Source organism: Pteronotus mesoamericanus, unplaced genomic scaffold, assembly GCF_021234165.1.
Source record: "Pteronotus mesoamericanus isolate MK-2021 breed Mesoamerican mustached bat unplaced genomic scaffold, CSHL_Meso_final scaffold_128, whole genome shotgun sequence".
NCBI lineage: Eukaryota > Metazoa > Chordata > Mammalia > Chiroptera > Mormoopidae > Pteronotus > Pteronotus mesoamericanus.
The window spans coordinates 1,577,849-1,629,117 of NW_026555305.1; the positions used below are offsets into that span (position 1 = coordinate 1,577,849).

A 51,269-nucleotide genomic window follows, 5' to 3' on the forward strand; every position below is an offset into this window, starting at 1 on the left:
CTGGGAGTCTGGAATGACTGGCAACTTTTTGTGCATTTAGCTATTTACAAAACATTCATGCATTTTAAAAGATTCCTTTGTTACTTCATCCTAATCTTGTCAATACTTTTGTTCTTCTGGTTCTGCTTATTGAAGTGACATTTCCAGGCTACCTATATTTTTGTTCAAGGAAGGAAATATTCCGATTAAAAAAAAAAAAAGTCATTTCAACTGATAAGCTTACATAATTGATTGATCTTATGGATCCCAAGAATACCTTATATCTGTTTTATGTGTTTTCAAAACAATGTGTTCTTTCTAAATTATTTTGATTTTTCAACATTAATATTCATTTTGCCACTTAATGTCTCTTCCACTTACTAAGGCACATTCTCTCTTTGATCACCTTTAAAATTATTCGGAATTTGATCTGTCTCTTATTTCTCCTGAAAATGCTACATTTTAAGACATCAATGATAATACTGAAAACTCACGAATATTGGGTAAAAAGACATCCTCAGTGGTGCCAGTCCCAATTTTTAAGTTACAGTATTCTTTGGGAACCATTTTCATAATGTTTAATGGAAAGAACAGCCCATAGATGACCACCTATTGTCTTTATGAGGAGCGTTCCAGAACATTCCTTGAGTTCCAAGCTCCCTGGATACAAGGAGCACGAACAGTTTATGTGAAGGCCACATCTGGTGTGGTTGGTGGGAATTTTTCACGCTGTGATCTTGAAATCTTGAATCCCTCAATTCATTATATGGCTCCAGTGTCAACCTCCAGACCAACTTCCTATAAAGGCCAGTCCTTCTGGGTAAATTGCCAGAAACATTTCTCAGTTGTCACAACTTCTTTTAGTAGCCGTGGAGCCTCTTTCACTTTTTATAAGGACACCAGTCCTGTCAGGTTAGGGACCCACCCTTATCACTTCATTGAACTTTAATACCCTCCTTTAAGTCTCTATTTCCAAATATGTCGCTTTGGGGTTTAAGGCTTCAACATATGGGTTTTTGGGGCCAGGATATAGATCAGTCCATAGCAATCCCTCTGCAACTAAATATGGAATTTAAACAACATCCCACTTTAGCAACCCATGAAAGGAGTCTCTGATTTTGGTTTTGAGCAATTTTGTTAGAGAGAGAGGAAGGAATGCAGGGAGAGAGAGAAACATAGATTTGTTCCACTTATTTATGCATTCATTGGCTGTTTCTGGTATGTGCCTTGACCAGGGATCAAACCCACAACCTTGGCATATTGGGGCAATGCTCCAACCAACTCAGCTACCCAGCCAGGGCTGGAACAATCTTAGCACAATGACTTCAAACGTTGTAAGACATCTTTCAACAATATCATACAAAAACCTTAGTTGAAATTTTTTGCCTTGATATAAAAAGTGGATAAACTGAGTTTTAAATTACCCAAAGCAGTTGTATACCAGCATCAAATAAAGTCTTTGGACTAGCATTCCTCTTCCTCTTAAAACAGTCATTATTAGGACCCTCATCTCTGTTCTGTCAGGGGGTCACAACTAATAATAATTCACTGGGTACTTGCCCAGTGCCCACACCATGAGCTGTTACTTTCCTAGGCTAGAAAAGAAACAGGAATCCTACTTGCCCCATCTCACCCCAAACTAATCCTTAACACCTCAAATTTTCTAAAGATTCTATTGCTTATTACTCGATCTCCACACCAAATTCTTTATCAGTTGTTTGTCTGATGGCAGGAAAATGAACAATTGGAACGTCAATGATAGTTTGAGAGATTACAGCCTTAGAAAGCACAATACCCAGGGCGGCTCCAAAGACCACCACTATTAGGGTGTTGCCACTGGACAACACAGATTGAACTGCATTCAAACTCCAGAGTATTTGATCAGCCACGTTCGTCAGAACCATATGGCAGGGTGGCCACTTAATCAAAGGATAAGAGATGCTGTAGTCAAAAGGAGGCAAGGAAAACCAGGCAGAGAAAAACAGAAAAGTACATAATTTAGGTTTTATTTTTGATATCACAATGAGTTTAAACTAGAATACACGTCTGAAAAAATTTTCTCATTTCGGATAGCATGGTTATCTTTCTATGCCTATATACATGTTTATATTTCTTTTTTAAACTGTATAATTATTGAATAAATACACAATAATTACCCATTACCTAATAGTTTACCACTTCAAAAAATTTTTTGGCCATTATATATTTACCTACCTTTGTACACTTTGGTTTCAGAGGAATGTTGATTCGAACAATATATACATATGGCATATACATATAGATGGCACATTATATACATACCATATACATGTGGCAACTTATTTAACTGACAATGGCATTGTCTTTTCACACATTCGCCAAAACTGGGTATTATCACTCTTCTGTGATTTAAAATCAATCTATTGGGAAAAAGTAGATATATCATCACTTTTATTTTGCATTTTTATTAGTAGTGATATTGGCTGTTTTCATTAGCTGTTTTTATTTCACCTTGTTTGAACTGGCTGTCAGCTTTGTCCACTTATATACTGAATTGCAGATGTTACTATTACTGATTTGCAATAGTGCTTTTTTAAAGGATAGTTTATTTATTTTTAGAGAGGGAAAGGGGGAAAGAGAAGGAGAGAAACGTAAGTGTGTGGTTGCCTCTCAAGCACCCCCTACTGGGGAACATGGCCTGCACTTCAGGCATGTGCCCTGACTGGGAATGGAACTGGCGACTCTTTGGTTCGCAGGCTGGCACCCAATCCACTGAGCCAGGGCTGCAATGGTGCTTTGAATAATAGGATTATCCCTTATTTGTTGCAAGCAATTTCTTTCAGCCTCTCCTTTGTCTATTAACTTTGACTGATGTTTTCCAAATAAAAACCAGCTCCTGGGTTACATGCAGAGCTTAAGAAGGCCTGTTTCAAGCCAAGTTTATAAAAATATTCTAGGTTTGTCTTGTACCTTAATAGTTTATATTTCCATCTTTAATCTTCCAGAGCTTCATCAGTGTGCCAGGGATAGATCTGTCTCTCCAGAGAGCTAAGTGTTCCACCGCCATCTGATTACTACCCCCCCCCCGCGCCCCCCCCCCTTGCAACAAAGAATCCTTTTTATCATATAAAAGGAGAGTCTAAAACCTCCACACACTCAGGATGAGCCTGCCCATCTCCTGGCTTCTGGGCCCTGCCAAAAGACAGAGGGAGCCCCAGAGCTGCACTCTTTAAAATCCATGTCCTGTGGATAGGAGCTCCCTTCACATGGCCCTCTGTGCTGCCATCAGCAGCAGTGACGATGGAACCCAAGAGCTCTGGTGCTCCAGGTGAGAGGAATCCAGGCGTGGGGGGAACTACTGAAGGACATGAGATTTCTCTTGGGGTGAGGAAAATATTTGAAAATTAACTGTGGTGATGGTTACACAATTCTGAACATAAGTCATTGAATTGTGCACTTCATATAGCTGAACTGCATGGCATGTGAATTACATCTCAGTGAGGCTGTAATTAAAACAAAAAACCCTCCACCAGCCACTAAATCACTATTGCTAAAGAGTGAATAGAACTCTCATGACTCTTGTTAAACCATCAAATCCCTCTTCCTGCACCACTCAAAGTGTCCTATCTGCCTTGGGACTATTGTAACTATTCTCATTATGCCCTTTGTGTCCAATAATCACCTCTCATTCTTCCCCCTCCCCTGCCTATAATGCTCACATGTTCTGGGGGGTGGTAAGGCATTCCTTCCAAAACTTCCCAGCTCCTTCTTTAGATCATTTCTCATGATGGTACAAATCACATACTTATCACGTTGTGCATATTTTCAATTTTTTCTGTCTTCTCCCACTTGATTCTCCGTACATTTTCCACCCAGCTGTGGAAAGCTGCCCATCAGGATATCCTTAGCACCTAAAACAGTGCCTGACACATTACTAGGTGCTCAACTAACATTAATTGAATGAGTAATACATTACAATACATTAACAACATATTACTACATTCCTTGCTATATCACAATTCTACAGAAAGTCAGATTTGGCTTGTCAGCTTAAAAATATATCAGGATTTTTACTGGAACACTAATGAATTTACATATTTAATGCAGGGAGAAATATTTTGCCAGACTGAGTCTTTCTATAGAGAGACATGTCTAGCTTTAAAATAAGTTTAACTATGTTTTAATATATATATTTATACATATAACATATACATTGTATGTATAATATATACATATAATTGCAGTATATGTTTTTGTTTTGGTGTCAGTCTTTAGTTTCATACAATAAGATGGGAAGCTTTATATTTATTTTATGCTCTAGAGCAATGTAAATATCCCAGAAATTGTCTGTGGTACATTTCTACAGGTCAAAGTTTTGAACTACCTTTTCCAGTTTATTTCATGGCTACATATCTACTTATTTTCTAGCTTATTTGAGTTTGTTTTTAATATTGTTCCCTGGCTGGCTGTACATTCTACAAAACACTTTTGTCCTAATTGGCCTAGTTTCACTTAAGTGCCAGGTGAAGAGAGTTCCGTATCAACAATGCTACATGTCCTCATATTTATTCATACAGAGGGAGCAGTAAGCAACCATGGTACCTGGTGTATCATAGAATCTTTCAATTTGGAATGTGTTCATCTTTCATACCTGCAGCAGAGTAAAGAGTCCTCTGTCTGCTCTAAAATATGCAGGTTTCTTAATCCTGACCTTCTGGTTTCATTTTACTTGCAGCTGAACATGACTTGTCAGGCAACCAACCTTTACCTTAATGGCAATAATTATATGCTAAGGAGTAAATGGGTTATTTAACATATTCTTCAAAATGTGTTTTGAATGGAAGAGTAACATGAATACAGGTTTTGATTTTAAGAGGTTAAGCTGGCTACACTGTTAAAATTATGCACTTGAGAGGAGCAAGAAGGAAAATGGCAATAACGCTATTGCAAAAGTCTTGGACTATGATGATGGGGCCCAGATTGGGGAAAAGTGGATGGATTCTAGAGGACTTGGTGGTATGGGGGTGAGGAGGAGGGAAGAACTGAGGATGAGGATGGCTCCCCAGTGTGAACTCGCTGATGATGAGCTAGATGTACACTCTGCCTGAAGGCTTTTCCACATGCTTTACATTCATAGGGCCTTTCCCCAGTATGGATTCTTCGGTGCAGCGTAAGATGGGCAATCTGGCTGAAGGCTTTGCTGCATTCCTGACACTCATAAGGTTTCTCTCCTGTATGAATTCTTTGATGCAGAGTAAGGGATTTACGATGGCTAAAGGCTTTCCCACATACGTTACATTCATAAGGCTTCTCTCCTGTATGACATCTTTGGTGACAAATCAGGGACGCCCTCTGTCTGAACGCCTTCCCACATTCAAGGCATTCATATGGTCTTTTTCCAGTGTGGAGTCTCTGATGTTGAACAAGATAGGAGCCGTCACCAAAGGCCTTCCCACACTCAACGCACTCATAAGGCTTCTCACCAGTATGAACCCGCTGGTGTTGAACAAGGTGCGCGATTTGACTGAAGGCCTTACCGCACTCCTTACATTTGTAAGGTTTCTCTCCAGTGTGTATTTTCTGATGCTGTGCGAGGTGTGCATTCTGGCTGAAGGTTTTGCTGCACTCCTTACATTCATAAGGTTTCTCCCCAGTGTGAACTCTCTGATGATGAGCGAGGTGTGTGCTCTGCCGAAAGGCTTTCCCGCAGTCCTTGCACTCATAGGGTTTCTCTCCCGTGTGAACTCTTTGATGTAGAGTAAGAGAGCCACGGTGGCTGAAGGCTTTCTCACAGAGCACACATTCATAAGGCTTCTCTCCTGTGTGAATTCTCTGATGCACAGTTAGGGATGAGCCGTGGCTAAAAGCCTTCCCACACACGTGGCATTTATAAGGTCTCTCTCCAGTGTGGATCCTCTTATGCTGAATAAGTCCTATGTGATCTGTGAAGGCCTTCCCACAATCAATACAGTCGAAGGGTTTCTCCCCAGTGTGATAGTACCTCCGATGACGTATGAGAGAAGCATTCTGCCGGAATGCTTTCCCACAGTCCACACACTCATAAGGTCTTTTTCCAGTGTGAATTCTTCGATGGTGAGCCAAGGATGAACAATCACTAAAGGCCTTCCCACATTCAACACATTCATAGGGTTTCTCTCCAGTGTGGACCCTCTGATGTTGAGCGAGGTGTGCAAGCTGGCTGAAGGCTTTAGTGCACCGACGACATTGGTATGGCTTCTCTCCTGTGTGAACTCTCTGATGTTGGATGAGATGAGCATTCTGGCTGAAGGCCTTCCCACATTCAGTACATTCGAAGGGTTTTTCTCCCGTGTGTATTCTCTGATGCTGAGCAAGGTGGGCGCTCTGGCTAAAGGCTTTTCCACACTCAATACATTCATAGGGTTTCTCTCCGGTATGAACTCTTTGATGAAGAGTAAGGGTTGAGATTTTGCTGAAAGTTTTCTCACAGTCTTTACATTTCAGAAGTTTCTTTTCTCCATAGACTTGCTTATGTTTTTTGACAAATGAATGTGTTTTTAAGCTTTCCTTATCAGTGTCAAAATTATATATTCTCTCTTCAATGGGGAATATGTGTTTTATATAAGATAAAGTCTTCAGATGAAAAATTTTCCCAGATTTGTTAGAGTGGTCTTTTTTCTTGATAAGTGCACCTATATGACTAACTGTCTCTTGCCTGAAATGTGGCTGCTGACTTACCAGCTCCCTCTCAGACAGGTCTTCACCCTGCCTGTTTTCCCCTAATGTGGAACATTCAGGGTTATCATAGCTTGTAACTCTTTCCATAACCATTACCTGGGATAATTTTTCTTCATAAATATCCTGGTTTTGAGATAATTCTTTGGTCATCCACATATACTCCAAGTCTGAAAGATATTAAAAAAGCAAATGCCTTCTTTATTTAATGCTAGAATAATGGAAACTTCCCAAAGGAAAACAGTTACTGAGCCCACAGAAGTTAATGTTCTGGACAGCTCTTAGATGAAGTTAGGCAACGCGATCTAATTTACATTTCTGGAATAAAGCCTCACTATCTACAGTATATTATTTCAACATGAATTTTAATTTAAGATTTTATACTAGTATTTGTAATTGAGATTTTTCTGTAATTTTATTTTTGGGTGCTATTTTGGTATCAAAAATTATGCTGTCTTTATAAATCCATTTTTTTCAAAGCTCTTTTTATTCTCTGTTATAAAACATTTTAACCAACATTGATGACATTTTTCCTTAAACGTTTTAGAGTATTTATTTGTATAACTATTTGGAGTAGTTGTTTTTCTTGGGGAGGCAGTTCTTAGATAACTTTCTACATTTCTTCAGTTGTAATAGGTCTGTTGAAATTCTCTCTCTTATCTGGTATCAGTTGTGGTCATTTATAATCTCCTAAAATATTATCCACTTAATCCAAGTTTTGTTTTTGTTTTTCAATCTTCACCCAAGGTTTAAGATTTTACTGATTTTAGAGAGAGAGGAGGGGAGAGAGTGGGAGAGAAAGAGAGACAAAGAAACTTCCATGTGAGAGAGAAACATCGACTGGTTGCCTCCTATATGCTCCCCAACTGGGGATTGAACCCAAAACCTAGGTATGTGCCCTTCCTGGGGATCAAACACACAACTTTTTGATGTTCGGGATAATGCTCCAACCAACTGTGCCACCCAGCCAGGGTGGAAAAGTTTTAAACAAGTTCAAAAAACTAAACACAAATTTGTCTAAGGAATTAAGAAATGTTGAGAGTTAGAATGATTGTAACAATATGGTTCTTGAGCAAAACTAGGTCAACATAAGTGGAACAGAATTCAGAAACAAGACTGTAGAATTTGTAGGAACTCAGGAAAGATACAGTTGGTACAACATACCAGTTGAAGAATAGAAAAACCACTTTTTAAAATGGAGTTAGAACAAGATGTTTCAATTTGGGAAGGATTCTGAGAGGTCTTTTCCAAAAGTGGAAACAATTTTAAATTTATTATTATTTTTAAAGATTTTATTTATTTATTTTTAGAGAGAGGGGAAGGGAGGGAGGAAGAGAGGTAGAGAAACATGGATGTGTGAGAGATACATCGATTGGTTCCCTCTCACACGCCCCCAACTGAGGACCTGGCCTGCAACCCAGGCCTGTGCCAAGACTGGGAGTCAAACAAGTGACCTTTTGGTTCGCAGGCGGGCAGTCAATCCACTGAGCCACACCAGCCAAAGCTAAATTTATTATTATTATTTTTTACTTACTGATTTGAGAAACACATGGACAGACAGATAGACATTGTCATTCATTTGTTGTTCCACGTATTGATGTGTTTATTGGTTGCTTCTTGTATGTGCCCTGACCAAGGATCAAACTTGCAACCTTGGCATAACAGGACGACCCTCCAACCAACTGAGCTACCCATCCAAGGCTTGGGAACAACATTTTCAGACTAGTTTCCCAGCTCTAGTAATCCTGTACTTACCCAGGCACGGGTCTCCTGTCATTTCTCCATTCTTCACCCAGGGCTCTTTACCTTGTTCCAATAAGAAGATCATATATGGTTTAGACAGGCAAAGACCTGCATATAAGATAAGAAAATTGGCTATGCTGTGGTGATTCCAGAACTATAACTCAGTCCAAATGGGACTGCGAGAGGAGGGACGTTGTAGGAAAATGCTGATAAAGGCATGTGAGATGCCTGAAGTAGAAACACTGCTACGGGGAGGTGAAGGAGGCAGATATTCTTACCCACTGAAACCAGGTTCTTGTAGTTCTCCAACATCACCTTCTTGTACAACATCCTTTGTGCAAGATTCAGCCATTCCCACTCATCTTGGGAGAAGACTATGGCCACATCTGTGAAAGTCACTAAATCCTGAAATGACAGAAATATAATATTGCTCAGTCAGTGTTTATGTCCCCACTCAGCTGGCTCTGGGGTAAAGGGTTATGCTGTTCATACTTGTGGTGAAAAAAAGATGTGTGTCAGTACTTGCATTGGGGGGGGGGTGGTGTTTAACTGATCCAGGTGTGGTAGTTAGTTACTAGACAGCTTTTCTGCCTAAGGAAAAATAAAAAATATGAGAGGCATTTACAATCCTATGAAATTTGTAAGCATTTATTTTTTTTAAAGTTTACTACATTCAAAACAATATCCTCAAGTATTAAATTATTTTATCTATGTTAGGAACTCCATCACCCTTCTACGTGGAAAAATCAAAGGGCTCTGGAAACACCTGAAGGAAGGATGCTGACGTGATGAACCTGATTTCAATCTACACAACATATTATAAGAAATCTTAGTATTCTTCAGGTGCTAAAAGGTGTGCTTAAAAAATATGAAAGGAAAATGCCTAACAACATTCTTTTATTTTGAAATGCCAATATATTTGAGTTACAGGAGAAGAGCACATTTGGAAAGTTGTTTTTTAATGATCTGCCAAGAAGTATCAGGAGATCATATGAGGTAGGCACCCCAAGCAATGTGTGTTTTCTTACATGGGCTGAATTTTTGAGCCAGCTAGCAAGTGACGCCAGTCATCCATCTACTTACTCCATGTTTGCTGGAAAATATCCCATTCCTTATTTTGTTATTTCACTTATATTAACATCTAAGAATAAAAGGTCAGATTATTCTACTCTGAATTCAGACTCTGGTACTGACTAGTAATCTGCTAGGTAATCTGCTAAGTTAGCTACGTCCCCCATGCCTTGCCTTGGTTTATCCACCTGGAAAATGGAAATAATTTGAGTACCTACTTCATAGCAGCATTGTGAGAATTAAATAAAGTAACAGGCTCTGGATGGAGGAGGGATGGGAGAGAAGGTAAGGAAGGAGAAGGAGGCCAAAAACAGGTGAAACATTTGGTTTAATACTTTAACGAAAGTTTTACTTCTTTTTTACCTAATTTCAGAATACTACAGCAGTTAAAAACATGGTCTCTAAAGCCAGACCACCTATGTTCCAAATTTTCTTCTGTTCAGTAAACTTAAGCTATTTGTTTGTTTTAAGATTTTGTTTATTTTTACAGAGAGTGGAAGGGAGGTAGAAAGAGAGGGAGAGAAACAACAATGTGTGAGAAATACATCAATCAGTTGCCTCTCACAAGCCCCCAATTGGGGACCTGGCCTGCAACCCAGGCATGTACCCTGATCAGGAATCGAACCAGCCACCTTTCAGCTTGCAGCCCAGCACTCACTCCAGTGAGAAACACCAGCCATGGTAGAGAAATTTTTTTTTAAAAGGAGGATTTCTGCCCCCACTCTCTGAGAATTAGAACACTTTTCCAGTACCTGAGCCTGAACCTAAAGGTTTCTCCTGTAGTTCTTTCTGTCCATGCCAATATGCACTTCTGGCTTTTATGCTAGGAGATACGTGGAGGGGATAAAAAAGGTGAACATACCACATGTTTGGTGGTACCCCGTATTTTGTGCTTTTCTTCTAATTTGTTGCTACTGTTTACTTTTTAGAGATCCTAAAACTGCTGTTCCAGACATGTTCTTCTGGTTCTACAGCAGCATTCAGTGGGAAAGACGGGGTGGACTGTGCTCGGTCCATCTCACCAGGAACCAGGCCTCACCCAAATTCAGTGTAAATGATTATTTTTAAAGTTAATATCTCATTGGAAATAAAAATCCTCATGTTCAGTGCTTCTTCTGCATCAAACATCATATTGTAGTTCTTCAGCCTATATGTGTGTATATGTATAGGTATATATGTATATACATATGTGTATGAAAAACCACACCATGGGCATGGAAGCAAATAGCAGCATATACAGCTAATGCTTATATAGTGCATATTAGGTGCCAGACACTTCTTTACAAACTTATGACATATTAACACATTAATCTTCATAACAGTCCTATAAAGTACTACTATTATTGTTATTCCCATTTATCGATTGAGGAAACTGAAACTAAGGTGATATATGTAATATATAGTGGATCTAGAGTTCGAACCCATGTAGTGTGGTTCCAGAGTCCACGTTACTAACTTTTAGGCCATACTTTGCCACTCTTAAAATGTTTTCCTCTGACAACAATAATGCTTTTGTTTAAAATGTTCAAATGTTCTAAGAAGTAAGTTCCTTTCGTAGTACATGTTTTTGGCATTATATCTGGTAAGAAAAGGTGTTTGGCTTTGATGTAAGTTGCTTCTTGTGTCTTTGATATAAAATAAAAGCAATTTTTACTGTTCTAAGTTTTTTTATCTCATGCGAGGACATTTTTTTTCTTCTTTTAGGAAGAGATTTTATTTATTTTTAGAGAGGGAAATGGAGGGAAAAAGAGAGGGAGAGAAACATCAAAGTGTGGTTGCCTCTCAAGTGCCTCCTACTGGGGACCTGGCCCTCAACCTAGGTATGTGCCCTGGGTGGGAATTGAACCAGTGACCCTTTGGTTTGCAGACCTACACTCAATCCACTGAGCCACACCAGCCAGAGTGAGGACTTTTTTTTTCTTTCTTCATTGCTTTTAGAGAGAGAGGAAGGGAAAGAGAGAAACATGGATGCCAGAGAGAAGCACTGATGGGTGTCTTCCTGTAAGCGCCCAGACTGGGGACCACACCCACAACCTTTTGGTTACGGAACAAAGTTCCAACCAGCTGAACCACACTGGCCAGGGCCTAGGTTATCTTTGATCTCCACTTCCTCCGTGATTCAAGTCTTCCCAACCCCTTCCCAAGGAGGCAAAGTGGAGCTAAAATAAAGTAGATATCCTCTTGCCGGATTGTGGCTTGTCACAGCGTTTCACCAGTCCAGAGGAAGGGGCACTTTTCTCTAAAGCAATCAAAGGTGCTTATATTGGCTATTAATGACCCTTCTCCACTGCTCCACAAGAAGTCTGCTGTCCAGTGCAGCACTAGTTACGTTGTATAAGTAAAAGGTTGCTACCTTTTCGTTTCTTCAATAGATGGCAAACTGTCTGAGGGCCAGGAACTAAGCAGATCCTAGTTCCTTCTCAAATTTCCTCAAAGGATTGTACTTGTACATAGTCATCTTCTTACAAAAAGACTGAGCACAAGAGAAGGGCTCAGGTGGGTCATTGTTTGAATGAAGAATAAACACCAAATCGGAAGAGGAAGCTCTGAGACAGCACTGGGCTGCATGAGTCTGTCCCTGCGACCACACCACTCATGGGGAAGGGAGAAAATAAAAACCAGGCCCCAGGGTGGGACTATTAGGGAGACAATTTTCAGAATGAAACATTACCAAATCCTGAAAAGCAAAACTGTATTGTAAGGAGGAAAGAGGTATACTAACTCACCAGGGCCATGGCTTTAAGAAGTTCAATTCCCATCACCCCCTCCTCTTCCTGGCTCCTCATTTGAAGGGCTTTGCCTGCAAGGGCAGAGCTGGGGAAGGAGAAAAAGAGTAGTGAGAGAAGGAGCAGCTCTGAGAGTCAGAGCCTAGAAACGCTTCCCTTCAGCTCCGTTTTCACTCAATCCCACCCAATCACCCCCCAGACCAGACACTTGCTGGGAGTCCTGTAATTTACAGCTGGGGTCCTCTGCTGTGCTCTGGGTTTTCAGGCTGAGCAGGCCTTCTCCCTCTCCCAAAGCCACCCACTGGTTAACAAGAGATGTATCAGGTGGGCTGCATCTATTAATACTCTGATTTAACCTTCATAATCTTCAATGAAAATAGGAAATACTATCATTTCACACATGAAAGCTCTGGGAAGCGAAGTCTTCTGCACAACTTTCATGGCTTATAAATAATGGAGCCCAGTCACCAACCTAGGTTTACCTGACTCCATCATCCAAGCTATTTGCTCAAGCAGACACCAAAATACAAGAGGAAATATGCTCCCTGTGCAACTACCTAGCTAGGATTCCCATAGATTCTATGAGATTTAGAAAAACAATCCATCTTCCCCAGAATCTATGTGGCTTGCAGATCATTGGACCAAAAAATGTAAGCAGACCCAGGTTCTCATTTTGCATTGCAACAAACAGAAGTTTTTAAAAAGAACTGCATTGGTCGGGTGGTCCAGTTGGTTGGAGCTTCGTTCATTACACCAAAAGACTGCGGATTCGATTCTTGGTTAGGGGACATCTTAGGTTGTGGGTTCGATCCCCAAATCAGGGCGTGTACCAGAGACAACCAATTGATTTTTTGCTCTCACACTGATGTTTCTCTCTGTCTCCTTTCCCCTCTCTCTAAAATCAATAAACATATCCTCAGGAAAGGATTAAAAAGAATAAACATAAAAAAGTCCCTTGTGCTCTCTAAGCCAAGTTTCCTCTATCAGGAAATGTTCTGACTCAGTTGTAGTTTCTTTTCTCTAAACTCCACAGCTTTCTGAAAGTATGATTATAATGATAATATTGGGTTTGCCAAAAAGTCCATTGTTTTTTTCTGTAAAATAAAAGACACATTTTTCATTTTCGCCAATAACTATTGATTTGGATATTTTGAGTATGTTATCTATCTACTATTGACTTCTACTAGGTAGAGGCTAAGGGTGCTCTAAACATCTTCCAATGCATACAACAGCCCCACAAAAAAAATTATTTGGCCAAAGTGTCAATAGTACCAAGACACTTCGCAAACCACTTTTGACATGTTTAGTCACAGAATCTTTTCCATATAATGCACAATTTTTTGGTGTGTTTTAGTTGCATTTTTACCTTCTTAAGAAAGATGTTATTTATTTCGTTTTAGAGTGAGGGGAAAGGAGGGAGAAAGAGAGGAAGAGAAACAAAGATGTGTGAGAGAAATATAGATTGGTTGCCTTTTTCATGTCCCCAACCAGGGACCTGGCCCACAACCCAGGCATGTGCCCTGTCTGGGAATTAAACAGGCAATCTTGTGGTTCACAGGCCAGTGCTCAGTCCACTGAACCACACCAGCCAGGGCTTACCATTTTTGAAATAAGAAAGCATAACATGCCGAAAATGTTGCATGTCTTCTTCCATCTTCAATATTAAAATGGCTGCACAAAAATTCACCAATTTTGGTAAGTGTTTTAAAAAATGCATGCTACTATGACAGCTGTCACAACACAATCTAACAAAACTATTTCGAATGAAATTAAAGACACCTAAGCACTAATAGAGCCATCGTAGGGAAAAAAATGTAACAGACCTCTTGGCCAACCCAGTAAGAGTGGACATCTATTGAGCAGTTACTATGTGGCAGGGACTACACCACCTGTTTACAGGCATGGGCTTACTTAATCCTTCTAACAGTCCTATGACATATATAACAGTATCATCTCCATTTTACATAAGAGAAAGTGGTTCAGAAAATTTAAGGGAAAAAAAAAAAAGTAGCCCAACCTGGTAGCTCAGTTGGTTGGAATGATGTCCCAATATGCCAAGGTTGTGGGTTCAATTCCTAGTTAGGGTACATGTAAGAATCAATCAATGAATGTATAAATAAGTGGAAAGCCCTGGCTGAGTGGTTCAGTTGGTTGGAGCATCATCCCATACATCAAAAGTCTGCAGGCTGGATTCCCAGTCAGGGCACATGCCCAGGTTTCAGATGCAACCCCCAGTCAGGGCATGTATGGGAGGCAATTGATTGATGTTTCTTTCTCACATTCATGTTTCCCTCTCTCTCCAAAAAATTAATAAACATATCCTCGAGTAAGGGTTAAAATATAAATAAAGTGTAAGAACAAGTCTGTTTCTCTCAAAAAAAAAAAAAAAGAGAAAGAAAAAAATGTGGAGGTTTTTGGGATCGGAACATTTGAAGTTATTTAAGCCTCTCAGAGTAGGCTTTCAATGGTCACAAGCGGTTAAAGTAACCTACCGTGAGCCCCTGTGGAGGAGATTACGTGAGAGCCAGTATAGAGTGGGGTGTATGCAGTCAGTGTGTCCTGGGTGTGAATTCTGACTCCTCTTTCTAGTGATTATTTGTCCTCTCTGTGCTTCAGCTTCCTCATCTGTGAGGAGGAGACAAGGTAGTTCCCACATCCCAGTGTTCTGAGGTTTGGTGTTCACGCTCCCAAAAGTCTCAGAACTGTGTCTGGCCCACAGTAAGCGGGTCGTAACCATTAGCAACTGTGACTGCATGCTGTGAAAGAAACAGAGAACAGGACTATGGGCAGCACTTTTTTTTTTTAATTAAAAAAAATATGTTTATTGATTTGAGAGAGAAAGGAAGGAGGAGGCAGGGGTTGGGGAGAGAGTGAAAAGCATCGACTGGCTGCCTCACATACGTGCCCTGACCAGGGTTGGAACCCGCAACATTCTGTTGTACAGGACCGGAGTCTGACCAACTGGGCCACCCGCAGGGAGAGCAGAACTTCTTCTCCTTTCTGTGTACTCACTGCGGGGGGGGGCGGGGGGGGCACAGACAGATGAGTGGGAGGAACTGAAATATTTTTGTTCATGTCCTGGAAGGTGACTGAGCCAAACCTCGCCTCATCCCGAGTCCCACCCAACAGTGACACATGGCACAAGAGGACTGACACATGAATACTGAAGTACTCCCTGAAGAGGGGACGCTCTCCACCCAGGTCCTTGGCGAGGCCCACAAACCGGGGAGGGGTGTGTCCGGTTAGGTGACACTGGGCAAGTCAACATCCCTCCCTCAATTCAGCCACTCCGACACCCAGCACGAATACTTGGGCCCCCAGGCACAGCGCATCCCGAAGCCACCTGTCACTCTTACCTCAGCACTCAGTCAGGACGTCGCCAAGGGGACGCTGCTAGGTGTCTGCTCGCCCGGTCTGGACCCTGCCCCGCACCCCGAGGTTTGGCCCACGCCGGCTCCCGGGCGGCTGGGTCTGAGGAGGGTGGTCTCCTCCGCAGGGCTCCAGCTCACAGCCTCCTCAAACCCTCACGCCAACGCCCACCATCCCTCACGAGCTACTGTGACGGCGGCCACCGACGCAGAAACGTACACCCCCACCCTCCCCACCTGTCGCATCCTCCTACGGTTGAACACACGCCCCTTCGCACCCCCACGCACACGGCACACGCCACGCACTGCCGTCTATCACGCCCGCCACCCCTCCCGCTCTCTCCTTGGAACCCCACGGATTCGCTCTAACACGTCAACCTCTCACCGGAAGTGGGCGTGCCCTCACGCAATAACGCCCCCTTGAAAGCCGTAGGGACGTTCTGCAGGCCAGCGAGGAAGCTGCAGAGCACAGTTTCCCTCCCAGTCGGGTGATCACTGCCGTCAGTCCATTACAAGTGACTCCTCGTGGGTAACAGAGCCGCCCTGAGGCCCCTCGGTCCCGACCCTGGGTCCCAGAAGTACAGGCCCCCTCCGCAATGCCAGCAGAGCGCGGGGGCTTCTGGGAGCCCGGTCAGGCTCCCAGTTCAAAGGTGCCTTGGACCGGGAAAGCCAGGGACAGAGGCAGACTCGGGAGGGGCGGTCAAGGGCTGGAGCCTCCAGGATAGGAAGAGTGATTTGGACTTTGCCTGCTGTTTTGTGCACTTGTGATGTGTGACTTCCGGAGTGCGTGTGGGTTACCTGTCAATCAATTCTCCCTTGCTAGTAAGTACTCCTGGTGCCCACTTTGTCCCTCCCGGCTGGACGTCTTGTTTAAGCTTGTGTTCCCACCAACTAAAGAAGCGTTTGCCATGTGTTGGTTAACCACGGAGACCTCAGAGAAATGTGTCCCTCCTCGATTTCTTCATTAAGTGATCATGGAGGCACTTACACAAACCTAGATGTCTAGCCTACTACACACCTGGGCTGCAGTATAGCCTGTTGCTCCTAGACTACAAGCCTGCACAGCATGTTACCCTGCTGAATACTGCAGGCAACCTAACACCAGGCTAAACATTTGTATAGTTAAACATAGAAAAGATACAGCGAAAATACTGTATAAAATATTAAAAATGGTGCACTGTATAGGGCATTTACCATAAATGGAGCTTGCAAGACTGGAAGTTGCCCTTGAGAGAGTGAGTGAATGGTGATCAATGTGAAGGTCCAGGACATTATTGTACAGTTAGGCTACCCTAAATTTTTAAAAAATACTTTTCTATCTTCAAGAATAACTTAATCTTACCTTAGCTTGACTTTCTTGTATAAACTTAATTTTTAAAAAACTTTACCACTCTTTTGTAATAACACTTAGCTTAAAACACACACTGCACAGCTGTAGAAAAATATTTTCTTTCTTTACATTCTTATAAGCTTTTTCCTATTAAAATATTTTTGCATTTATTTCAAGAACATTTTTGTTAAAAATTAAGACAGAAACACATCAACTTAGGCCTACCCAAGGCCAGGATCAGCAATATCACTGTCTTCTGCCAGACATCTCATCCCACTGAAAGGTCTTCAAGGGCAATAAACACATGGAGCTCTCGTCTCCTATGACAACAATGCCTTCTTCTGGAATGCTTCCTGTAGAACCTGCCTGAGGCTTTTCTTGAGGAGGTGTCACTCTTTTCAGAAATATGTCCATAGTGGTTTGATCTCTTTATTTCATCATAGATTTGTTTGTAAGCAGATAATGCACAACGAACATTCCTCTCTATTGATGAAAACCTTTCAGTGTTGGGGTCCATGTTTTCAAATCTTTTAAGGAGGTTGCTGAGGTCTGCAAAAGCTCCTGCTAAACCTTTCACTGTGAATTTTCCTGGAAGTTCTTTTTCTTCGGCAGTTTCCTTTTCTCTTGCCTTTTCTTCAGCTATATGTTCCTGTTCTAGTTCCAACAACTCATTAGTCAATTCCTCAGGAACCATGTCTAGGAGCTCCTCATGGAGTCCTCATCCACACCCAGGTTAAAGTGGTTTAACACCTCAACCACAGCCCTACTGATTTTTGCAACTTCCTCCTCCTTGTCAAATCCTTTGAAATCCTGGACAAACCTCTTGAGTGTCTGCTTCCAGATGCCACTCATACACTCCCTGGTGACATCGTTCCAAGCCAAGGCAAGGTTCTTGAAGCAGTCATAGATGTTGTAATCCTTCCAGAATTGCAGCAGTGTCTTCTCAGTGTCTTCCTCAACTGCAGCAATAGCCTGGGCAAAGGTCCTCCTCAGGTAATAGGCCTTAAAAGCTGCTAAAACACCTTGTTCCATTGGTTGGATTAAAGAGGTAGTATTTGGAGGTAGAAACACCACTTTGATAGTGGAATGAAGATCACCAATAAAAGGAGGGTGTCCAGGAGCATTATCAATAATAAGCAAAATTTTGAAAGTTTTGTCATTTTCCAAACAGTACATCTCCATTTCGCTGGCATAGCAATTCAGGAGAGCATCTTGGAAGAGCAGCTGGGTCATCCATGTCTTCTTATTGCCTCTATAGTACACTGGCAACGTGTGCTTACTGATCTGCTTGAAGGCCCTGGGATTCTCATTGTGCCAGATCACAAAGGGTTTCAGTTTATAGCCTGCAACATATAGCCCCCAAGCAAGACTGTTAACCTGACCCTAAAAGCCTTAAAACCTGGTGTTGACTTGGCCTTCTTGTGGATAGAAGTCCTTTCAGGCATCCATTTCCAGAATAGTGAAGTTTCATCCATATTGAATATTTGCTCTGGCAAGTAATTTTCCTCCACAATCAGCTTATCTAGAGTTTCTAAAAATTCCTCAGCTGCCTTTACGTCGGCACTGGCAGGCTCACGACTCATTTTCATGTTATGTAAGGAACAACGGTTCTTGAACCGTTTAAACCAGCCTGAGCTGGCAGTGAATTCAACACTGTAGTCAGGCCCAGCCCTTTCTTTCAACATCGCAAACAAACTTTTTGCTTTGGTCTTGATTGTCATGGTGCTGAGGGGGATACACTTCTGAGTCTGGTCTTCAATCCAGGTCATGAGAAGTTTCTCCATGATTGATATGGGCCCTTCTCGAATTTTTGTTACTTTCGTTGTCTTCAATGAAGCAGATCCTTTAACAGCTTCCATCACTCTGTCCTTGTTTTTCAAGATCATAGCTATGGTGGAATGAGACATGCCAGACTGACGAGCAAGAACCATCACTGACTTTCCACTTTCGTAGTCCTTAATCACTTTTAACTTCGTTTCCAGGTCAATTGCTTGACGTGGCCTCTTAATGGCAATGTTAGCAGTGGATTTTGTACACTTAGGGGCTATGATGAACAGAACACAAGATTAAGTCAAGCACAAGAGAAAATGATGCAATCAAGAGCTATAGTAAACATGAGATGTATGAGGCTGCTCCAGCATAATACAGCATATTTATTGTCATTATCAAGTATCATTTAATATGTTTAATGGTATGTGTTATATGTTATAGGAATGGCAATGCAGTACATTTGTTTACACCAGTATCACTATAAACACATGAGCTACGCGTTGTATTATATCACTAGGCAATAGAAATTTTTTACCTCTATTATAATTTTATGGGACCACATTGAATATGGGGTCTATCGCTGACCAAAATGTCTTTATGTGGCACACATAATACTCAGTTAAAAAAAATTAACGGTTTAAAAAATTACTTAATTTAGCATTAGCAATCTCATCATGACACAGCTAGAGACTGATCCACCACATATCACCTAAATATTAAGGTACTCTCTTAGACACAACCAATTACTCAAAGCCCCACAGCCACATCTGACTCCAGCTTTCCAGGATCCAATTTCCCTCAGACTTCATGGACTCCATAATGAAGCTAAGTCTAGCTGTGAAGATGTCATCTCTAAGGAATTAAAGTGTTTATAACATTTTGTGGTTGGTTACTTGAGTTGGATAAAAACAATACTGATACTTCCTATTTTAGAACTAACATATAAAGACTTTGGAGACCTTCACTCACATCTTCACAGCCAGAAACACATCCAACAAACTGAAAATCAAAAACTTTAAAAAAAAATCTGTCAGAGAATTGAGGACACAAAGGAAATCACCACCTGAAAATTTGGAAAGTTAGGGGAATACAGAAAAATCACACCAAGTATCAGCCTACCTGAAGCAGAAGCTGCTGGAGCCAAAAACTGTACAAATTCTTAATGGGCAATTTTGACGAAGTGTTGGAGGTTTAGTGTGGACTTGATTGGGACTTAAAAACTCCTGGGAGACCCCACAAATGCATGGACTTCACCTCCAGAAACTCCACCAAGCTCTCAAGCTAGAAATCAGAGTACATGTGTGGGGAAGCATCTTTTGGAAAGTAAACACTTTGACATACCTCAGAGCATTCTCCCTAACAGATCCCTGAACTCCAAGGAAAACCAGAGCCTTTTCAGACCAAGCAGAGCGCCAGTTGGACAGCTCCAGCCCCCCTAGCCTTCCTGTCTCAGTCAGGGCTCAGAAGCACAGTGAAGGTCACAGCCCAAGGACTCAAGCCCCCTGACCAACTGAGATTTAATCATAAAATTATAGAATGCTTTCCTTTCCCAATGCTTTACTGCCACACCAATGGGGCTTCAGTATAGTAACAGTGGATTACAACAAGCAGCAAGACACACACAGAGATTCTTTTTAAGAAGGAGTTGTTGGGAAATTCAAGCACAATGGGAAGAAGAAAGAAAAGCAAAGAAAGTAGGAGAAACCAAAGCCTTTGGTTCCTACAGCTACATCAACTATTAAACACGGCTCAGCTCCTATCCAGATGAACATAAAACTGCACACTAAAATTCCAATTACCTTTGTTTCTATAACCTAGAACGTAAGTCCAACTATCAACAAAAAATTACAAGGCATTCACAGGAAAAAAAACACAGTATGAAGAAACAAAGCAAGCATCAGAAACAGACTCAGATATGACAGAGACTTTGGACTTTCCATACCAGGAATTTAAAAGAACTATGATTAAAAATATATGAAAGCCACTAATGAAAAAAGTAGATAACATGTAAGAACAGATGAATAATGTAAGCAGAGAGATGGAAACTCATATGTATCAAAATAATATGCTAGACATTTAAAGTACTGTGACAGAAATAAGCAACACCTTTGATGGCCCCATTAGAGGACTGGACGCAGGTGAGAAAATAATGAGTTGGCCCTGACTGGTGTAGCTCAGTTGGATAGGCATTGTCCTGCAAAGCAAAAGGTCACCAGTTCAATTCCCAGTCAGGGCATATGTCTGGGTTGCAGATTTAGTCCCCAGTCAGGGTGCATTCAAGAGGCAACGGATCAATGTTTCTCTCTTACACGGATGTTTCTCTCCCTCTCCCCCCCCCCCTTTCTTTAAACAAATAAATAAAATCTTTTAAAAAATTAATGAGTTCAAAGATATGTCAATAGAAAATTCCCAAACTGAAATGAAGAGAGAAAAAAGGCATAAAAACCAAAAATGCCTCAGGATATCCAAGAACTGTGAAACAATTACAGAAAGTATAACATATGCATAACTGGAATACCAGAAAACGAAAGCAGCAGAATATTCATACTAATGGCTGAGAATTTTCCAAGGTTAACGACAGACACAAAACCACAGATCCAGGAGGCACAGAGAATACCAAGCAAGACAAATACACACACAATACACACACACACACACACACACACACACACACACACACCCCCGCCCCCCCCCCAAGGCATATCATATGCAAGACAGAGAAAATCAAGGACAAAAATTTTGAAGCAAGCTAGAGGAACAAAACATCTGAGAGGAAAAAGAAACAATATAAAATTCTCAATTAAAACCAAAGATAGCATAGAGGGAGAAACAAAATACTAATTATGTAAGTTAACTGTCAATCCTGCAAACTCTTACAGGTTTAATTGGTTTTCATAGATAGACATTTACATCATCTACTAATGACAGTTCTATCTAGTCTCTTCCTGTTAGTACATCACTTAAGTCCTTTACTTTCTAGAAGATGACTGGAACCCCAGTACTATGTCAAAGAAGAATAGCAACACTAGATTTACCTGTCTTATTCTTAGTATCAATGTCAAAGCATGCAATACCATTGTTCTTAGTGAACATTGTACTATTAAGTACGTTTTTCTGTAGTTTACTTAACTGACACATTAAAGTAATCATATGATTTTTCTCCTTTCTTCTATTAATGTGATGAAAGACTAAGGGATTTCCTAATATTAAGCCATCCTTGCTTGTTGTGAAAAAGCACTATTTGATCATCATATACTTATTTTAAAGAAACCGGTGACAGCCCTGGCTGGTGTGGCTCAATGGGTTTAGTGCCAGCCTGCGAACTGAAAGGTTGCTGGTTTGATTCCTAGTCAGGGCACATGCCTGGGTTGCAGGCCAGGTTCCCAACTGGGGGCGTACAACAGCAAACCATCCAATCAATGTTTCTTCTAGTCACATTGATGTTTCTCTCCCTCACTTCCCCTCGCTCTAAAAATAAGTAAAATTTTAAAAAAAACCTGTTAATACAGTTAGTTAATACTTTATTTAAATTTTTAGCATCTATCTTCCTAAGAGAAATGCGCTCTTCCATTATCTTATATTGTTCTTGTATTGTTTTGGAACCAAGATTACATGACTCATAAAATAAACTGGGCAACATTTACTTTTTTCCTATTTTTTTGGAATAGCTTATGTAAAGAATAAAGCATTTCTTGGTATTTTGGTAGAGCTCACATTTAAAGCCATTTCTCTCAACAGTATTCTTCTAGAATGACTGGCACCTGACATTCTATGCCTTGAATTATTCTGTGTATTTCCCTGTGCAATTTTATATTTTTCAAAAAAGTTATCACCTTCAATTAGATATACATTTGGTTGTTTATCTATTGTGTCTAAAGTTATTGTTTTTCTCTTCTGCATTCTTCTGTCTTTCACCTTTTGTTGCCTAGCTGGTTAGAAAATCTCTCTCTCTTGCTCTCTCTCATCAAAGACTTGGTATTTTAAAAACCTTCTCAAAGATGAAGCCCCGGCTGGTGTGGCTCAGTGGACTCAGCGCCGGTCTGTGAACTGAAAGGTCACTGGTTGGATTCCCAGTCAGGGCACAGGCCTGTGTTGCAGGCCAGGTCCCTCTGGCTGAGGGAGTGCAAGAGGCAACTGATCAATGTATCTTCACACACTGATGTTTCTCTCCCTCTCATCCCCTCTCTCTAAATAAATAAACTCTTAAAAAAAAAAAAAAGAAAAGATGGAGTTTCAGGTTCTGTTGTCTTTTTGCACTTCACTCATTTTTTCTTGTCTATATCCAACTGCTCTTTAACACATTTCTTTACTTAAATACATACTTTGTTACTGACCTAATTTCATGATAAATGTATTCAAAATTTCATTTTCTTAGAATTTCAGCCATGTACTATTTTATTATCCGATTTTTAGTATTTCTTAATTCTCATTATTTTTAAATCCATTTTAACAATCTTTAAATCAGAGTATTTAATCCATCTACATTTAATGTAATTATTGATATGGTTGGACTTAGGTTTATCATTTTGCTGTTTTCTTAACTTTCTGCTTTAGCTGCCCTTGCTCTCCTTTCCTGACTTCTTTTGAACTAGTATTTTTTAGAACTTCATTTTAATTTATTTTTATTTTTTTGAAGATTTTATTTCTAGAAAGAGAAGGGAGATAAACACCGATGTATAAGAGGAACATTGATTGGCAGGCCCCCACAAAGGGACCCAGGCATGCGCCCTGACTGGGAATCAAACCAGCAACCTTCTGGTTCACAGGACAATGCCCAATCCACTGAGCTACACCAGCAGGGATAACTGATTTTTAGATATAATTCTTTGCATTTAATATATTTTACATTTATGCTATCTTCAGTATATTTTAACGGTTGTTCAAGGAATTATACCTCCCTAACTTTTCAATGTACCTGAAGTTAATACTGTACCCTTTCTTGATAAATATAAGGAATTCAAACATATATTTCTACTTATGTACCTATCACTGATGATATATACATATTACATTTATACACACTATAAACTCCACAACACTGTTATAATTTTTACTGTAACAATCATGTTTTGAACAGTTGGTAAAAATTGAGAATGCTAGGTTTTAAAATTTTTACCTACATATTTACCACTTCTGGTGCTCTTCATTCCTTCTTGAAGATCCAAGTTATCTCAAGTATTTACTTCAAGCCTGAACAAACTTCCTTTATTCATGTCATGTAGATTTGCTAGCAATAACTTCATGGCCTTTGTTTATATAAAAAAGTATACACCACCTCCATTTTTGAAGGACATTTTCTCTAGATATGAAATTCTAGGTTGAAAGGTTTCCTTTCTTTTTTCTCTCCCAATTGTCCCCTGGCCTATGTTTCTGATTATGAAAAGCCAGTCATTATTCATATCAGTGTTCCTGCCTGTAATGTGTCATTTTGTTTGGCTACTTCCCAGGTTTTCCTTTTATCTTTGGGTTTCAGCAAATTAATAATGAAATGCTCAGCTGTTGTTTTCATTGTATTTATCTTGTTTTGGGGGTTTTATGACATTTTTGAATGGGGAAATATGTATCTTTCACCAAATTTAGGGAACTGCTGAACATTATTCAAGCGTATTTTCTATTTCATCTCTTTTTAAAATTCTATTTGTTAGAACTTTTGATATTATCACACAAGTCACTGAAGCACTATTCATTTTCTTTCAATCCTTTCTTCTCTATATTTTAATGTACTTCTTCCAACCTCATTGACTCTTTCTGCCACCTCCGTTTTGCTGTTAAAACTACCCAGTTAATATTTACATCCAGATGCTGTATCTCTCATTTTTAGAAATCCCATATCCAAAATATTTTTATTCATTGGCAGAAAACCCTATCTGCCCATTCACTAGTCCCACACTTTCCTTTATATCCTTTAAAATTATAATTGGGGATTTAACAGTCTTGTTTACTAACACCTATATCTGGTTGTCTCAGGATTGACCTGTTGCTTTTTCTCTTGTATGTGGCTTATGGTTTGTTTTTTCATATATTTAACATTTTTTTATTGCACAGATGTCATGAAAAATTAATACATGTAGAAAGATTGTTACGTTCCTGTGAAGAGTGATGACTTTTGTTTAATAAAAGTTGAACTTGGTTGAACTCAACCTCCAAACTCGCTCCTGAGTTAGGTGGCAGCTGAAGCCAATACTTAGTTCTTTGAGCATTAGCTTGAATGCTTGGAGTTATGTACTTGTGTATATAAGGGATTAGCCAGAAATTTTGGAATTTAAGTCCTGATGAAGGCTTAAAGAACGGTGAGAAAAAGTCTTAGAAATTAGAGTACCGAGGGTTCTTGTTAGGTAGTGGCAGAAAGTTTAGCCACCTTATTATTTGCAGTTAATGTGGGAAGTAGAACTGAGTCATCTAGCTAAGGAGACTTTCAACAATGTATTGAAGATTTCTGCTTGTTTTTTTCCTTGCTGTTTATAAAAACATGCAAAAGGAGAGAGAAAAATTGAGGGAAAGACTGTTCACAAGCCAGGGCTTGATGGTTTTGAAAATCCATAGCCTCCATTGATGGCAGATAATGCTATAATCAATAAATGGCTTCTAGGCAAAGACAAAATCCACGGTACTGCTAGGAACTGGTCTAGAGAAAAAACTAAGAATGTAACTATAAAATCTTTTGTTAGAACCTTAGAAAGATCAAAGTTGGTATTTCAGAGTACTATTTAGACACACAAAGGCTCTGGAAAGAGTGTAAGGGGACCCTTAGAAATACTCTGATCTACATGATGAGGCCTCTAGGAATTTTTTCTCAATGAGATTCACATGAAATCCACAGTTTCCAAGAGAATTAGCTCAGCACATGCACAGCCAACTTGGAGCAACAAGGACAGAGATGGTACAAAATTAAGAGACCACTGGATTCCCAAAATTCAAATGCCAGTAAGCAAGATTAGGAAATGATTGAGCTGCCAACTCATGGCAGCATGAAGAGTCCAGAGGGCAGAGAATTATTCCTAGGCCATGGGATATAATCAAGAATTTCTGAACATTTTTCTGGCCAGATTTCAGAATTGCTATGTACGAGTGACCTCACTCTCTTGGCTGGGGGAAGGGGCAGCAGACAATGTCTTACTTTCGAAGGTCTGCAGATCAAGAAGAACTGTATTTAATAAACCTTATATGCTTCATAAGCACCTGGACCTGATTTAATTGAAAAGGTTATTGGCTTTGACCTGATGCTGAGAGGAGACTTTGGGAGGCCTTAGAGCAGGTGAGTGTATTTTGCATGTGGAAGGGACACATATTACTAAATGGCTACCTACCACAAATGACAGACTGTGGTACGTAGCCATTAAGATGGTTACTTCAATGATTCTCGCCTCCTGTTATTGATACCCTTTCATAATTCATTCCCCTTGGAAGTGAGCTGGGTCTAGTGACCCACTTCTAATTTACCAAATACAAAGACCAGGAGATGTCCATTGTAATATAAGTTTACAAAAAGATTCTAGTGCCCATCTTGGGTACCTTCTCTGGCCTGCCCACTTTCAAGGAAGCCAGCTGTCATGTTGCAAGTTGCCCATGTGGAAAGGAACTGATGTGTCCAGCCAAGAGTCAGTGAGGACTTGAGGCCAGCCAACAGTTTAAATGAGTTTGGAATATCATGCTCCTCAAGTACAGTCTTCAGATAACCACAGACTCCTAAGAGACTGTGGGAGTCAGAGGTGCCCCGCTAAGCCACTTATGGATTCCTTACCCAAAGAAATTGTAAAACAATGTATGTTTGTTTTAAGCCACTAAACTTGAGAGTAATTTTTGCACAATAACATACTATCACAGCTTGCTCTGATTCAGTGAGTTATTGATAAAATAGGGACTCTACCTGCAGTCAAAAGTACCATGCTGAACAGAATTACAGTAGCTGGTATTATGATTAAAACCCAACTGTCATTACCGTAGCATATATAAATTTATTTTTCACTCACATAATGACCCATTGCTAGTATTCCTGGGTGACTCAGGGCCCAGAGTTCTTCCATCTTGCTGCTTCACCATTCCATACAATTAGGTCTTCTTCTTCCCGCTGGACAGTACATGCTCTTTTTAATAACCAAGCCCTAAGTGACATACATCACTTGTATTCAAACCACACTGAAGAAAATTAACTTAATGGCCACAACTAAATGGAATAGTGGCTGAGGAGTGTAGGATGTACCTGGGCATTCCACATTCCAGAATCCATTCCAGACAACAGAAAGCACAGACTTTTGGTGGTCATCTAGTCCTTTCACAGACATCATTAACCAATACATACTCAGGATCTTGGAAAATAACCACAGTATGGACTTGTGGCCACTGGACCTGCTGTAACCTACCTTAAATAAAAATCCCCCCATAAACCCTCACTCTGCATAACAGAAACTAAAATCTTTTAGGAATTCAAGTGGAAACATTCATAGTGATTTTATTACAATCATTCGAGAGTACTCAGTCCCCTCTCTTTGGACTCAAGTGGATGTGGGACTTGAACACCACATCATGGAGTGTTTTTAATGAAAACCCCAGTGCAGTCTCAACCATAAAGATCAATTATTAAGTGCAGTGGAAATATCAGGTATCACAACATTCTTGGAGTTACAAGGTTTATTAGAACCATTTCACTCTGCTCTCATGGTTAACTGTTTCCCTGTAATTAAGCTATTACAGATGCGAGAGTTCAATACCCTTTTCAAATGCAATCGTTCTCATGAGAAGACCCAGTACCTAGATGACAAGGCATAAGAAAAACTTTAAGATGTTGGTGGTTTTTTTCATTTCAAAAGAACATGGAAAGGATACTGGGCCCAAAATGGGATCCTTGCAAAAGATGTGTTAGGGGCATGAATATAAACGATCCAATCCAGCATTATAAACTCTGGTCCTTATATATTACGCAAATCAATTCTTAACCATCTAAATACATTTCCTAAATTTTTGATGGTAAAATTAGTAGAGGATAACAAATATTTCTGGATGAGATTAATCCCTCCCTATCTTTCTTTCAAACTATAGGTCATCTTAGATTCAGATGCTGATTACCCACCAAGCAATAATGGTGGGACTAGAAGAGCAGACTCAAAAATTATGTTTCCTGTCACAAAGAAGGTATGGAAAGAATTGGTAGGGAGGTTTCTTAAGGTTTGAAGGAGCCAAAACTTTCTAAGATGCATGAATCCTTTGTGGCAACCCCATTTCCACCTTTCCCAACACTTCAGTTTCACTTAAGAGGAGTGGCAAGGTTGGGAATCCAGTCAAGTAACATAGCTCAGCAACTGCCTGGATCTACTGCTGCATCTGGCTTCCACCAATGGCAGCACCGTGATTAGAAGTGGTAAGATGATTCCCAACGAACTAATAAAAAGGCTCCAATTTCAATGTCTTGCTTAAAGTCAGAATTCCGAGAGGCCTTCTACTTGTAATTATCTAATTTCACTGGAAAGAAGCATCACAAACACTTTGGAACTAGCATGTCGTAAGAGCTATCTAGCCCCTTATGCAAAATGGGCTTATGACCTGCTGTATCATGAATACCTTTCCCTAGTACAAAACAGGACTCCAGGTCTGTGTTTTGATCTAGCTCGTCCAAAAATCAGTCCTTAACACTCTGCTTCTCTATAGTCCGATGATCATTCTCTAGTACCACTTCCTATACAGGGTAGCTTTCTTTGGTTGAAAGATAACTCAAGTCAGAATTAGAAGCTAAATATTGGAAGAATACCAGGTGCCTTGCAGGTTTAAAGAAAAGAACAAAACTAGGATGTGAGAAAGCAGAAATCATTTTAATGGATCAGAGTGATAGGCAGAGAGGGAGAAATCTTTAGGCTGCTGCCCAAGGATGACTCAATTACAACTACTCCTGGTCCAGGAGTGATGTTTCATATAGTTAACAGCAGGTACCAGTAAGGGCCTCAACCAATCAAAATGAATACTGACGGAAAGAAAGCATCCCTTCAGGCCACACATAAAGCCAAATATTGACCTTACTCCTGTCCTCAGGTCTGCAGTCAAAACACAAAGAATGGAAAATCTGATTGCCTTAATTGAAGCCTTTTGACTGGCAGTTTACCAGAACAACACAGAAGAAAGTGAAAGTGTCAATCAAGTGTGTTAAAGACAAAAACAAATTTCAATATATACACTGAAAAATATATATACAAACATGCAGTTGTATATACATGCAAAGATATATATATTCAATATTAACTTTGATGCTATGACTACAAGATCATATTACAAATAAGTTTGTGCAGATCACACGTATTTCATTGAATATATTGTGGATGGAAACCTCTCCAGAGAAGCACACATAGAACTTACTCTCCTTCTACTGACTGGACAATACAGTGTTGAATAATCACAACTTGGCAGGACACTGAAATCCTACTTGTCATAATTAAAACAATGCTGCAATAAAATGTCATTTAGATCTACCTATTTATTCCAATGGAATTCCTAGGTCTAGAATTACTGTTTCAAGAAAAATGCATATTTATAATGTTGATAGGTCATGTCACATCATGTTCCAAAACGATATGAGAAAAATTTACACAGCTAATGATGATCAAGTACCTGCTTTCCCACACTGGTAACAGTTCTTGGATATTCTCCAGATTTTAGACTTTGATTCATCTGAGAAAATTTAATTTGTAATTTTCTGGTTAGTGAGGTTAAGCAGATCACAAATTTTCTTTGCTTGTTTGAATTTGTCATTTGTGACAGGCCTGCTGGTATGCGGTCAGTTTCCCCTGCACTGCCTTGTACATGTAATAGCATTTGTTCCTAAATAGCATAGGTTTGTTTTTTTTTTAATGCAAGCTGTATATATTTTCTGTCAATTAGCTTTTACGTCTTTTTGGTGTCTTTACAATGCCAAAGTTTAAAATCTTTATATAGGCCAACTTATTTTCTTCCTTATGTTTTCTAGGACTCCATGTTCTACTTAGAAAATCCATCTGTATTATATACCATTGTATAATATTTCCCTGGAAGGTGTAAATGTGTGGGGGCTTGTTTATTTTTTGGAGGGTAAGTAATGTACTGTCAGAACATCATTTCTCCCCCAAACAAAGTCTTTTTATATAACCAAAATCACACATGCAAAGAAACTTATTTTTAAAATGTCCAGCTCTGATCTACAAATCATCTTTCCTTATGTGTTTTCAAAACAAAGTAAACATATGCTACTGGAACTCTGTTGTGAAAAACAATTTACAGATATTTTAACAATGTTGAGTATTTCATCTAGAAAAATATCTTTTCATTGACATATTTTGTTTAATATGGTTTCATATTTCCTTTCACCTTTATTTATAAATTACTTGACAGTTTTCCTTGTTGACCTCAGAGTTGTATTTTCCTCAAGGAAATAATTAAAACCTTTTGTATATTACTTCTCTGTGATAGAGTAAGGGCGAGCAAACTTTTTCTGTAAAAGGACTGGAATATTTGAAGTTGTGCAGGCCATACTGTCTCTGCTACAGGTACTTAACTCTGACTTTGTAGAGTGAAAGCAGCCAGAGGCAGTATGTTTAAAAAAAAAAAAAAAGAATGTGGCTGTGACCTAATAAAACTTTATTTACATACATTAAAATTTAAATTTCATAGAATATTCATGTTGTCATAAAAATGTCATTCTCTTCACTTGTTCAACCATTTAAACATTTTTAAACAATTCAGATCATCGGCCATACAAAAACAGTCAGTGAGACTTCAGCCATGAATCAGTTTGCAGAACCCTACCTACTCTTGATGAGTGCACCCCAGGTTAATGGTATTTTGAGAGTTAAACAAAATTCATTTATGAGTCCAGGTAACTTTCAATAGATTAAATCTTGCCAAATTTTCTAATTCTTGAATAACATGTCTGTACTTTTAACTTTGTTCATATGAAGCTTGCATTTTTCTGACTGTTCCGGGTGGCCTACTCATCCATATTCTCTACATACTTTCTGAAACTGTTGTCAGAGGTAAAGTTCAGTTTCCTCACCAAGCGCACCTTACATTTATGCAGATAAATTGGAAAATCACAACACTAACTCAACATTATGGAATCAAATTTTAAACCAACATAGGCAAAGTTTCATTGACAACCCAGAACTCCTGTTCCTGGCCTGTTCTATGCATCATTTTTCTTCAGAGGTAACTATGGTAATGCTTCCATGTCCCAAAATAATGTTTTGAAAAGAGCTAAAAAGACTCAACACTTAGGATGGACAAGGCACTGTTTTAGGAGCATCTTAGGCATTAACCAGTTTAAAGAATCTCAGTGCATGCTTTCACATGAAAAGTTAAGGAATTACACTTATGCCTAAATCAATCTGACTGCCATGTTGAAAACAAACTTGTAGAGGACAAACACAGAAGAGCAGAGAGACCAGTTCTTAAACAGTTGGTGTAGTCTAGCTGAAATAATGACATTGAAACTATGGGGATGGGAATGAGGATGGGTTCCAGAGATATTTGGGAAAAAGATCCACAGGACTTGATGTAGAGGGTAAAGAGGGGCGAGTTGATGACTCTCCAGCATGAATTCGCTGGGAAGCGAAGTGTGTACTCTGTCTGAAGACTTTTCTGCTTTTCTTATGGTTATAGGACCTCTCTCCAGTATGGACTCTTTTATGTTGATTAAGGTGCCCAATTTGGATGAAGGTTTTCCTACATTCCTTGCATTCATACGGTTTCTTTCCAGAATGAATTCTCTGATGTACACTAAGAGACTGACGATGGCTAAAGGCTTTGCCACATGCACTACACTCATAAGGCTTCTCTCCAGTGTGACTTCTGCGATGACAAATAAGGGATGACTTTGTCTTAAATGCCTTTCCACATTCAACACATTCATAAGGCCGTTGCCCTGTGTGAAGTCGTTGGTGTTGAGTACAGGATGAGTTGTCACCAAAGGCCTTCCCACACTCAATACATTTATAGGGCTTCTCTCCAGTATGAACTCTCTGGTGTTGAATCAGGTGTGTGGTCTGGCTGAAGGCTTTCCCACATTCCTTACACTCATATGGTTTCTCTCCTGTGTGAGTTTTCTGGTGCTGTGCAAGGTGAGCCTTTTGGGTAAAGGCTTTACTGCAAACCTTGCATTCATAGGGCTTCTCTCCAGTATGAATTCTCTGGTGAGTGGCCAGCTGGGAACTGATACTGAAGGATTTGCCACATTCCCCACATTCAAAGGGTTTCTCACCGGTGTGAATTCTCAAATGACTAGCAAGGTGTATATTTTGCCTAAAAGCTTTCCCACATTCTTTGCACTTAAAAGGCTTCTCTCCAGAATGCACTCTTTGATGCTGAGTGAGGGAGGCGTGATGGCTGAAGGCTTTTCTACAAACATCACATTCATATGGTTTCTCTCCAGTATGAATCCTTTGATGAACAGTAAGGGATGAGCCATACCTAAAGGATTTGTCACACACATCACATTTGTACGGTTTCTCTCCAGTATGAATTCTCCTATGTTGATTAAGTCCTATGTGATCACTGAAGGCTTTCCCACAGTTGACACATTCAAAGGGTTTCTCTCCAGTGTGATAATATCTCCAGTGACGAATAAGAGATGTGTTCTGTATGAAGGCTTTCCCACATTCAATGCACTCATAGGGCTTCTTGCCAGTGTGACATCTCTGATGTCGGGCAAAGGAGGAGCCATCGCTGAAGGCCTTTCCACACTCATTACATTTATAGGGTTTCTCTCCAGTATGAATTCTCTGATGAACAGTAAGAGATGAACTCTGGGTGAAAGTTTTCTTACATTCATTACATTTGAAAAGTTTTTTTCCTGCACAGATTCCTGCATGTTTTGTTATGACTGTATTTTGGGGGAAACTTTTCTTAACTGAATCATGATTCTGAACTCTCTCTTCTGAAATGTCCAAATGGAACCATCTTCCAGATTTGGTATACGTACGCTCTCTTTCTTTAGAGAGGGTTTTGTTATTAGTGATTGTCTCTTCCCTGAATTGTGTCTCCTGACCTACCAGCTTCCTTTCAAACACACCCTCAGAATCCCAATTTTCTCTGAAAGTGGAACATTCCACATTAGCGCTTAAAGTTCTGTCTGTTACCACTTCAGCAAATAAATCCTGCTTTGGAAATAATTCCTGGGTCTCATGTACAGATTGTTGGCCTGAAACATATCAAGAAAACAAATATTTCCTTTATCATATACTAGAAAAATATACGCTAAAAGGAAAATTGTAAATGAATTCAGTAAATGGTGAATTAAACCACATAAATTATGCATTTCTAAAAGCTATTGCATTTAAACATGCAGCTTATAATGTATGTAAAAGAGACCCCAGACTGAATTCATACAGGAACCTTAGAAGACATGAGTAGAAAAAAATATATATGAAAAATTGGTTACATATCAGAAGAGTAAAGATCTGAAAACACATTCTGCAAATCACACCACCTAAAACTACACTATGACACGCACTGATTTTTAACTTCTCTCTCACTGTCCGTCCATCCTGCTTTCGATGTCAGGGCAGTCATCACATCACAAAAGTTGTTCCAAAAAACATGCTAAAGCACAAGAGACCATACTCAATGATGTTCATGAGGAGTATCTGAAAGGCCAATTATTCCCCTACAATAAGAAAATGATGCTTCTGTAAACCACATTTTATTTGAGTAATTTCAACAAAACTACATTGCCAACTGATGGCCATGGCTCAGTGGTCCCATAAAATCATTTTTATGTTTGTTTACCTGCTTGCGTCCACAAGCCTGACAAAATCTTCCCTTCTTTCCTGGCTAGTTATTGAGGATAGGGTCTTGTAAATTAATTTCTCATTCTGAAGAGACTGTATTTATAATGATAACTCTTAATATTATATTTAATTATGTCCATATATACTACTGGAAAAGTATACAGCCTAGCTCAGTCTTGAACCTCATAGGGAAGAGTGAATATATCTGCAAATCCTTTTGCCAAAACAGCTTGCATATACCAAAAACTGTTCATATGTAGTTATATCTTAATAAATATATATAGATGAAATTGGTATTGGGGGGATGATACAGAGAGACAAATGTCTGGAAAAAGATGATGATAAAAAAGAAAAGAGGAGAACGTCTTTTTTTAAAGGACAAATAAACACTGAAAACTTTCCTTCTTAGATCAAAACAAGACAAGGATGCGTGCTTTCACAACTTCTATTCAACACTGGTCCGGGTATTCTAGCCAGAACAATTAGAAATAGAAATAAAAGGCATCCACATTTGCAGATGACATGACTTCATATACAGAAACCGAAAAGAATTCATAAGCTAAGTGTCAGAGCTAATAGTAAGTTAATTCATCAAAACTGAAGGATACAGGAGCAACACACAAAAATCACCGCATTGTATATACTAAGAATGAACAATTTAAAAAGGAAATTATGAAAACAATTCCATAAAAATTAGCATTGAAAGAAGAAATTATTTAGGAATAAATTTACCCAAAGAGGTGCTAGATTGATGCCAAAAACTATCAAACATTGCTGAATAAAATTAAGAAGACCTAAATAAATGGAAAGATACCCTGTGCTCATGGAAAGGAAGACTTTATGTGCTCAGAATTAGAAAAAGAGCAAGAAAAGAATTAAACAGATAAGAGAAAGAAGGCCAAACAAATTTGTTATGTGGTACCAATGGGAATAATGTATCTATTAGTAAAAAGAAAAACTATGAGTGGAAAAAGTCAAAAAAGTAAATCCTTCTATTAATGAAGATACCACCCAATTTAAACTACCATATAGCAAGAAACATCATGCAAACTTACAGACCACACAAAACTAAGAAAAAATGTATCATATTCACAAAACAGGACTTGTACCCACACTACATAAAGGCAAAAAAAGGGGACCCAATAGAAATGTGAGTGATGAGTATAAATTCATGTAATATGAATTCTAACTGGATTTAAATGTATACACTCTCAACACCACAAGCTTCTGGGAAATAAATATTAAATAAAACTCAATTTTCATCGAATATCTTGGCAAAAATTTTAAAAAACCAACCAACCAATTACTATTGGTGAAGATGTCTAGAAATGGGTTTCTCACATATTATTCACCAACAGTACAGCACCATATCCATGAAACTTTAAAAATATATATATTTTGATCATGCAAAGATGTATGTGCAAACTGGACTGCTTTTATTGTAAGTAAAAACTGGAAAAGACCTAAATGTTCAAATGTCCTCAACAGTAAGGCAATTAAGTGAATTTTGGTATACCTATATATTGTAACACTAGACAACCATTAAAAAAAATAAAGAACTACATGTATCTAGTTTCTAAGGACACAAATAGGAGAAATCGTAAAAGAAGTAATATATAAGACTATATAAAATTTTTCAAAGTTTTACATATCACACTTTATAAGGCCTAATTAAAACAAAAACTCTCATTACCATATGTAAACAACAGTTTGGGATAATACATCAAAGAATTGGTGTATTTATGTAAAAAAGTCACTGCGACTGCCCTGGCTGGTATGGCTCAGTGGATTGAATGCTGGCCTATGAACCAAATTGACTAAGTTCAATTCCTAGTCGGGGCACATGCCTGGGCTGCGGGCCAGGTCCCCAGCTGGGGGCAAGTGAGAAGCAACCAACTGACGTTTCTCTCTCTCTCTCCCCCTTTCTAAAAATAAAAAAATATTTTAAAAAAAAGCCACTGGGACTTGGAACATTTGTGACACAATTAGAGAAATGGGTATAAATGAGAAAGATTTTATACAAGGATAAAGATAATATCCAAATTTAGAGAAAATAGTCAACTCTTTTCATAATTTAAAAAAATAACTTTAGGCTATAATCTTTTTCCAAACAATAAGCATTAAAAAGAATATACATTTTTAATCCACACTCAGGGACATTCTTACATTGCTTTTAGAGAGGAAGGGAGGGAGAAACATCAATTGGTTGCCTTCTCTCACACGCCTCAACTGGGGATCAAACCTGCAACCTGGGTACGTGCCCTGAGTGGAATCAAACCTGCGACCACTTGATTGACAGGATGATGCTCCAAACAACTAAGCCACACTGGCCAGGGCAATAAGCAAGGGTTTTCATCAAAATACCCAGTGCTCTGAGGAAACAATTAAATCCATTCTTCTTGTCATCACTAGAGTTGCTGAATGCAAAGCAAACTTTCAGAGCCTAGCCGGTATTCAGATTCAGGAACACAGCAATCACTAAAACATATAATTTTCACTTCCATAAAGATTCCTACTGCATGTATATTTTTCATGTCAATAAATGTGAAGTAACCTAATTGATTATGTACAACCTGGAAGGTATGTGAAAAATATCTGTATGCACGAGGGAATATACACTACAATTCCCACTACATTAAAAAATATCTGTTCATCATGACTTGAAAGGGGTCAGTGTTGCCTTGTTAACATACTGTGTTTACAGGTCATCCAGACAGGTGATAAGATTATATTTTCTACAAGCTTTTATTTTTCTTAAAAAAATTTCTTTTCCTTCTCTTGTGTATCAAACGAGAAAGACCCTCCACTGATGCTTTCTTGCCATTCAACTTCCACTTACCCTGTGTGACAACAAGGTTGCTCCTGGGATCCTCTCCTGTGCCCCTGCAATGCCTTATTGAAAATGCTGCCAGGTCTACTTCATGCCAGTTACCCACGAATATGTCTTATTCTCACATTCTGACATCCCTCCCCCATTAGAGTAGTGGTTTGAGTGACATATGCGTAAGTTTCCTCTCTCCAACCACCTGCCAATGCCAAGCAGCGTGGCCAACTTGTGGTTCTTACAGGAATGAAGGCATGAAGTGAACAGACCTTTGACCATGGAGGGGTAACCCTTTGGTAACAGATCAAATGCACATCGGGTCAGGAAAGGTCACTGGAGGAACCAAGCGGCTGATGCCCGTCTGAGTGGCTGGGAACAGGAGGAATGCTACCCGGCAGGAGTGCCACGGAAGGAGGAGGAAGGAAAATAATTTTGAAAGGGCAGACCTCATTTTCTCTGTAGCCCGAGAGGACGTGGTAGGGTTTTTCTCCGGCACGTCAGTGAGGACTCGGCCCCGGGGAAAGCTACATCTCAGCTGTGGTGGCCTTCCCAGGCCGGGCCTCCCGCGCTCACCTGAGAGCATGTCGCCTGTCAGCTCTCTCTTCACCAGCCATGGCTCCTTCCCCCGGTCCAGTACAGACACCACATCTGGCCCAGAAACACAGCGCCCTGCATGCAGGAAAAAACAGGGGGTCCGCCCATGCTCCTGGCATTCCGGAGAACCAGTCCCTGGGCTTTGAGAGAATGGGATGTTACAGAAGAAGCGGGGAGGAAGGCAAGGAGTGCCCGACAGACAGCAGGGACAGGGCTTCCAGCATAATGATGGTACCAACATTCAGCTCTGCCAGGGGCAACTCTTACCTTAGGAACCTAGAGCAGAAACTCAGCGCACACTTCAGAAGACCTAGCACGCGCACACACAATTTGGAACCGAGGAAAGAAAGATCTGGGGGAGGGACAGCCTCACCTGCCGCCTCTAGGTCGGGCTTCTCCCAGATCACACTCTCATGGAAGCTCTCCCGAGCTGGCCCTAGCTGCTGGGAGACGTTGGTGGCCATGTCCGCGATGGTCTCCAAGCCCTGAAATGGCACAAACACATTTTCTGACCAAACCATACTCATGAACCTCCAACGGCTCTGGTGGGCTGGGCTGTGTCTACACACTGAGAATTCTAGGTTCCAAGTGATTTGGGTCACATAATGATTGTGCCTTGTCACAACACATAAGTTTTGGGGGAAAGAAAGAAAAACGGGAGAATCTGTTCCTGCCATGGAGAATTTATAATTCTGTAGAGGAGAATGAGCTTACACACAGTATCAATTTTCTCATGCTGACTGACAGCTGCCCCACATTCAATACACATCACTGGGTAAGTCCGCAGGCTTTTCCTCTCATATGAAACCGCTGACGAAAAGGAAGAGTTGCGGCCCTGCTCGAGGTTCCCTCATGTTCACCACACGTCAAACGTTTCTGCTCTCAGCAGACTTGTTACGAATGAATCCCCCCAGCTTTTCCCATGTTTCTCCGGGCTGCGTGCTCCTCCTCCTGGGGGCCAGCCTGTCTGCAGGGCGCACTGTGCTCAGAGGGCTGGCATCGTCTCTATTCTGGGATGAGTTTCTTAATACAGGACACTGTCTTCTCGCTCTGACTTCTGCCCACCCTGAGCCACCGAAACAAGGAAGCCGTGCCTGCAAACCCTCTCCTCTGCCTAACACCCTGCTGCAAATCTTGCAAACTCTGCCTCATGCAAGTTACCTGGGAACATCCCCTCTCCGTTCCATGCACGGTCTGACTTACCGGCTGCCTCTCGAACGGAGCCCCACAACCCCAGCGTTCCCCCAACGTGGAGCACTGCGCACGGTGGCTGGCGAGCCTCTCCATCAGCACAGCCTCGGACCATGGGCCTTCACATGCGTCCCCCTCAGCAGGCAACTCCGCGGCCTCCAGCACAGCCCGCCAGTCTGAAAGACAGCAAGACAGTACGCACCGGTTTCACTATGGATCAGAATGAAGACGACTTCCCGAATGTAATCAGATGAACTAAAGTCCTCAGGAGAACACGTCATTCTGAAAGCATTTCCCTGACTAACCAGCCTTACATTCCCCAATTTCTGCCGCTTTCATCCTAAATGTATGAACTTTCTCGCCGAAATGCTGACCAAGCAGGGCACATTATGCTGTTAGCAGGAGACTGAAGAAAGAAACCAAAGATCAGATGAGAGAGCTCACAAAAATTTACATCTACGATAAAATGTGGCAAATACAGACTAACAGGGAGGGGAGGCTACAAAAGGAAACACTGTATAATCCTTACCTGGGCTTATTCATTTCAAGTTGCTTTGACACTTTCTCCATTTTATCCAGCAAAAATTTCCCCTCTAGCTCAATATGTCTCCTTTATTACTAATAAAAATGTGATTAAACACGAAATTTAAGAGGAAAACTTTCACAAAAACACCCTTGCAGTTCTGCGCCCCAACAACACACACGAGCCATCGTCACTTGTCACTGTCATCACCCATCCTGTCGATACCACGGTCCCTCTGAAGCATGATTTGAAAAGAGGGGTCTCACAAAATTCTCCAGCCTTTGGGAATCCTCGCCATTTCCTGTTACAGTAACGTCCAACAGATCTGCAATTCTGACTTCCTGTCTTACTTGATTAATTTGTTTTTCCAGAGATAATGCTTTGATTGATCTCTCTGTATTCCCTAGTGGTACAAATAGCATCACAATATCTGTAAAAACAGTCCAGCAAGTCAGAATCACGTTCTTTTCTTCTGAGAGCAATCACCCAATCTCGTGCTACCTGTCTGCACCAGGCAATCGACGTGAACCCCAAATCAATTATGGCTGGGCCCAAACTCATCTCCTAACCTTATTCTAACAGTGTGCTAAAGGCTCTAATCCCCTTTTCCTGGCCTGAAAACTCAGAATGCATTTCTTCCTCCTCTTAGTCTCTCTTCCACTTATCACATGCAGGACGGCGATTTCTACTTCCCTGAGTCACGTACAGGCGTGCGCTGTCTCCCCTGGGAGGTGCTGATTCTCACCGGCAGACACCAACCAGTACCTGATGGCTGTGCTCAGAGCTGACACCCAGGAAGGACTGGTTTTAAAAAGTCCATAAATCAGTCATTTCATCAAAAAGAAGTAAGATAGTAAAAACGACATAAGAGTCAGCCAAAGATTTCTGAACGAAAGGAAATGACTATGTAAGTCTGAATATCAAAGGGTCTGAGTGAACTGGGGAAAAAAATGGACCCAGACTGTAGGAATAAAGTTAAGTCTGGAGGAAGGGGGGCAACGTGGAGGTAAAAACCTGGGGAGTCTACTTTCAAGAGGACTTACTTTGCCCTCCAGGCCCAGAGCTTGGGAAGAGCTTGCTGATGAGCCTGCATGTCTGTGGCTGCTGAGATGTGACTCCCAGCAGCTCTCCCACCTGGGTCCCCCATGCTCACCTGGGCACCGGCCTCTGGTCAACTTCCTCTTGGCCATCCAAGGCTCTTCCCTTTGTTCTAATGAGGAGATCATATCGGGCTTTGAGAAACAAAGTCCTAAATCCATAAAAAGAAACAGGAGGTGGGTCTGAGATGGGAGAGGACTAGATGCTCAAAGCGTGACAATTCCAAGTTACGGGAGCGGACAGGGAAGGTGCGAGAGAGGGCGGGAACACCCTTACCCAGAGACACCAGGTTCCTGTAGTTCTCCAACATCACATCTCTGTACAGGACTCTCTGAACACAGGTCAGGCGTTCCCACTCCTCCTGGGAGAAATCTACGGCCACATCTCCGAACGTCACCAAGCTCTGCAAGGACAGAACCACGTTATCCCTCAACCAGCGCTCGTGCCCCTCACGACCGGGGGCTGCTATGGACCAAACTGTGTCACCCAATTTGTATATTGAAGTGCTAACCCCCAGTAACACCAAGAATAAGGGATCAGAGGGGTGACCATATGGAGGCAGCAAGAGGGGGTACGCACGCCGAGCGGGGAGCCCTCAGGAGAAACCAACCCTGCCGGCACCGTCATCTTGCATTTTTAGCCTCAAGAACTGCAAGAAAAGAAACCTTTGTTGTTTGGATTCCCCTCGTCTGCGGCATTCTGTCTTGGAAGCCCTCCCAAACTGACATAGGGATCTAAGGGTGGCCTTGTCTTCATTTTGGGTAAGAGAATCTAGTTTAATCTCATAAACTCCAAAGAGAAAACAATGGAGACAGCCCCTGCCCGGGAGAACTGGCACATCCATGTGGGTGAAAAGAGGGACAAGCGAGAAACAGTTTCGACATCAATTCAAACAATAAATCACAAAGGCAAACTCTTCCACGCTCAGCGCGGGCAGAGCATTTTCCATGTGAAGACACTCGAGGGGCCTGGGGTCATCAGCACACGGATGGAGAAATAAACCTGGGCATGAACCTCAGAACAACACGACCAATCCCCACTCCCCACACGGGGTTCGAGGGCGTTGTGTGTGACTTCACTAGATGTTGCGTGTTCATTAAAACAAAACAACATGGTAATATCTGCAGGCAAGAGCCAAGAATGGCCCCTTGAACCCTGAGCCAAAGACGCACTCGTGCGCCCACCTGAGCGAGCTGGTCTGACACACATGCAGGTGGGCTCGCGGAGCACGTGGCCAGAGCAGAGGGACAGACCTGCAGGCTAAATAACGGGCAGGAGTGTGCATCTGGCCAGACAGACTCCACAGCAGCTCTGGAGCTGTTTGTGTCCATCTGCTGCTGACCCGCACGTCACACCGGCAATTTGCTAAATGTCTTTAATTTTGAAAACTGTGCATGGTTTAGCAGTAGAAATCGTCAAGCATCCTGGAACTCTAACATTTCAATGCACAGTGAACGAGGCCAGACACAGAAAGACAAATACTGCATGATCTCACCCCGATGTGGACGATAAAACAATCCAACGTACAGAAGAGAGGACGACAGTGGCTGCCAGAGGCCCAGGGGAAGAGGAGCTGGCATGTGATGGTCGGAGAAGACAGACTTCCAGGTGTGCAGGGTGAGTGAGCGCCGGAGACTTCCTACACAGCACAGTGCTCACAGCTAACAACAGTGTAGTATAAGAAGGCATATCTCATGTCAAAGGTTCTTACGACCAAAAATATTACACTGCCCTGGCTGGTGTGGCTCAGTGGATTGAGAGCTGGCCTGCGAAACAAAAGCTGCTGGATGGATTCCCATCACATACATCACATACATGCCTTCGTTGCGGGCCAGGTCCCTGGTAGGGGGCGCATGAGAGACAACCACATATTGATGCTTCTCTCCCTCTTTCTTCCTCCCTTCCCCTGTCTCTAAAAATAAATAAAATCTTTAAAAAAAAAAAATAATGTTATGCTAAATGGTAGGCGTAAACGTTGGGAGGTGATGGATTGGTTCCTGGTCTTGATGGTGGTGATGGTTTCATGGTGTAGACTTATCCTCAGACTCATCAAGTGGTACGCATTAAAAACAGGTAGCTTTTTACACATCAATCTTAACTTAAGTGATTTAATAACAAAAAAGTCATTTTATTGCAACTATTTCAAATTGTGTCTATTTCAGAGACACGGGCTCTCAGACACAGGCTGACGGGCTCTCAGACACAGGCTGCTCTCAGACACAGGCTGCTCTGTGCCTGTGACCTGCTGATAGCAGACGCGGTCACAGACTCCAGTCTTACGATTCTAACTGCTCTGGGGCTGGCAAGTATCGTACTTATTTTTTTCAAATATTCACTTATTTTTCAGACACTCTTTACTAATTATGTTTTAATAATCTTTATAATATGTTTACAGCGTCTTTACAGTAACTCTATGAGTCTTCTGATGCAAAAGAAAACAACGTCCATTTCTCTAGCGTTTGTTACCACATTGTCTTGGGCAAGAAAACCAAACGCGTGGGCTTCTAAACTGAAGCAGCTATGTTAACATTTTCTTAGACTTCCCAGAAGGATTCTTGTGGGTTTGATGATTTTTCCTTAATAGGAAAGGGTCCCTCTCAACTCTCTAACCCCACATGGGCTCACAAGGGATCCAACATCCACAGTGTATGTGCCTTCTTGTGGTGTCTGTCCATGCCCACAACCAATACCTTTGTTGTGTTTGCCAATACAACTGGTGTTTGCCAATACCTTTTACTGTAAATAACAATCACAGCTCAGGTGTTCACAATATTCCAGGCACACTTCCAGACGCTGACACATAAGCTACGTCATACCACAACAACCCCAACCACCCCAACTGCTGGTCCGATTCCTGCCCCCTGGGACCCGTGAGGAAGCAGAGCTATGATTGGCCCGAGATCGCACAGTCCCCTGCAGAGCCAGGACCTGAGCCTGGCAGTCTGGCTCCACAGGCCACGCGCTTCCCCTCCACATCACAGCCAGCAAAGTCCTTCCGCCAAGGGCTTCAGGGCCACAGAGCCTGTCTCAACCACTCCACTCTGCTCCCAGATCGGGAGCGAAGCCTTGGACAAGGAGTGGGCTGTGCTCCAAGGAGCCTCTTTGTGTGCACCAAAGCGTGACGTTCCCTGATTCCCACATGTCAGAAAATACTGTTCTTCTTTCAATGATTTTCAACCACTAGAAAACATAAAAACCATTCGCAGCTTCAGAGCTATGTATACAAAAAGAACTGGGGGCCGGAGGCGGCCGTCCCACGTTATGCACATTGTGTGGTTAATGAATGTCACCTAAGGGCGTGCCTGCAAATTTCTAAAGCAAATCACGAGGGTGTGACATGCCGACCACTGACACTCACTGAGTTCTGACTGGGTGCTGACACCTTACATGTATCAACTTAAGTAACCTTGACAAGAACCAGGAGGCACGTGCTGCCTTTATCATTTTCCCAGATGAAGGAATGTGGTCACCTAAGTTGCCTTATGGTTACACAGAGATCACAGCCTAGAGCTAGCATCTGACCCTGGGCAGCCCAGCTCCCTAGTCCATGCCTGTGACCAGTATGTGACCCTGCCTCTATTAAAAGGTTCCACGGTGACAACAGCAATACTGCTTGATGCCCATGAGCCCTGACAGAGTGACAAGGTCCACTAGACAACATGGCTTCCAGATGAAACAAACTTTCTCTACCTGACGATGGATCAACCTGCTCCATCCAGGAGATGCAAAACACTCTCAAACGTGCAGGCCCTATTCTTATCCCTGCCGCTACCACAGAGGCGTGGAGCTTCCTACATGGGTTTCACAAAGTCATACTACACCAGAGAAAACATGCACGTACACAACCTGCTTCAGCTGTCAGAATTTGATTAGGTCCTTTAACTTGTAATCTAAATAAAGATGAGAAAGAGCTATTAAAAACAAACAAAAATGCAAAAGCAAGTCTATCCTTACGGGAAAATATTTTGTTATTATTTTACAAGAAGAATTCAGCCCTGGCTGGTGTGGGTCGGTAGACTGAGCGCTGGCCTGCAAACTGAAAGGTCGCCAGTTTGATTCCTGTTCAGGGCACAGGCCTGGGTTGTGGGCCAGGTTCCCAGTTGGGGGCATGCGAGGCAACCTGGTGGTGTATCTCTCACACATCAATGTTTCCCTCCCTCTCTTTCCCCCTTCCCTTTTTTCTAAAAATAAATAAGTAAATAAACAAAAATCTTTAAAAAAGAAAACAAAACATGGCTCAAAATCATCTTACAGTAAACACTCCCTCATCTACCGCCAAGGTACAGCCTAACAGGACTGGTACAAGCACTTGCAGTCTGGACCCTTCTTGCTTCCACATTTTCACCACAAGGCTGAGAAGGGGCTAGGGCTCAACCCCTGTTTCTCCAGGGGCTGGCACGAGGTAAACACCAAACAAACCAGGTACGCCACATGGAGCGGTCCTGTTTCCCCCGAGGAGTACCTTTTGGCTTCCTCAGAGTCCCTCAAAGCAAAATAGCACAGGGAGGGGCTGAGTCACTTGGCCTACAAAGAAGGGACACTAAATGGGATCAAGAGGAAGCAACGAGGAAGGCCTTGGGCTACCCCACAGCCTATCACTCACTAGAATGGGAGGAAATGGGAACCAGCTTCCAGAACACGGCTCTTAAACTGAAAACTTTTAGCACCTTTATGTTCATTGCAGCGTTATCTACAATAGCCAGTCTGGAAGCAGCCCAAGTGCCCATCAGCAGATAAGTGGATTAAAAAAACCTGTGGTACATTTACTCAATGGACTATTATTCGGCCACAGGGGGGAAAAAAAAAAGTAATCTTACCATTTGTGACAACATAGATGGACCCAGAAGGTATTGTGCTAAACAAAGCCAAAAGAGCAAAATAAACAAACAGAAACAGACTCATAGATACCGAGAACAGATGGCTGCCAGATGGGGTTGGGGGCTTGGGTGAAAATGAATGGATTGCGCCCTGCCCTGTGGCTCAGTTGGTTTGAGCATCTTCCAGTACATCAAAAGGTCTGATCCCCGGTCGGGGCACACACCTAGGTTTCAGGTTTTATCCCCAGCTGGGGCACATAGGGGAGGCAACCCATCCATGCTTCTCTCTCGCATCCATGTTTCTCATCAATGTTTCTCTCTCTCTCAAAAAAAAAAAAGAAAAAAGAAAAAAGAAAGGCAGTACACATATCCTCAAGCGAGGATTTTAAAAATAAGGTGAAGGGATTGAGAATTACAGATTGGCAGTTACAAAATATTCCCAAGGTTGTACAGTACAGCATAGGGAATATAGTCAATAATGTTGTAACAACTATGAATGGTGCCAGGTGGGTATCTGAAATATTGAAATCACTTAATAAACCATATAAATGCCTAACCACTATGCTGTACACCTGAAACTAATATAGTATGTCAACTGTAGTCGGAAAATAAAGTTTAAAAATAACCTGAAAGTTTTTTTTAAAGAAAACAAGCATTACGCAGTCCTGAAAAGCAAGGCTGCATTTCAGAAAGGAGACAGGAAACATGAACTCACCTGGGACGTGGCTCCGGGTTCATTTCCTGTCGCCGCTGCCTCCTGCTTGTGCCTCTCGCGCTGGACAAGGGCGGCATCCCTGGAAGGCGGATCTGGGGGGCGGGGAGAGAAGGGGACGGTCAGGTCTATCTACCCCGCGTCTTGACTCACCAGCCTGGAGACGCTGCTTTCCTGCCGAGTCTCCCACCAGCCATGACCGCAAAAGGCTTCCGCAGGTGGAGAACCCAACACTCTGGCACCAGTTGGGTGAGGCCGGGTGTGAAGGGGCAGGTAGGACGTGGCCCTACTCCCCCTGGGACGGCCACGGAAGGGGCGGGGTATCGCGTCTCCGGGACCATGGAAACGGAAACGTCGGTCTGGTGAACCCGGCCAGTCCAGGTCGCTCGCTCCCTGCACGGCTGCCGTGATGCTCTGAATCACGTTCAACGTCCAGACTTTGGGTCCCCTCACCCTGAAGGGATGAGGTCGTCCCCGGCTACCCCGCCAGGCCACCTGTCACCCTCACCTCTCGTCTCGGGCCCCGTGATCACCGCTCGCCGCTGGCCCTGGGAAATGAGGCCGTTCCTGGAGCGCGGCCTTCCCCGTCCCCGGCGGATCAGAGAGGCCGGGAACGCTGCCGTCGCGCCTCGGCCCGGCCCGGGCTTTGTGCGGAGGGCGCCTCGCCAAGCCGGGGTCCCCAGCTTGCGGACCCCCGTGCCCCCGGCCACCCTCGCTGCCCCCCGCATGTCCTCTCGGGCACACCCGCCCAACCCGGGCACTGCCGGCCCCCTGCGGTCGCGTCCCCGCCCCGCGCGGACCCCGGCCGCCGAGACCACCGCCGCACAAGACTCGCGAGAGCCGGCAGCGCACCGCGGCAGGAAGTGGGCGTGTGTGCCGCCGCCGCGCCCTCTGGGAAATGTAGTCCCACCACGGTCTCGAAGGCGTCGGGCTGAAGGCAGCCTGCTAGGGGCAAGCCCACACCGGGATCACGCTGCGTCAGTCCTCGAAGCCCCGTGCCTTTAGGCCACCCCAAGCGGGAGCCGCGCCCCCTGGGCTTCAGGGAGTCGCGCCTGGGTTGGAACGTGCAGGCGCGGTGGCTAGGCGGGGACGGGGCTTCAAGGAGAATGGACACGGAGCTGGGCGGGGCAAGTAGGGTGGTCCTTAGATGATCCTCTCACTGGTCGCACCGTCGACAAAATAGCGGGCAGCAACGCTGGGCGAAACCAGGGATCAAAGTGTGACTCTGATGGGGGGAGAGGGAGAGAGAGAGAGAGAGAGAGAGAGAGATCGTGTGCCCGAAGCGCACTTTGACCCCAGGTGAGAGAGAGAGAGAGAGAGAGAGCGAGAGAGAGAGAGATCGTGTGCCCGAAGCGCACTTTGACCCCAGGTGAGTCCCTTCTCCCCAGATACTCGGGCCTCCATACCTGCCACACCTATCCTTCAAAGGCTGCTATGTACTTGCAGACTCTGGGTCTGAGCAATCTTTTTTTTTTTTTTTTTTTTTTTTTTTTTAATGATAACGATTTTTGACATCTATAAAGTTACATCATTAAAGTTACCAATAATGTTACATTTTAAAAACCAAATTATACGCCCTGGCTGGTGTGGCTCTGTGGATTGAGTGTTGGCCGGGAACCAAAAGGTCTCCAGTTTGATTTTCAGTCAGATTACATTCCTGGTCCCCAGGTGGAGGCATGCCAGGCGAAGTTTCTCTCCCTGTCTCCCTTCCTTCCCCTTTCTAAAAATAAATAAATAAAATCTTTAAAAAATAACCAAATTATAAAGTTATATAGTATAATCTCATTTTTATAAAAACAATAGCTCTGTATACAGGTACTTTGACCAAAATATTACTAGTGGTAGGATTATGATTTTATTTTCTTTGCAACTCTGCGTATTATCTTAATTTTAAAAAATGATATTCATTTGCCTAAAACTTTTTTCACCTGGGTGTCTCCTTTGTGTCATTCACTAGTCATCTCCTCAGAGAAGGCTGCCCAGCCTCCCAGTTACAAATACCACCTCTCATGACCTTTCAAAACCCCCTATATAGTATTATCTGGAGTTAGCTGATGTTCTATTCCTTTACAAGTACATGTCATAGGAGTGCCAGGGTGGGAAATATGTTAATGAAAGTCAGCATTAATAAACAAAAGGTGAAAAAAATCCTCTATTCATTGCAACGCATGAGGAAAACAAATCTGATAAAATCCAATACAAAACTAATTTAAGAAAATGCTTATTAAACTAGGAATAGTTAACTTCCTCATCTGAATAAAAAAATAGAATAAAATTTTTCTAAACCTCAAATACATTCATTCAGCTTTGGTTAAAAATATGTTTTTAGAAAGAGAGAGAGAGAGGAAGGAAGGGAGGGAGAGGAGGAAAGGAAAGGAGGAGAAAGGAAGGAAGGAAGTTCTATGAATGGAAGCAAATACAATAAACTGTCTTTATCGTAAAGAATATTTACTCTTGACTTACCATAAAAGTGAAATGGGGAAGAAAGTCTCAGCCCAAGCGTTGTCTTTCTTGAGTTAGTTTTATGAAACTATCTGAAAGGCAGTAGAGTGAAAAATCTGACTTCATCAAACTGAAATACTCAAAATGTGAAGTAAAGTTTTTCTTTAAAAAAATATCAGTGAAGCCATAATATTGGTAGGCTAAATGGAAAATTGAGGAACTTTCATTCATAGCTATCTCAGGCAACAGAGCCTTAGTTGGCATGGTTCCTTCAGGTTTCTTGTGGTTTAGAGTTATAAAATCCCAAATTCTCCCACAAATTATCATTCCAATAACCACAAGGCCAATGTGAATTTTAATGGCATTGTGATATTTAGCAATCATAGGTACAGTGCTACAAAGGAGTCAACTAGTCAACTGTGTTACAAACATGGCTTATGTTCTAGTTCATGCCTTAAAACAAAAATTTTAAGCTATAAGTCATGCTTTCTTTTACTTTATATTACCCACTTCCATGTGGATAGGCATCACACATATTCCTTGGACTGGCACATCTTGTACTCTATTGGTTTAAGGCAACAGCGATCTAGACCACAGCTAACTGTGGCTATCAATGCATGTTTTCCTGACATAAAGGGTGGGACCCTAACATCCTTTGCTCCATTTCACCCAGTAGCAAATTTTAATAATACACATTTTCTGAGGATCTTTTGCATGAAACACACTCAATACTACCAATTTCTGCATTGGTTAGGTTTCTTTGTTTGATAGGAAAATGACCTAATCTAATTTTAAAAGGAAAAGATACTACTGGTGGTATACAACCTGGAAAGAACATGAATCAGGCCACCTCTAGCAGCAGGAACTTATGCACCATCTTTGAACTGTAGCCAAAGGATGGTTCATATCATCTCTCTCCTGTGTTTCAAGAAGAGTATGTGATTTGATTAAAGTGAACCCTGTATGACTGCTAATACAAGCAAAACCTTATGGAATGACATCAAAGCAGGTCAAAGCAGCTCAGCAAAGAAATTTGTGTGTAAAATTGTTTGTGGTTCCTATTTGTACTGTAGAGAAAAAACTATCTGATGTATATGCATTTTAATAATTTTAACTTTACAGAGTTCATACATTTAAAACTACCTTATCATATTACATAATTACAGAAATTAAATTTTCAATTAATAATCTACACTTTTTGTGAGTATACAGATGTCTCATTCTGCATAGTCATCTCCTGAACCAATTTTCCATAATTTATTAGTATTGGTACAGCTGTTCCAAATTTTTTACAATTCTATAATAAATGTGCTTATGTGTATATATTCCTGCACTTGTGCTTTTCAGAAGATAAATGCCTAGATGTACAATTATGACAGTGACTAATTTGTAATGTTGACAGTTAACACCATGTTGCCCTCTAAAGTGGCTTTCCAACAATTTAGCCTCCCAATGTATGAAAACATTTCCCCATCTGCAACAGTACTGGATACAGTGGAACCTTGGTTCTCAAACTTAATTCATTCCAGGAGGCTGTTCAAGAAGCAATTTAGTTGAAAACCCACTTCTTGTTATACTTGCACATTCTCTCCTTTGTCACCTGAGAGAACCATGACTCATCATACAGGTATCAGCATGAAAGGGTTGTCATGTCAAGAACCAAAGTTTTGTTCAACAACTGAGACATTTTTTCTGTGAACAACTTGGTGGAGAATCAAATTGTTTGAGATGGGAGATGTCTGAGAACTGTGGTTTGAATATATTAGTCACCCTTTACATTCATGTGGGTTGGTTATTGTGAGGACTTAAATTTTGCACTTATCCAGTGATTAGTATTAAAAACTTGAATATTTGATTGTTTTTAAAAGTTTTTATATATTTATTTTTAGAGAGGGGAAGAGAGGCAGAGAAACATCAATGTGTGGTTGCATTTTGCGTACCCCTTGCTGGGGAACTGGCCTGTAACCCAGGCATGTGCCCTACACTGGGAATCAAACAGGCGATCCTTTGGTCACAGGCTGGTATTTGATCCACTGAGCCACACCAGCTAGGGCTATTTGATTGTTTTAAGTTCTTCATGGAAGAGTTGCTAGTTGGTATGCTTTGCCATAATGTTTATCTCATCTTATCCTTGCTGGTTTCCAATAGCACTTTTCATGAGAGCTACATTCTTCATAATATGTTTAAACTATCTGTCAGCCTGTCCTGTACCTGTTAACACTGCATAGTGTTTTATACCATGGAAAAGGTTTAAAACCTTTACCTGGTCCTACATGTCACTTCTTTTTATGGCTCCTAAACTCTGTGTTCTGTTTACCAAAGTCTTCCTCAACCCAAAAGGGTACAAATATTCTACATTCTGCCCCAGAATCTTCATATTGTGTTTCCTGTTACATCTTTAGTCCATAGTTAATGCAATTGTCAATAAGAGATAAACTTTATTTCAGATATAACTTTATTTCTAGTTGGAGTACTACTCATCAAACATTTAAATAATCTATCCCGCCCAGTGACACATCAAAAATACCATTTTTGTAATAAACTAAATTCACGGGTATGTGATCTTTTTCAAAAATTTTTTTTAGATGCTTGCCCAGTTACCATGCTAAATGAATTTCAGAAGAAAATGGTCAGTGCAAAAATATCGTACAAGGATTGTAACTACAATTGAATGAATTTATAGACATCTATACAATGTTGAAACTTCCATCTAAAAATCTGTGTAGATCTCCATTTATCCCAAGTCTCTGTTCTTCTTCAATAGAGGGTAATAATTTCCCTTCTGTATATAACCATAAGTAAATTCATCTATAATTTCATTTTCTTCTGGAATTGATATCACAGTTGATTTAGTCTCATGACAAAAATGGCATATTTCAAATGTTTTTTTTCTATACTCTACAACAGCTTAATTACTGGCAACTTGAAAAAGGGCTAGATCACTCAAGTTCTCTATGTCTTTACTTTTAAATATTAGTAATATTTTATTTTTTCCTGGACTAAATATTAATTCTTCCCAGCAAATTCTACTTCATTGGTTCTTGTCTTATCCAACGCTCCAAACATAACATATACTATATACATCAATCAGATCATAGTGAGTTTCCTCACCAACAAAGGAACACAGCCTCAGACTCATGAGGAATCCACTCTATTACTTTGTCATAACACCAAGTTTTAAACATATCAATGCTAATCCTCATCATTCATCATAAGATAGAGTTTGAGTTCCAAAACTGTTATGGTATTCTGGCACTTGATATACTGCTTTCCTGAGTTTACTGTTTTATTAAAACAGACTGAAGACTACTGAGCCAGCATTAAGCAAGCACTTAGAGTCGGGCACTATGCTAAGCAATTTATATGCATTGACTAGTTTAAAATTTTGTAACAAGGTTTTAGGAGAAAAGTAGTATTAGTACACTTACATTAAAAAAATAACACTGTGGTGGTAGTGTGAACAATGAACTTGATGGGGACAAAAGAGGATCCAAGGAAACCAGTTTTTAAACAACTGAAATAGTCCAGGAGGAAGTACTGCGTTTTGGACTAGGGCAATGAGAACTGAAAGAAGTGGATGAGTTCCAAAAATATTTAGCAGATATATCCACAGGCCTTGGTGCTGTAGGGGATGAGGAAAAGCTGGC

The 51,269-nt window shown here is 41.3% G+C and overlaps 2 protein-coding genes across 2 annotated transcripts; both read right to left on the reverse strand.

Annotated features, from left to right (window-relative positions):
- Positions 1–4,845: 4,845 nt before the first annotated feature.
- On the reverse strand, positions 4,846–12,272 carry ZNF470 (zinc finger protein 470). Its single transcript, XM_054588262.1, has 4 exons — positions 12,213–12,272; positions 8,694–8,820; positions 8,428–8,523; positions 4,846–6,842 (listed from the first exon to the last, which is right to left on the reverse strand). The coding sequence occupies exons 1-4, from the start codon at positions 12,270–12,272 to the stop codon at positions 4,960–4,962; spliced, it is 2,166 nt and encodes a 721-aa protein (XP_054444237.1). The 3' UTR covers positions 4,846–4,959.
- Positions 12,273–30,352: 18,080 nt separating this feature from the next.
- On the reverse strand, positions 30,353–45,832 carry ZFP28 (ZFP28 zinc finger protein). Its single transcript, XM_054588288.1, has 8 exons — positions 45,689–45,832; positions 45,184–45,275; positions 39,928–40,054; positions 39,707–39,802; positions 38,043–38,206; positions 37,213–37,324; positions 36,819–36,914; positions 30,353–32,832 (listed from the first exon to the last, which is right to left on the reverse strand). The coding sequence occupies exons 3-8, from the start codon at positions 39,959–39,961 to the stop codon at positions 31,127–31,129; spliced, it is 2,208 nt and encodes a 735-aa protein (XP_054444263.1). The 5' UTR covers positions 39,962–40,054; positions 45,184–45,275; positions 45,689–45,832; the 3' UTR covers positions 30,353–31,126.
- Positions 45,833–51,269: the final 5,437 nt, after the last annotated feature.

What these genes read in the sequence shown, in the direction of transcription:
- ZNF470 (XM_054588262.1), bottom strand. Translation starts at nt 12,272, where the DNA reads ATGAGGAGCCAGGAAGAGGAGGGGGTGATGGGAATTGAACTTCTTAAA. An exon ending in CAAGAACCTGGTTTCAGTGG is followed by an intron (nt 8,524 to 8,693) that starts GTAAGAATATCT and finishes TCTTATATGCAG; the next exon opens with GTCTTTGCCTGTCTAAACCA. An exon ending in GACAGGAGACCCGTGCCTGG is followed by an intron (nt 6,843 to 8,427) that starts GTAAGTACAGGA and finishes AATATCTTTCAG; the next exon opens with ACTTGGAGTATATGTGGATG.
- ZFP28 (XM_054588288.1), bottom strand. Translation starts at nt 39,961, where the DNA reads ATGTTGGAGAACTACAGGAACCTGGTGTCTCTGG. An exon ending in CAGGAACCTGGTGTCTCTGG is followed by an intron (nt 39,803 to 39,927) that starts GTAAGGGTGTTC and finishes TTATGGATTTAG; the next exon opens with GACTTTGTTTCTCAAAGCCC. An exon ending in GACCAGAGGCCGGTGCCCAG is followed by an intron (nt 38,207 to 39,706) that starts GTGAGCATGGGG and finishes GCTGTCTTTCAG; the next exon opens with ACTGGCGGGCTGTGCTGGAG.